The sequence below is a fragment of the Helianthus annuus genome, chromosome 17 (assembly GCF_002127325.2).
Source record: "Helianthus annuus cultivar XRQ/B chromosome 17, HanXRQr2.0-SUNRISE, whole genome shotgun sequence".
Classification (NCBI taxonomy): Eukaryota; Viridiplantae; Streptophyta; class Magnoliopsida; order Asterales; family Asteraceae; genus Helianthus; species Helianthus annuus.
The window spans coordinates 39,178,675-39,250,763 of NC_035449.2; the positions used below are offsets into that span (position 1 = coordinate 39,178,675).

Below are 72,089 nucleotides of genomic sequence, written 5' to 3' on the forward strand. Positions count from 1 at the left end.
TTTTTTTCAACAATAGATAAACCCGTGTAATACACACGATTTTTAAAGATATAACATTTTTTATTATTTGCTATATAAAATTAGATTTATTCAACTCGTACAATACACGGAGTTTTTTTTTTTAAATATAACTTTTTTTTTTATTATTTAGTATATAAAATTACATTTCTTCCACCCGTGAATACACATGGTTTTTTTTAAATATAACTTTTTTATTGTTTGGTATATAAAATCCCATTTATTCAACCCGCACAATAAACGAGTTTCTTAAAGATATATTTTTAAAGATTTTTTTAACAATAGATAAACCCGTGTAATACACAGGGTTTTTAAAAATATAACATTTTTTATTATTTGCTATATAAAATTAAATTAATAAAAATATTATCAACTCTAAATTATTGGCATAAACTTAACTTCAAATCGTAAAGTTTTATCTAAACTAAAAAACATTGTTTCACTTAACAGTAGATAAACATGCATATTATTTATTGTTAATGTTATTATTGTTAACTATGAGAAATTATATTAAACAACTTATTAATCAAACCAAAAATTTAAAATAACATTAACATAATTTAAAAAACAATAAAAAAATCAATTTTGATTTAGAGAGATTTTTTTAACAATAAATAAACGCGTTTAATACAAAAAGTTTTTAAAGATATAACATCTTTTTATTATTTGCTATATAAAATTAGATTTATTCAACCCGTACAATACACATATATTTTTTAAAATATAACTTTTTTATTATTTAGTATATAAAATTACATTTTTTCCACCCGTGAATACACAAGTTTTTTTTTAAATATGACTTCTTTATTGTTTGGTATATAAAATTACATTTATTCAACCAGCACAATAAACAAGGTTCTTAATGATATATTTTTAAATATTTTTTTTAACAATAGATAAACCCGTGTAATACACATGGTTTTTATAAATATAACATTTTTTATTATTTGCTATATAAAATTAGATTTATTCAACTCGTACAATACTTATAGTTTTTTTTTAAATATAACTTTTTCTTGATTATTAGTATATAAAATTATATTTTTTCCACCCGTGAATACACAAGGTTTTTTTAAAATATAACTTTTTTATTGTTTAGTATATAAAATTACATTTATTTAACCCGCACAATAAACGAGATTCTTATAGATATATTTTTTTATTATTTAATATATAAAAGAGTTAAATGCCATTTTAGTCCTTGTGGTTTGGGCCACTTTGCCAGTTTGGTCCAAATGTTTGAAACGTTGCCATTTTAATCCAAATAATTTCAAACGTTACTATTTTAGTCCACTGGGTTAACTTCATCCATTTTTTCTGTTAAATAGAAGGGCAATTTAATCATTTTTTATGTAATTCTTCTAACTAGAAAGGCAATTCAGCCATATAAAATGACCAAACTGTCCTTCTCGTTAACAGAAAAATGGGATGAGGTTAATCCAGTGGACTAAAATAGCAACATTTCAAACTATTTGGACTATAATGGCAACGTTTCAAACCTTTGGACTAAACTGACAAAATCGCCCAAACCACAGGGACTAAAATGACATTTAACTCTATATAAAATTATATTTACTCAACACGTGTAATAAATGTGGTTTTTAAAAATATATTATTTTTTATTTAGTATATAAAATTATATTTATTCAAGCCGTATAATACACGGAGTTCTAACCTAGTTTATTATATAATTTGATTTTTATATATTTTTGAGAGTTACCATCAATAGTAGTTCAATATTTCTGAGTAGTTGTTTTGATTTCTTATAATAATATTTTACTCATCATATAATTTGAATGTTTTCTAATAAGTTGTGTAATCTTTTTTTTAACTGACCTCAACCTCTTTATTTTTTCCACATTACGATATAAAATTTATTAGAAATAGATATTGTGTCGTTATCGTACCAAATCGAATCAAGACTGACCAAACAACATTAGTAATGGTACATGCATGCATTTCTATGGTTTTCCGATTTCAATGACTTTGTGTTTGTACAAATCTGTTTTGTGAAGATAAATGAACATCGGTACCGATACCGATACCATGACAATCTTAACTGGTCGATATAGTTCAAACAATATCAGTGCAGGTACAGTGATCGTTTTTATTGTTTTCGATCGATATAAATACATGTTGATTTCTACACCGAGTGAATTATCATACCGGTACCATAACGAACCGAACCAATACTCACTGAACGTCTATGATAATGTACCGCCGCAACGCGCGAGAAAATTACCTAGTTAATATTAATTGCATCCAATCACACGCGGCCACGTCGTCTCCCACTATGCCCTCCACGCCGGTGAAATTCTTGCCGCCCCTTCAACAACATCGGCCTCCACGCCGTATCCAGAATGGTGTGCCCGGCGTAGAATGGCTTTCACGCCACTTTTCCACGCCCACACCGTATAGTCTAACAATATAGAGAAACACCGTCTACTCTTTTACTATTATAAACTAAAGCATATATACAAATTATATACAATAACTTTAACCATCTATTTATTATAAGGGTGGAATGAGTGGTCACCATTTGGGGAGTGGTAAACTTATTTTCTAACCAATAATGTCATACCATGTCAAGTCCTCATTTCACTCCCCATTTTGAACTCAATCACTAGCAATGGTCAAACACATATAGAGTGGTAAACAATTTAAAAAAAAATGTGATTGGTTGAAAGGGGTTGGGGCGCACCATTAATCTCCTCTCTCTCCCACCTCTCTCCTCTTCCCCACTGGGTGACTACTAGGGGTGCAAACGAGCCGAGCTACTCGCGAGCTACTCGAGCTCGGCTCGAAAAAAAGCTCGAACGAACCGAGCTTAAACGAGCTCGAGCTCGAGCCCGAGCCTAAAAAACAAGCTCGTTTAGTAAACGATCCCGAGCCCGTGCTTCGCTTATCGAGCTCGAGCCGGCTCGCGAGCCTAAACGAGCTTTCTGTTTATATATTTTTTATTATATATTAAACATATGTTTATATATAATAAAAATTACCATTTATATAAATATAAAAAAACTTAATTATATGTATAATAATAATAATTATAATTAATATAAATTAATTAAAATACTAAACGAGTCGAGCCCGAGCCGAGCTCGAGCTTGAAAAATTGCCTTCGAGCCTAGCTCGAGCTTTAGAAATAAAGCTCGAATCGAGCCGAGCTCGAGCTCGAGCTCTCATATGTTAAACGAGCTCGAGCTCGAGCTCGAGCTCTCATATGTTAAACGAGCTCGAGCTCGAGCCTGGTTGAGCTCGGGTTCGGCTCGGCTCGTTTGCACCCCTACTGACTACTCACCGCCTACACCACCTCTCTCCTGTTCCCCGATCACCAAACAAGGACCGGCTACACATCACCAATCGGTAAACAGTAAACACCCCTCCCCGATCTAGGGATGGCAAAAATACCCGAGCCCGACGGGTATACCCGAAACCCGACACAAATGGGACGGGTATACCCGATACCCGACGGGTATTGGGCCGGGTATGGGATTAGTTTTAAAAAAATTTCCGGGTATGGGATTAGGTGATACCCGACCCGATTACCCGAAACCACATACCCGTTTACCCGATCATATACCGGATTTTTTTTTAATTTATACTTTTATTTTCCATTAACCCTTGTTTATTAGTGATTTATTTTAGTATGTTCATGATGTGAAAAAAAATTCTTTTAGTATACGCATTTGATAATAGTATTTATGTTTTGTATGTTGTGAAGTATATGCATGTGAGTGTATAAGTATTATAAAGTTATTACTACCTCCGTCCCATTAAATGTGTCTTATTTTTAATTTTCAAAGTCTTTATTTATAAACTTTGACTTTAATTATATATTTTTGTGTTACATAAAACTTGATGAAAATTAACCCGATAAAAACACTTGTAAAACACACTCAAATCATATAACTTTCATCAAGTATTATCTAACACAAACAAAATTATTTAAGGTTAAAGTTTATAAATAAAGACTTTGAAAATTCAAAATATAACACTTTTAATGGGACGGAGGGAATATTAATTTATGATAAAACTTATATGTATGTAATGTACATTTTTAATTTATAATATTTTTTGTATAAATAAAATAATATAATAATTACAATAGTAAAAGATGTATTTAGAAATCCCAACATATATTTTTTAACAAACTACTGGGTAAACCCGATACCCACGGGTATACCCGATACCCGACGGGTAATTACCTGACAAATACCCGACGGGTATTGGGTCGGGTATGGGATGCGATTTTATAACCGGGTACGGGTATGGGATTACCAATACCCGACCCGAACCCGATCCCTTCCCTGAGACCACTCCCTCCACCCTAACCTTATACTATTCCTAACTCAACTCAAACTTTATTTAATTTAAATAGTTAATCAAAGTTAGATTAAATGAATTAACCATACAAACATAACTCAACAAATAAAATACCAACACTTGATAATAAAATCAAAACTAACTTTATCTTCACCTCAATTGTATTCCGCATTATTACTTTTTCCTTTAGAATTATCGGCTAACATTCTCCCCAATAATTCTGAACTGGGCCTATTTTTTCACATCTACAATGTTATCTACAACTTCATTTCCATGGGGCTGTTTGGTAGCCTCTTAATAACCATTCAGATATTACCTCTTAATGGTTTAAAACCTCTGAATGAATAAGAGGTAACCTCAAGTCTGAATGGTTAAGAGGTAACCTCTGAATGGTAAATCATCACATGTCACATTCTTCTACATTCTCATTGGTAAAATTCTTAATGGTTCCATTAAGAGGTAGCCTCTTGATCAAGATGGTGCTACTCCGATTTATTCCTTGGTCGTAAGCCACCTGCTATCGATCACCAACTGAAAAACTAGCCCCTTTTTGTTTTGTTTTCCTTAGCTGAACGAAAAATCTGCCCCTTGCTGTTTTCGTTTCCTGCGCTACCTGTTGGATTACATTTGCCGAAAGAATGAGCCCCCTTACTTGGATTGAAAGTTGCTATCGTGATTCGTGACCCAACCACAAAACCACCGCCAACAACCATTATTAACCTCACTACTGCCACATGCTCAGTTAGATATTGAACAATCCACTCAGATGACAAGTCAATAAAGCACCATTTAAAACAGATCAAAGATCTGAAACTTGCACATGTATATGTAGCAAATGGAGGAGGCTCACACACCTAATAGCTAAATTACATTACAAACTTGTTTAAAACATAGCATCAGGAGGAAAAAATATAACCCTATTTATCATTTAGAGAAAAGGAACACACAACATGAGAATTTACAAATACAAAATAGTGCATAAAAGGATTCCGCGATGACAATCCTTAATCCTAACAAAGGAAATTAACTACATCAAAATAACAGCCTTTATAAAGTAGTTTACGGGCGATCAATGATTAGCTTAGCATAAGGTGATGCCCGGGGAAATGGGAGTAGTAGCATGTCTTTAACCATCTTCAGTTCTTCATTAACGGAAACAGTGCACCGAAGCTTAATTTGTACTTCCTCTAGCGCAGGTGACTTGGCCATGATAAGTTTTACAAATTCCATCTCAAGAGGTAAGTTACTAAAGTCATCTATCATCAATATCTCAAGATAATCCAAGTTCATATCTGGGTAGTCTTCCGGATCAAGGAAATCAGTGGGAGTTTGTTGAACAGGCGGGTCCTCATTATCATACATCTAAATAGAAGATAGAGTAAAATGCCATTTTCGTCCCTGAGGTTTGGCCAATTTTTGTGACTTTCGTCCAAAGGTTTGTTTTTTCGTATCTGGATCCAAAAGATTTAAAATCTTGCCATTTACGTCTGGCTCGTTAACTCCATCCATTTTTCTCCATTAAGTCAGGGGTATTTTCGTCTTTTTGTTAACTTCAAGGGCAATTCAGTCTTTTTCACTTAAGGACCTGATTGTACATTATGCTAATGCTTGTACATAAAGTGAAAAAGACCACATTGCCCTTAAAGATGAAAATACCCCTGACTTAATGGAAAAAACTGATGGAGTTAACAAGCCGGGTGAAAATGGCAAGATTTCAAACCTTTTGGATCCAGATGTAGAAAAACAAACATTTGGACGAAGGTCGCAAAACTGTTCAATTCTCAGGGACGAAAATGGCATTTTACTCTAGAAGATATGTTGAAAAATGTCAATAATTATATAAAGAACCAATCCCATATATGATAATATAACTATTTACCACAAAATGGATTTTCTTCAACAACGGAGAGCTCATTATCATACAAAGGGCAGAAGAAATCTCATCTTTTTCGGCCATGCACAGATCCAAATACAGATATTCGAGATGGGCTAGTGAAGTTGGAAGCTTACGTGGCATGCCACCTGCAGACAAATACTTTAACCGTATACGAAGGTCAAAAATAGCAAATACCATATTCTTACATCAGATGTAATCTTTAACCTAAATACTACCTTCATATAATACTTTGAGATTTGCAACAACACAATCAACGGCACACACTGTAAAAGATCAACAAATGTGAACTTGTTTTCTCCTGCTACAAAGTCGACGCCTTTTTGAGTCTTTTCACACGCAATCTGCATAAAAAAGACCTTTATAATAACATCGTTAATTGTAGGAACTTCATAAATGGTTATGTGAACCTTACCAAAACGATATCCTCAAGCAACGAGCACTTAGAGAGGAACTGTCGAAACATTTGAGCAGATACCTCAACATTATCGAAGCTCAGTTCTTTCACCTTATTTCCCTTTGCAAGATAACTTATTATCTGGGCAAACTCAGAATCTATACAAAATTTACCAAACAAAGATTCGAACTCTAGTATTGTCGGACCGTTGTGTAATAACAAAACATTGAAGATGGCATTAACAAGCTTATACTTGTGCAAGAGTGTGCAACAACGATTAGACGGTCGTTTGACCATTTTACGAGTAAACACAAGTTTAGGCATGCTCCGCCAAGTATACCGCCATTCCTTTGACAAAATGCTCGTTCTCACTGCATCTCGGAGTGTCATACGACTTAGAATATTATTTTCAATTATGTTTTGAGGAAGGGTGCTGATGATATCTGAATTTAGGCATTGAGTTTTTGTGGGGTTTTGATGCTCCATATTGCTGCTGTGCTGCAAGGTAGAATGCAAAAACAAAATCCAAAATTTGTTACTTTTTTTCAACTGCAGAAAGAAAAAAGCATTTCTAAAGTAGGATTCACAAACATTAGGGATGGCAATGGGATACTTGGTCCAAAACCGTCCGGTATTTACCCATCGGGTATACCCATTAGTGTTTTAAAAATTAAGCGTTGGGATTTTCAAGTATATATTTTTCTCTCTTTTATAATTCTGTGCACGCCCCGCTTGCGGTATGCGCATATAATGTATATATGTGTGGGCCCAGGGGCGATGCTTTGAAGGGGCGGGGAGGGGCGCCCGACCCCCCGAACTTTTCGGCCAGTAGTGTTATATATGTAGTTTTTGTATAGAAATTTTTGGGTATAAACGTTTTCGACCCCCCGGTTCTATAGAAATTTTTGGGTATATACGTTTTCGACCCCCCCGTAAAAAATTTCAAGCTTCGCCACTGTGTGGGCCATCAGGGGCAAAAGTGAAAGTGCACTAATTTTAACGTTATTTTACTAATTTCGTGAAAATAACGTTAAAAGCTGAGGACGGTTAATCATGCATCATGTGGTGGCATTGATAACTGAAAGAAAAATGGGTACATGCACTAATCGGTCTTTGTCCCGATTGCTGAGTGTTATGTGCCTTATGTCCAAGGCTTGATGCAAAACTACTATCGAGCCGGGGGTCTCACTGGAAGCATCCTCTCTATTCCTACGGGGTAGAGGTAAGGCTGTCTACATCTTACTCTCCTTAAACCCTATCTTTGCAAACCTTTGCTTTGATATTGGTGGGATTTACTGAGTATGATGGTGATCATCTTTTATAATTCTATGTTTACTAAACTCTTAACATAATTAAAAATAATAATAAATCAAAATTAATATAAAATTATTACCATATAATATTTGACACATCCTATACGTAACAATCATGATAATATAAATTCCAATTGATAATTTCGTATTTGTAACATACAAATCAAAATAACATCATCAAAATATATAACTACATAATCTTAAAGGGAAAGTTTAGTTTCGGATATATGGTTGAGGTAAAGCAGTATATAATTAGGTCGGGTATCATACCCGCGAAATATTTTTTTCCAATCCTATACCATACTCGGGTATTATTGTCATCCCTAACTAACAAACATACTTGATGGGTAAAAATCTTTCTTCTGATTCCCAATCAAATAAAAACGTACTCAAATTAAACTATTGCGTAGTAGATATACTGGTATACATTTATGAAATTCTTGAACTGAATGAACACTTTTGATCATGACAACAATCTGAAAGAAAAACTGAATCCGAATTACCTCTAGGTAGGGTTCAAGCAAAAGAATGATTTGACTACTTTTAGTAGATTTGGGGCTTCTTCATCGTCGTTTTCCCACTATCTTGCTTTGCTTGAGACACTTTGATTTACCCGGCTTCAGGCTAACAAAGGGCAAGGGATGAAAACGTCAGTGGTAAGCAAAAGACTGTAGGGAGTTTTTGGGCTAGTGGAGTCCAACTGTCGAAGAACGGTGAAGCAAAGAAAGTCAAGAAGCCACGCTTGCTTCTAAGACCGCACGGGGCTCCCTTCACGCCAAGGGGCGGCGGGATGATGTGGAGGTTCGTGATAGGTTGTGGAGTTTTGGGATGATTTTGGACGTCTAAGGCTGCACCGTATGGTCCCGCCCCCCACCCTGTCTCGGTCCGACGCCGGCCCATCCCCCTCACCCCCCCCCCCCCCCCCGTCTTCAACGTCAAGATATGGACGTCCAGGACGATCCAAATGGTGGACCCAGCTTTGTTTGTTTGTGAATGAGATTTGTACATTAGGCATTAATACTTGTACAACTTTGTTTGTTTGTTTGTTTGTGGGGTAGGATTATCTAGGACCATCCTCCCATACCCTCTAGTTTTGTGGGATGGACCATCTTGGGAGAACTATGACGTGACGCCTACGTGGCGGATCATCCTCCCTTGGAGGACCATCACCATACCCTCTAGCCTAAGACCAGAAGGTATGGTGAGCTCATCCCAAGAGGATGGGCCGCCACGTCACCGAAAGTGAGGATGAGCCTAAAGGGGATGGACCAAGAGGGTGGAGGATGGGGCTAAATATATATATATATATATATATATATATATGTATGTATGTATAGGTATGTGTGTGAAGGAGGTGGGCCGGCGAGTTCGCCTGCTCGGCGACGGAGACGACAGGATGGACCACAGGGGGGCGGTGTGGGGGTGCGGGGCCGGGCCAAGGCCGCCCCCCATACCCTCCAGTCTAATTCAAGCCGATTCCACTCCCTGCATTTTTGGGCTTTCTCTCTTTTCTGATGGGCTGTCACGTATCACTTCATTCATGCCTCCCCGCACCGTGTAGTTTAAAAGCAAACAACAACCACAAGATTAATTTTTTAATGGTAACCTTTACTAAATACAAAGAGACCTATTTTTTTTTAATAAAGCATAAAATTACACCAATAACGCCCCACTTGTGGTATGCACATATAATGTATATACGTGTGGGTCCTCAGGGGTAAACATGAAAGTACACTAATTTTGACGTTATTTACTAATTTCATGAAAATAACATTAAGCGGGGGTGGTTAATCATACATCATGTGGTGTCGTTGATAGCCGAAAGAGAAGGGGGTCATGCACTATATATTCGGCCTCTGTCCCAATTACTGAGTGTTATGTGCCTTATGTCCAAGCCTTGATACAAAACTACTATCGAGTCGGGAGTCTTAGTGGAAGCAGTCTCTCTATACCTACGGGGTAGAGGTAAGGTTGTCTACATCTTACCCTCCTCAGACCCTACCTTAGCTTTGCTATTGGTGAGAATTACTGAGTATGATGATGATGATGAAAATTACACCAATTTTTCTATATTAAACTCTTAAAAGGAGAGTTATTTTTAATTCATAGATAACCCTACGATTTAATATCTTCCACCGTATTAAATATACTAGTCTGTTTGCTTTAAAAAATAAGCTCATTTCTAGCTTTTCAGATGCTCTAACATGCAGTAAAAATGATCACTTAGATTGGATAACCTTATTCTTCCTACAACTCAACTTCATCGATTTATGGATATTAATCAAATTCTGCATCGACAAGGCGTAGATAACCGGGACGCCTTACCAAGCATGCTAGACCAAGGTAGCATAATTGCAAGCCGTCAATAAATGCTCACTAGTCTCCTCCTCCTTCCCAACAAAGTCTAGAAACAATAGGACCCACGTTGATGTTTCTGTTAGGATCGGAGGCTCTCATGATTGTGTTTGTTTGTATAAATTGAACAGTCAGAATATAAAGTGCAGCGGAAATGGATACAAACTTTGTAAACACAATCAAAGAGGAAAATAGTTTGATAAACAAATGCTTTTCATTAAGTTGAATGATTGAAATACAAAGCAAATGATTACAGCATGTTTACAGAACTAAGCTCCCCCTCAGCCTGATACCCCAAGGTTGGTTGCACAAGATGAAAGGATTGGACTGGAGAAGAAGAATCTACTCAGTCAATCAAATGTAACAGTACAGGGTACTGCTCCATTTATAGGCAAACCAAACCACTGAAGCATCTCAGCTGACGTCACCATGATAGTGACATCTAACAGACTAACAAACTCTATCTACTGTTCTACAACTACTGAGCATACAGACACTGATTATACTTAAAACACTGATGTATAAACACTGATTCTTCATTCCACTGTTGCAGTCGACCACTGATGTTGAGCATCAGTGCTTTCTTCAAAGGGTGATCAGGCCTTGAAAGAGCAGTACATTGGTTTTTCATCAGTGCTTGGAATTCATCAGTAGATTGAGCTTCAGCCTTTAAACTTCATCAGTGCTTTGGCTTTACATTACATAAAGATAATCAAAACTGCTGCTGCATCCTTCCACTGCTGTGAACCCAGCAGTACTTGTCATGATCAGCAGTGCTTGACTCAAGGCATTAGATTGGGCAGCAGGACTTTAGTTCTTCATCAGTTTTTAACTTGATCAGTAGCTACCAGGAACAACAATTGTTGATAAGGGCAGTACTTGGAGCATATAAGATGTTAGGATCACTTTCAAGGGGAAAGTTTAGTGCAAACTGCTTCTTATGATGAATCCACTGTTCTGAACCAGTTTTGGCTTTACATCATCTGTTCCTTTGGTAGGGTTCAATCCCAACAGTTTCTTTTCTCCCGTTCAGTGCTAGGATAGTCGGAAGACGATCTATATAGGGCTATAGGCTTTCCACATAAACTTAGGGTGAGCGGGGCACTCCCCTAAGAGGGGAGTCCCCTCTCTTACGCACACCCAATCAGGTTATGCCACGTCAACTCCCCTCTTAAACTCCCCTCACACCCCAATTTGATGGCGGCACTCCCCTATTAGGTGACTTGTTTTTTTATTAAAAAAAAGGAAATAATTGATTGGTTTGAAAAGATGGTGGCCCCACACTCTCCCCCTTCCTTCTTCGGTGAATTCACCCCAACCCACCTCCCCGATTTGGGTCACCGCAGGGATGGCAGCGGTGTTCCCGCTGGGGGAATAGGGTCACCGCGGCCACTCCCCGCTGGTGCCCCGCTCAGCCTTATCAACTTTCTTAGGTCTCCAACAATTCCCCTTCCACTCTCACGAACCCAAACGCCCCAAGGCATTAAACAAGATTTTTTCCTTGATGCTACCGAGAACAAACCCAACTTATCTATTAACCCACCAAACTTGTATTTTTAAATATCCTGTTCTTTTGGTATTGTGTTATAACTTCTATGTATATAAAGATGATCCTAAAATCATTTGTGGAGCATGGAGTGCTTAAACAACATATTATCCTTAGGCCAAGTCCATATATCTAGAAGTTGAGATAAGGAAACGCGCTGCAACAAAATTAAGCACTCCATGAATTCTTCATTTTCTACTTGGCTTGATTGAAGCTAAGTCTCTTCCATTTCCATTCCAATCAAATGTTTGACCGTCCTTCACCAAGGATTTTTTTTTCTTTTTCCACTTGAAATGAGGTAGGGAAGACATTCTGATGTAGCACGTGAAGCCATAGCAAGAACGATCAAACACGTTGATTCTACGAATACCCGTGTAGTTCTTCCCCAACCCCCCAAGATTCCACCTAAAAGGCACGGAATTTGAAGTGAAAAATCAATTATTTTATAAAACTCAAAAACTATCCCCCAATACAAATTACATGAGAACTTATATAGAGTTTTTATGATCAACTCAATGGACATAAATTAAAACAAAACTTAATGAACACTAAATGTGGATTTATTTCATTACATAATTGAGTCGACACTTGATATTCCCGCATCATTCTCCCCACCTTTGGAAAAACTCGACCTCGAGTTTTGTCCCAGGCTAAAGCCACCTGGATCGAAAGGAACATCCATCCAATTCTTTTCGATTATTATCAAGGCCCGCCCAAGTAGTTCTACTTCACGGGTTATCTCATTTGACTCTGAACCTGTACCATCTGGGTCGAACAGAGCATAGGACCATTTCTTGTTCACTATTGTCTTGACCCTCTCAATTAATATAGTTCAAACTAAATAACCATATAGTCGTAAACCATGGACCTCATTGTATTTTTTTTACAAAATACGCATCAAGTTTAACAACTTTTTCTTCATTTTGATCAATATGAGGGGCATCTTTTGACGACATAGTTTCTCCATCCTCCACAATCTGGCCATCAACCAAATTTTCAAATAGAACCTCATACCAGATTTTTACAGCATGAGAATTTTGTATACCATGGTTTTCATCATCCAAAATAATTTCCTCAAAACTATTTGTTGGAAAATTACCTTTTAAAATTGTACAAAAGTAAATTTGAGAAGCACCAAAATCTATTGTGTTTCTTAATGCCTTCGACTTCATTGCTTTGCTCATGAATTTTTTTTGCAAGCCCCCCATGCTAACAGGTTGAGTTCCAAATGTAGCCGCTGGACCACCCGTTACCATAGTAGGACCATCACCCTTAACGCTATGACTTTTGAAACTTGATTCATCATCACCGGCTCCCATGATCGTCGACTCTTTTTTGTGGTCATGTCCAATGGTGAGCACACTACTGGTACTACCCGAATCATCGTCGCATGCCCAAGAATACCATTGCTCATCCTCGTATTCATCAAAACAGGGTAGAGTGTGGTACAAGCGATAATCCCTCTCACAAGCCATTTTGAGCCAGGAATTTAGCTCTGATACCAACTGATGTAGCGCGTGAAGCGATAGCAAGAACGATCAAACACGTTGATTCTACGAATACCCGTGTAGTTCTTCCCCAACCCCCAAGGTTCCACCTAAAAGGCACGGAATTTGAAGTGAAAAATCAATTATTTTATAAAACTCAAAAACTATCCCCCAATACAAATTACATGAGAACTTATATAGAGTTTTTATGATCAACTCAATGGACATAAATTAAAACAAAACTTAATGAATACTAAATGTGGATTTATTTCATTACATAATTGAGTCGACACTTGATATTCCCGCATCATTACTGATGTAGTCTAGAAAATGGTATATGAAATCGGACCTGTTGATTCACGCAGAATACCAGGAACAATTCTTCCAAAATTCGTTGATTCTCGTAGAATACCGAAAATTGGGGGTTTCACACTCAAAACACTCACAGTGAATTGGGAGAGAAAAATGACTTTTTATAAAACTCAAAAACTATCCCCCAATACAAATTACATGAGAACTTATATAGAGTTTTTATGATCAACTCAATGGACATAAATTAAAACAAAACTTAATGAACACTAAATGTGGATTTATTTCATTACATAATTGAGTCGACACTTGATATTCCCGCATCATTCTCCCCACCTTTGGAAAACTCGACCTCGAGTTTTGTCCCAGGCTAAAGCCACCTGGATCGAAAGGAACATCAATCCGATTCTTTTCGATTATTATCAAGGCCCGCCCAAGTAGTTCTACTTCACGGGTTATCTCATTTGACTCTGAACCTGTACCACCTGGGTCGAACGGAGCATAGGACCATTTCTTGTTCACTATTGTCTTGACCCTCTCAATTAATATAGTTCCAACTAAATAACCATATAGTCGTAAACCATGGACCTCATTGTATTTTTTTTACAAAATACGCATCAAGTTTAACAACTTTTTCTTCATTTTGATCAATATGAGGGGCATCTTTTGACGACATAGTTTCTCCAACCTCCACAATCTGGCCATCAACCAAATTTTCAAATAGAACCTCGTACCAGATTTTTACAGCATGAGAATTTTGTATACCATGGTTTTCATCATCCAAAATAATTTCCTCAAAACTATTTGTTGGAAAATTACCTTTTAAAATTGTACAAAAGTAAATTTGAGAAGCACCAAAATCTATTGTGTTTCTTAATGCCTTCGACTTCATTGCTTTGCTCATGAAATTTTTTTTGCAAGCCCCCCATGCTAACAGGTTGAGTTCCAAATGTAGCCGCTGGACCACCCGTTACCATAGTAGGACCATCACCCTTAACGCTATGACTTTTGAAACTTGATTCGTCATCACCGGCTCCCATGATCGTCGACTCTTTTTTGTGGTCATGTCTAATGGTGAGCACACTACTGGTACCACCCGAATCATCGTCGCCCAAGAATACCATTGCTCATCCTCGTATTCATCAAAACAGGGTAGAGTGTGGTACAAGCGATAATCCCTCTCACAAGCCATTTTGAGCCAGGAATTTAGCTCTGATACCAACTGATGTAGCACGTGAAACGATAGCAAGAACGATCAAACACGTTGATTCTACGAATACCCGTGTAATTCTTCCCCAACCCCCAAGATTCCACCTAAAAGGCACGGAATTTGAAGTGAAAAATCAATTATTTTATAAAACTCAAAAACTATCCCCCAATACAAATTACATGAGAACTTATATAGAGTTTTTATGATCAACTCAATGGACATAAATTAAAACAAAACTTAATGAACACTAAATGTGGATTTATTTCATTACATAATTGAGTCGACACTTGATATTCCCGCATCACATTCTTTAAAGGCTCTTGAACCGCCCACGATTATTCTAGCCAAAAATGGATATTATCACCCGATCCGACTACCCCCTTGAATACACTCACAAGATTCACTTTCAATTTTTCTACTAGGATATCCAGTTACACAATTGTTTTACACGTTCCAGAAGAGTTACTTGTGTGCGGGATAAATAGCCAAGAGTTTTTAGAATTATTCAAAGTTTTAATCACATTTCTCCATAACGCATTTGGTTCGTTCTTATAATGCCACCACCATTTTGTAAGTAAAGCAATGTTCGCATCTCGATGCGGGGTATGCCATAACCCACCTGCGTCTTTAGGCTTTGTTATTTTCTCCCAACTGACCCAGCACATTCTCTTTTCCCTTCATTGCCAGCTAGAAAAAATGCTCCTTTTCGCCTCTAAGTTATCAATGATTTTGCTTAGAGCCTTATATAATGGATTTTTTTTTGCAGGATTAGGTGGTTTGACCACCAAAAGATCACATGTAGGTGGTCTTGGAAGAAAAGAGTGAAACTAGGTATATAGTGATATGAGATAGCGATATTCAGGGGTGTTTCTGACACAAATCTGGGACTTTATTCAATATCGCTGTTTGATATGCATATATACATCAATATCGCTGTTTGATATGCATATATACATCAATATCGCCAACTCAAACACCTATATATATGAATATCGCTATATGGAACACCTATATATATGAATATTGCTATATGGAACATACATATATATATGAATATCGCTATCCCATGTATACATATACTTTAATATCGCCACATCATATTCATATATATATTAACTCATTCAATATCGCCAACTAGAAAATATATATAAAAGAATATCGCCATTTGATGTATACATATACTTTATATATAGTCTCAGTATTATCACATGCATAGGCTCACAGGCATAGTGTCAGCATTATCACATGCATAGGGTCTCAGTATTATCACATGCATATGCATAGGCTCAGTATATATATTTATGTTGTAGGTGGGAATATTACTGAGACTATATATAAAGATGATGATGATATAAACCATCGATCAGCTCCCATATCTCATACTCATCTTCTGTATACCACCTCTCATACTAAATTTTTAAATGGTTTAAACATGAGTTATCAGATTGACCCCGGTCCCCATTGCATGATGGAGAATTACCGGGGAGTTGTTTGAACATGATGTTTTTCTCAGTTTTAAAGTTTGTATAGGATCATAAGACATTTGAGCTTTCAGTCCACCGCATGTAATCTGGAAGCTACAGTGTTTTAAGTAGATCCTATAGTAATGTTGGGTGATGTTGCAGGCAGGTACCTGGTTTTTGTTACGCGTAACCTCTCACGCGTATCCAACCCTTCCCCAATCACAAAACAGATCCCGTATCTGTTTAATCGTGAGGCCCTGGAGGGGAACGTTCGGTTGCCTGTTTTCTCACACGTATCCAGCATTTCTCAAATCACCTAACATCACGGTATCTGCAGAGTCGTCAAAGAATGGGGGGAACAAATGTTTCATATCACAGTACCCCTTGAAGAGTCCTTTTCAGGGACGGGCTTTTGCACGGGAAATAGTTTTTTTAGCAGATCCTATAGTAATGTTGTGTAATAATGTTGAATGAGTTAATATATATGTTTGTTATATTATATGTTGGGAATATGTTGAATTTTTTGTTTACCTATTAATATTGTTTATTATAATGAAACCGCGAACTAATTGAATAGTATATAAAAAATTACACTACTAACTATAAATCACGGCCATAGCATAGAGGCCTGTTTTACATATATGATGGGAAACAAATAAACTTTGGATGGCATGGGTTGCAACCGTATTTTGGTCTACAAACGTATTTGTAACGTTTCTAATATCGGCTGCATTCAACCCATTAAAGTTTGGCTTGTTGTTTTGTTCGTGATTAACACCGGATGCACCCCCTTCTTCATAATTCCTTCCCCATTGACCAGCGCCGGTGTCTTGAACGTTTGCCGCACCACGGCCGCGACGGCGTCGCCTACGCATCCTCTGACTACCAGGATAGGATGACAGGTCCACCGGGTCATTTGTCAAATTGGTTGGATATTGGGTATATTCCGCTAAATTTGACATGTTCAAAGCCTGGTATGCTGTCTGTTGCATCATCTCCATATCTTGGCTTTGGTGTATTACACCCAAAGAGTTAGCCTGAATAAAAATTAGTTACATTAAGTCGAATAAAACCACAAAGAAAAATAAATAAATTTAACATACCATCATTTGGACCGTGGCACCGTCATCCTGAAATCCTGCCATGGGTTCTAGCGGTTGCCGTGGGTTGGTCAAATACACGACCGTATGTTCTAAGTACCACGTCATATAATCGTTGGCCACGGAATAAGTCTCGATTTGTTGTCCGTTTACACATTATGCTCATGATGGTTCCAAGCGTTAACATACGGTTCATGACGACTTTTCCAGTCCCACCTAGTTTTACCATTCCGGACTAAAGAATGGAGCCGCTCATGCTCACCGACCTCAATATTTATTGGTGGAGGTATACATTGAACCATGCCAAACTGTCGCATAACCCGTTGCGGATAGTGATGCTCCACAACATCCCAGCAAATCAACGGGCAGGCACACCTCCAGCTATTCCTCCCACTAGTGCAGATCTCCGGGAGGCTGTCCACCACGGCATCATACGGTCGCCATATAAACTAAAAAAAATCAATAACAATAAGCAACGTTACGCTCACTAAATACATATATTACCCTCACTAAATAACATACCATTGCCTCTTTCAACGACTGAAGCTGAGATCGATAGGTTCTGAGGCAATGTGTCGGAACATCAACGGCGTTTAGACTCCCCTTCCACCTTCAAAAAATTATATAGTTTTCATAATATTATTTCAAGATTATAAAATATATATTCTGAAATGTTTTACATACCGAGCAGCTATCGGGGCGCGGTAGTTGAAGATCGTGTTAGGCTCCGGTGCAAGACACCGAATCCTCTCCCATGCCCATACTTGTAAAATAGACACAGGACCGGTAAGACCTACAGCATTTGGAGCTGTGGCGTTACAAAGATTTTTGTACAAACAGTTGATCTGAGAACATTGCCCCAAATCTTCTAGGAAAGGCAGATAATGAAGAGCTATCCAATTATTCGAATTAACAGGAAATAATGTATATCCTAGTAAAAAAAAATTACTAAATGAGCACGTATAATGCACGCTTCGTCCGTTGCCGTTTCTTCATTTAACGAGGCTATTATCTCTTGTAAAATACGGACTGAACTTATTCTTTTCCCCCAAAAATGATTTTTTTCAGGGGTAAACCCCAACAAATTTTGACACATTATAACGCCGTTGGTAAATGTAATTGGCGTCTCCATACCGGAAAATACCTCCCCATTTATTGGTAGACCCCACAAAACATTAATGTCTTGTAGAGTCACTGTGGTTTCACCGAAGGGGAGGTGAAAAGTGTGGGTTTCGGGCCTCCAATGCTCAACCAACGCGGTTATTAACGCGTAGTCAATGTACCGATACCCACTATCGAGGATACCGCCGAAGCCCGCTTGACGAATTATACTTTGGACGCGTGGTCCTATCGGATTATCCTTTATAAGCGACCAAAATTGACTATCGGCACGTTTTATACTCATTGGCAAATGATAGTCCTTGGGGCGCTTGAAAACCTCCCTCGCACGATGTTCATTTGGCAAAAACAACACTCTAGTGTAAAGGGGACAGGGGTGAATCTAATAACTCATGTTTAAACCGTTTAAAAATTTAGTATACTGAAAATGAGCATGAGATATGGGAGCTGATGGCAAGTTTAAATAATCATCATCTTTTAAATTGATTAGACTTGCCATTCTGCAAGTTTTGTAAGTTTTACGAATTCAATTACACTACAATACAATACACTCTATACACTATGAAAAGTTGTGCACTACAATCCAAGGCATGCACTATTCAAACTAGCCCTGTTAATATTCCCACTATACTGAGCCTATGACAAAAAGATATACATCCAAGATAATATATATGTTTCTTTTATATATATGTTCGATATAGCAATATTTATATATATATCTATGTAGCGATATTCATATATATATATATCTATATATGTTCCATATAGCGATATTGATGTATATATATTTTCCATATAGCGATATTCATATATATAGGTGTTCGATATTCATATATATATATATATAGGTTCCATATAGCGATATTCATATATATAGGTGTTTGAGTTGGCGATATTGATGTATATATGTATTTGGAATAGCGATATTGATATATATGTATTTATGAAATGGCGATATTCATCAATGTGTGTGTATGGAATGGCGATATTGATATATAACCACTGAATATCGCTATCTCATATCACTATATACCTAGTTTCACTCTTTTCTTCCAAGACCACCTACATGTGATCTTTTGGTGGTCAAACCACCTAATCCTGCAAAAAATTCTATATAATGAGAAAAAAAATGTACGCAAAGTCTCCATAACAACTTTCAAAAGGATGGGCCTACCCCCTTCTGAGAGCACCAACAACTTACATAAGGAAAGTTTTATGTATTAAGCGTGTAACATTGGACCCCAATGTGATATGCGATTCATATTGAACCCCATAACTAGATCGAGATAAGAACATGGCCGATCCCTGGGTTTACATCCAAGGATTCTTGCCATAGACCACACTTCAACCTTATTAACCTTTATACCAAATAGAGTGAATTTGGCATAACTAATTTTCAACATCGACACAAGATAGAAACACTGCAATAATGAGGGATGATATTTAACCATGTTTTATATGTTTAATTATGTGTTTTTAAGTGTTTGTTGGTGTAAAACATGGTTACTTTGAAAATTATATGAATTGTAGGTATACAGGGCTTAAAGGATGCTTTTCGGGAGCTAAACGGGAGTGAGGAAGCAAGTAGATGGAAAATGGATCAAAAAAAGGGTCAAAAACTTACTTCAAATAGGCCTATATGGGGCTAGAAAATGAATTACGTGAGCCATAATATATTAAACTTGACTGTTTCGGCGAGCTGAGTATGAAATATAGGAAAACAAGCCTCCAGTGCTAGCTGCACTAGGGGAGCGCACCCTACTCTAGTTTGGAGCACAAGATGCATTGATTGAAGCACAAATGAGTGGAAAACCAACCCTGTGCTGAGGATGGCGTACGCTGTGTCAGGAATACACACAAGGTAAATAAGCTTCGGTTTCTAACTCAAAACTACAAGAGTTTGGTTACACACATAGGTTTACAAAACAGACTGAAAATTAGCTTAGGTTTTAGAGTTCTGATCAAAACAACGAATGAGCTGTACTTACAAGCAGTTGCCATTCACTAGATACACCTAACGAATGTTGGCTCATTCGCCGAGTTCAGTTTGTAACATATGTAACACATAAACCAAGCTCTATACATGCAATCTAAACACATTCTAAACACCATACAACAACCTATGACAACACTAGGCTACCGACATTATCTTGTATCAATAGAACATAAGCTTCTTCAAGAGATTACCAAAGGTTACAGGCAGTACTGCTTCCTTGAACATGAGAGAAAGAAGCTTATGAAATTGTGGAGGTGAGAATCATCCGAGCATGAGCATCATTGTGAACCATGTGGTATTGTTGGGATTAACCGTGAGCTAGCAGTTGCATCTGATCCAGTTGCAATGGATTGGCCTGGTCATAGAATGGATCCCCTAATATACCTATACCAGTGTTGGTAGTAAGAAAAGGTTCAAGCATGGTTTCCAAAAACCATAGTTGGTTGGTGACAAAGTGAACACAAATTTGTGAGAATTATTCGTGGCTTTCTCTTGTGGAAACAAGGGGCAATTGTGGCCATTTGTGTGTCGCCGACAAGCAAAGGACTGTCTCCTAGAGAAGTGTTGTTGATGATTTGGGAGTGTCGCTGGGAAGTCTCTAGCGAGCCGGGCAATGTCGCTCGACGAGTGTCGCTAAGAGCAAAGTGAACTTGCGTTTGGGAAAGTTGCTAAGTAATGTCACTTAGCTAGTGTCGCTGGTAAACATGCATTGTCAGCTGGAGTGTCGCCGGATCACGGGCGACTGTCGCCGGTTAAAGGGTTACGCAGATCTGTTCCAATTAAAAAAATCAGATTTGGACTAAAAAACTATATTCAAACACAAAAAACAAACCGAAAGAAAGGGTTGTGATACTTTTGTGAGGAATCGGTAGTGATCAAATCAAAGAAAAGAAGAAGAAAAGTGTGGTGGTATGGAAACGATGTGGCGGACATACGATGGTAGTGCATCGAGGAAGGTGACTTGGCTCTGATACCAAGCTAAACACCTTTATCGGTGTGTAATTGTATTGTATTGTATTGTTGTGTAATTAGCATTTACAATGGCGAGGTTATTTATAATAACCATATTTACGATATATATATCCTCTAAGTATAACTAATGACAATGTGTTATAATATTGCTTTGAAAAAAATGTGTTTTTTTGAGGTTTTTAGAACCATGCATGTCGGAAAATAATCCATAAGCACACAAACAATATGGACGAACATCGCTCCACTCTTTTATTATTATAATCCAAGGACACAAATTACAATAATCCCAACCATATATTTATTATAACTGTTGGCGGAAGCCGATGATTATCTTCTCCAGTATAGTGAGTTTCAGAATGTTTGACAGTGGAATTGCTAGACATGATTGAAGTAGTTTGATTGAATGAATGTTTGAATGAATGATGGAACGAATGGACAGACAAGAACGAACAGTTTTGAATGTCTTGGTACCGGAGAATGTTGCCGGACCAATCATACTTATACAAATGAATATGGCGGTTAATTTTGGCGGGAGAAACTACCGATGGACAGTTTTTCGAATTACCCGCTTATCACACACCATAGCTTATCATCATGTTACGAATCCTAAGTTATATAAGTATAAATACAATTACATATCATAAATATAATTAAGTTTAATAAATCCTTCTATTACTTCCCCCTAAACTTAATGACGTTGAGCAGCGAATTTGAGTACACTTTCATTAGCTTCATCGACAGCCTTCCGGGCTTCCTTGAAATCGAACTTCCTTCGTCTCTTGTGCATGTTCCAAGCCCCTTCCCAGTCGTTGCCCGCATACATTGCATAATGATCCATTGCTGTCACGTCCTTCATTGCCTCTGCACTTGCACTTCGTCCATGGCTGCTTTCCGGCGCTGCTTCCTTCTCTGTCATTCTTTCTACACCACAAGCTTTCTCTTGAATATCTTTAAACCTGTAGTAATAAACTAAAACATCCAGGTACATGGCATATACTATCCTCATGTACTCTCCATCCTTATACCCGTTTACCATATCTTTGGCGATTATCGGCCAAAGATTATCATCGGTTACACTCCGGTAACCCCCATCTCTCTCTACAATCATATATAGACTCAGTAAGTCTATCTTCCTGTTGTCGATCATCATCGGTGGAATTGGCCTTGTGGTTATACCTAATTTAACAGTGATGAACCAGTGTAACATCTTTTCGAACTTTTCTTCTAATTCGTGTTTATAATGAAACACAAACTTCCCGTCTTCCAGCATATCTAACAAAGCTTTACAATCACTGAAATTCTTGAATTCCAAGGCCCTTATGATCATGACACTCCAATCCGTTTCACAAGAGAAACATGTAGATCCTCAAAATATGAATTCAGATATTCTTCCTTATATTTTCCGCTAACATCATTCAGACTTATCACCTTTTGTTTTTCCTTTAATCCCAATTCGTCTTCCTTAGGCAATCCAGTAATTTCATTTACTGAATTTACTACCGGAGGGGAGAACATGGGAAAAATCTTGCAAGTATCACCGGCCTTATTGACCGTGAATCCTTGCATAATCAATTGATTTATGCTTAGAACGTTTCTGTCCAACTCTGGCGTATGAAAAACGCTTTGAATCCTTAATCTTTCATTATTTGATTTAATTTCGACAGCCCCTATGCCCCGCATAAATAGAAAATCATTCTCCCCAGAATTCGTTTCAACACCCACTAAATGTTTTATACGTTTGAAAACATTTATGTTACCGGCATAATGATGTGAAAACGAATTACTAACGTACCATATGTCTCCCCACAAACCGCCTTCGGTGCCAGTCACTATCATCTCGTTCCGATCCTCTGCAGGTATTCTTTGAGTTTGGATTCCGGCATTCACTGCTTGATTTATGAGTTGTGTTGCTTCATCATTTTCTTTCGATTTACAATCATAAATATGATGTCCTGGCTGGTGACAGTAATAACATAATCTTGTCCTTCGATTTCTTTTCTCCATCTCGCTTTGTTCTTCATAACAGTGTTGACATGGAAATGTTCATGAAGTGGCTCTGATACCACTTGTTGGCGGAAGCCGATGATTATCTTCTCCAGTATAGTGAGTTTCGGAATGTTTGACAGTCGAATTGCTAGACATGATTGAAGCAGTTTGATTGAATGAATGTTTGAATGAATGATGGAACGAATGGACAGACAAGAACGAACAATTTTGAATGTCTTGGTACCAGAGAATGTTGCCGGACCAGTCATATTTATACAAATGAATATGGCGGTTAATTTTGGCGGGAGAAACTACCAATGGACAGTTTTTCGAATTACCCGCTTATCACACACCATAGCTTATCATCATGTCCCGATCCTAAGTTATATAAGTATAAATACAATTACATATCATAAATATAATTAAGTTTAATAAATCCTTCTATTAATAACCTTATACTATTCCTTTGCAACTCAAACTTTATTTAAATCCAACCATATATTTATTATAACCGGATAGTATTCCTATTCAACTCAAACTTTATTTAAATAATTAAGTAAATCAACCCGACAAATAGGGCTGGCAATAGATATCTGTATAAGAAACGATTAAACCTGTTTACTAAAAAAGTACACAATGGCGAGGTTACTCACTTAGGCCCACCATAAGAGAAACTTAAATACCCGTGGCCATCACTAAAACACTAGTGATGATTAAATATCTAGACCTATACACGTGATAATTAAACCAGAACTATCTAATTATCTTCAACAAGGTCATCCGAATTTCATACTCACTTTTTCCTTCAGAATTATTGGCTCACTTCTCCCATGTAATTCTGAACTAACACCTTTTCTCACATCAACCAATAATTATATGGAAATTTAAAAAACAAAATATTTAACTTCAAATTTTAACACTTTCATCTAAAAATATTAATTTTTTAAACTTTAAAACCAGTTAACAGGTCAATCCACTTTTTAATGAGTCATGTTCGGGTTTAACTGTTTAAGAAAACTGGTCGTACCAGTCGTGAGCCGACCCAAAACCTGTTTTTTGGTGTCGGATTCGGCCTGTATTTTGGGGTCGTGTTAGGAATTGCAACCCCTAGATGTAGTCATCCAACATGAAGTTTGTGTGATTCCTTCAAAGCCTCAATTATATATTTTCCAATTCACATATGCAAAATATAATATCTTAACTTTGCGTATGAAGCCTCACTGCCATGTGGGATTGTTAAGTAATAAGTATTATTAATATGCATTGCAATCCAAAGATGACAGAAAGAAGGTGAGAGATATGAAATGAAATATCTCAATTCCAACCATAGTAAGAGCAGGAACAAATTAAGGACAATGTTTGTTGTAATGAACACCCCTCCCCCAACCCGAACCTCTTTTAGAACTTCATGTTTCTATAGAGTCAGGTTGATCCTTGGCGTTAGTGTCATTCTGCTGTATCCATTCAATGAAATTGTTAAGATTTTTGTGAGAGCACCCTCCTTTACTAACGCTACTTGTAACCTTTTCTTTAATATATAACGCCTTCACTCTGAATGTTTTTTCACTGAGCAACTTCTCCACCTTACTCTTTATTTCTCCTCGAGTAACGATACCTGCTTCATCTTTTTCTAACCCCATTCCAGTCTTCCAGATGTCACAAATGTAAGTCTCATTGTGAAACTGATCACCAAAGTATGGCAAACACAAAAAAGGGACTCCGTTTGCGACCCCTTCTAATATAGAGTTCCAACCACAATGACTTATGATACATGCGACCGAAGGGTGGGACAAGACCTTCTGTTGTGGTGCCCAACTCACGATTCTTCCACGAGAACCGATTCTTTCCGTATATCCATCCGGATAATCAGTTGTAGTCTCCTTGGTCATTCCTGGTCGCACTACCCACAAGAATGGTCTGTTGCTAAGTTCAAGACCAAGAGCCAATTCTTCAAACTGAGTTTGGTTGAATATAGTGAAGCTCCCAAATGCAACATAAATGACTGAACGTGGTGGTTGTTGATCAAGCCATGCTAAGCAGGTGCTGTCTTCTTGCCAGAAGTGGCCTGCCTGGTCAGCTAGTCGGTTTCTTGCTAGGAGAGGGCCTATTGGCAACAGCTGCGGGTACAGGCTGAATGCTGCAGCCTCCAGCTCAGGACATGAGTTGCATATAAACCATTCGGTCAATCTAGAAGCTTCTTCAGCCTGTATTGCAACTTGAAAAAAAACTTCTATGGTAGCCGTGTCCTCTAAGCATGCCCATGCGAGGTTCTGAGGTTTTATTGGTGGCATCGTTTCAGACAGGCGAATCATCTCACTACTTAGAGGTATGCCTGCAATAAAAGGTTCAAGAAAGATTAAACGGGTACCTTCATATTCATTAATGCAATATGTTTGAAGCAATGACGGATTTAGGACTTTTTGTTAGTGGGTAGAAATTGGGTTGGTCCAAATTAGAATGGGTCCGAATTTGGGTCAGGTAAGGGATAAAACCTCTCTTAACAAACTTTCTAGCTCTAATGGAATATAATTAACATAAACAGGCAAAAATAAACAAGAAATAATCAACTAAACAAAAGCAAACTAAATATTGAAATAAAAGGAAAAATACATTCGATCAAACAAAATATATACTGTGAAGATTGTAGGGTTGCAAAAAATGACAATCAATTTCTGAATGGCTTTATACGGCCCCTGACCTATAAGACTGGATACGCCCATGATTAGAACTTAGAAGTGTCAAGATCAGGCAGGGTGGTGACGGGTCAAACGGATGAGGTTTGAAATAGACTAGGTTAGTTTGGGTTTACTGCTAATACTCTTTCTGTCTATTTCTTTAAATCTCTTATTTATTATAAACTTGTTAACTAATACTCTTTCTGTCTATTTTTTTAAATCTGTTATTAGTAATGAACTTGTTAACTATAACTACATGAACAATTTTATTGAATAATAATCATAATCTTTTATGTGCACAAGTTTAAACAAATCTGATATGTTCCTATAAATATTTTAATTTGATCTGTTTGTCAAAACTGACACCTCCAAAATACAAAATATATAAGTCCCACCTTTCTTGTTTATGATCCCATCATCAATCATTTTCTGAAAGGACAATATGGAGGCCAATGTAGCAACTGAGGCAGGCCAGAAGGCTGCACTACTAATTCCCATCTTCTTCGCCACTTGTATGGCCCATGCCATGCTATCATCAGCAATAACACAACTAACTTTACTTGAATCTTCTTTGTTAATCTTCTCTATTAGTTCTTCAAGCTTGCGGGGCATGGTTTGTAACATTGACAAGTTCAGCTTACGAATATCGCTCCTGTCCTCCGATGACTCTATCCCATCAGGGAGTGAGACCATCTGCATCAGATCCCCAAAACCATCTTTATCTAAACAATTGCCGGTCACGAGGCTGTGATTGACTTCTGTGTTGATAAAGGTAACTTTGACTCCTTTTGTGACTAAACATTGTGCAAGCTCCAATATAGGAATTACATGGCCTTGTGCAGGATAAGGTATCACGAGAACATGAGGTTTTGCCATGATTTTCCTTGGGTTATCTGTGCTTTCTGATCTTTATATCGAGCTCTCTTTTACATACAAAAATGGCCGATCGAGCAGTCAAGGCTCTATGGGTTCTCCACCTCTGATAATTTATATGGTCAAATATGCAAAATTTAGTCGCGCACTAAAACAGTAAATTTATGCATCCGAAACATGCATATTTAACTGTTAAGCAACCCAACTAAAACAATGTAAGATCGAGAAAGAATTGAATTCGCTAACCTTTTAAGCCCGCGTGACAACTGCTAGAGGCCTCGGGTGGTCGGGTGGGCAACTGCTTCAAGGTTCAAAATCTGCAATGTAACACTTCACAAAACCACATTTGACCCAATCAATTTATCAAGAAAGTTTAAAACAATGAAGCCAAAAATAGCATTTTTGCAGCTTTATACTAAAACCCAAAAAAAAGCTATATAAAAATCAATCAAGACAATAGCAATTTAGGCAGTCTCAATGGTAACTAAAAAAAACTAAGTTAGTTATAAAGTTAACAAATATCATATTAGCACAGAGTTGCTGTTATAGAATCAATCAAATGAATGCAATTAAAAATAAAACTGTATAGTAATGAATGGAACCTGAATTACTGAAACATGCAATTTAGTTGTTGGTCTTTTAGATGGATCTTACGTTGAAACATGTCTCATTTGTATTGACTTGCTGGTTTGGCAGCATGTGGAAGGAAGGGGTCGGTGAAAGCTGACTTCGGTTTACGGAACTTTATTGTAGAAGACGGATTCAGAATAATGCTGCCTGCCATCACTCCTATCAATATTGTATATTGTATTTTTGGGCCATTATTGCTTCAGAATAATGCTGCCTGCCATGTACTCTTTATTTTATTAATTTTTCCTTCCAAAGTTCGATCAATGCAGGTGTTAAATTATTATTTTTTTTAAATATTAAGTTTATATGTTTTGTATATTATGCTATTGTATCGTATTATGTTGTATTGTCGTATCATATTGCGTCTTATTGTATCGTATTGTATATTTTTATTTTTGAATATTAATTTTAAACATTTTATACATCCTGTATTGAATCTTATTATTACGTGTCATATCGTAATGTATCGTATCGTGTCGTACCATCATTGCTTCAATTATTCACTCTGAAGGACTAATCTTTTAGCATTACACTAATAAGGGGTCAAGTTATTCTACAAAGGCTTCTAATTGTAAAAAGTGTAAGAAGGATTTATAGAGTGACAAGTGTCTAATAACCTAAAACTATACCTCACAAAAAAAACCCCCAAAAAACCTAAACCCCCCCCCCCCCCGCCCAAAAAAAAAAAAAACCTAAAAAAACCTAACCCCCCACCCCCCAAAAACCTAAAAAAAATTGAAAAAAAACTAAACACCCACCCCCACCCAAAAACCTAAACCCCCACCCCCCAACCCCTCGGCAAAAAAAAAAAAAAAAAAAATATTATTTTTTTTTATTTTATTTTATTTTTTTTAGGGTGGGTGATGTGTGGGTGGGTGGGGGGGGGTGGGGGTTTAGGTTTTTGGTGGTGGTGAATGTTTAAGGTTTTTTTTTTTTTTTTTTTTGTAGTGGGTTTTTTTGTGTAGTGAGTTTTTTTAGGTTATTGGACACTTGTCACTCTATAAATCCTTCTTACACTTCTTACAATTAGGATCCTTTGTATTTGATCCTAATCCCACTAATAAGTCTAGATTATTCTTCCTTACTCATGTTTAAATGTTTACACCTTCGTTCAAGGTATGTATCTCTATCAAATAGGATAGTACCCATTACCATTCATATATATTTACCTTTAGCTATGAAAAAGTAGTGTAATTTTAAAGAATTAAATTTTCTTATGTAATCTTGTCTGTTGTTTGTACTAGGGCTTTTAGCTTCTTGCTAAGGTGCATATTGGTTTTTTTGGTTGTATAAATCGCTCCTGTTAAAAAGAAGACATGACCTGTGACACAATCCTAACTATTTTATTTCTTTTTTAATTTTTACATTAAGATTAAATTATATATTTGAAACTAAATTTTAGATTCAAGTTCATTAATTCAAAAAACAACAAAACCATTACATAAAAAATAAAGGGGTATTGGATTTTAATAATCTCAAGTTTCACTAATTGGCCGGTAATAATCCCAACTTCAAAAATTGCCTACAACAGTCCCAACTTGTAAGATTTTGGCCACCAATGATCCTTGTCTAACTGGGTTATAACCTTGTTGGACTGGTGACCTGCAACTTATTCCGGCGACCCGTTTTACCCCTGAAACCACCAAACGAGACTACCACCAATCATCTCCGACCTCCTGTAATCTTCTCCGCTTCTCAAAAGTTTAAAATTTCCACCATCTACGCAACTCCGGTGACCTGCAACTTATTCCGACGACCTTCTTTACCCCTGAAACCACCAAAGGAGACCATCACTTGTCATCTCCAACCTCTAGTGACCTTCTCCGCCGCTCAAAACTTCAAAAAACTAACTGGGTTATAACCCAGTTAGACAAGGATCATTTGTGGCCAAAATCTTACAAGTTGGGACTGTTGTAGGCAATTTTTGAAGTTGGAATTATTACCGGCCAATTAGTGAAACTTGGGATTATTAAAATCCAATACCCCAAAAATAAATAAAGAATATATAAAAGTAAATAATAATTAAAGACATCTAAAATCTAAAAATCACCATACCGCTCTGTTATTTTACGCTTTTGTTCAAGAACTATCTCCAACATCCGTCTGGTAATATGATCGTGCGGATCCGTAAACATCATTAAATCCCGGTCTATATGATCCAACCAAATAGCATCCTGTTGCTCCTCCACAAGGTTAATATTTTTTTTCATTTGTTTTCTTTCTTGATTCCACACTCTTTCTTCCTTCATTGTTGCGCAACTTGCAACAACATCAACCAAACTACCTTAACTTCACGACTCACCTGATTTCCTTCCTTTTCGTGTCGTTCTTGTCGGTGTTGTGTCTTTGTTAAGGTCAGGTTCTTAACAAGTGAAATGTTCGTCGTTTGAAGTTGTGTAGTTGCCGAAATCCAATGATTTTTTTATCATTATTGACCCGAAAACTCCTTGCCATCAACAAGATGTGTTTCCATTTATCATTAATCCTTACAATATGTAAAATTCGACCTCTCGTACCACCTCCTGAATTTGTTTTGGTTGCCCCGGTGGAGACTTTCCAAGAGGTCCCCCATCTTGATACTACACCCACCTGAACATGCTTAACTGTGCAGTTGTCCTCTCATCCACTAACATTAGGCCCAAAACATGTTGATGATTTTAGAGACAGGGCGTTTCTTAGGATCCAAGAATTTCTCATGTCCACAACCGATTTGTGAGTTGCCTATGGTGTTACAATCAACCCCCTTTTGGACTCATCATCCTTGATGAGGTTTGACCAACCATCCTATCATGGAAGTGGGATTTGCCTAAGGTATCCTCCAGAACACCCCAGGGACTCACAATCCTTGATGAGTTTTACCTCACCATCCCGAATGATACATGAGTGGCTCATGGATGTGTTTTTGATTGCCCTGGTGGAAACGTCAAAGGAGTTCACCCATCCTAATATCCCACCTAAGCAAGGTTAACTGTGAAGTTCCCCTCCCTTCTAGTAGTAGCATTTGGCCCAAAAAAAGCGTTGGTGGTTTAAGAGGCGAGCCATTCCTTATGAACCAGGAATCTTTTATGTCCAGGACCGATGTGGCATTTGCCTAAGGTGTTACGATCTCCAATGAATCTATGTGGGTAAAACCGCATAGTTGCTTCTTTTAGTGTCCACTAGTCCTGGTGGTTCTTCTTGAACTAAGAAGACTTCCTCCTCAAAGCCTATTTCTTCTTCTTGAATGTAAAGTACTTCTTCTTGAGGATTTGTAACATCATTATTTTGAGGATATTTCATACTTGGTGTTACATTGATTATTGTTTGGTCATCCTCAAGTTGTAATGAAATTTCTTTATTATTGTTTTGCAGTAGAACTCGAACAATATTTATCAAAGGTCATCCAAGAATTAGGGGTGTATCTTCAAGAATGGAAAAGTCAGTAGGGAAAGATACATTATTGACTTGTACCAAAAGATCTTCTACAATCCCCTTTGAGTAACAGATGGTGCGATCAGAAAGATAGATTGGAAGTTGAAGAGGGGTATAGTCATATGCACCTATTCTTTTAAAGATTTCATAAGGAATTAGACTTATACATAAACTATCATTTATATGAACGTCTTTGATAAAAATTGTCTTGACATAACATGAAGTAATCTTAGTTGTATTATTATTTAGACAATTGTTTATTGTAGATGATTGTTCTTTATCTAAAACCAAGTATGGAATTCTTTAATTTTTTACCGGTAAAAATTTCTTTCAAAAATCTAGCATGAAATGGAACGTTTGCTAGAGTTTTGGGAGAAGTGGAAGTGATACGTACCTCTTTGATTAACGAAAAATGCTTACCTTTATCTTCCTTTTTACCTTGGTAAGGGATGACTTGCCTCCCTTCTTGAAACACTCCATTCTTGCATTCACTGGTCGTCGAGACATAACCCGTGTTAGGCCAAACACGACCCATGGTCATTTCCATGCAAGAGGCTTCTTGACCCATGATATGTAGGTAGCTGATGGTCGAGGCACGGCCTGTGGTTAGTTCTAAGCAGTAGGTTTTTTCCTCAAGATATGCAAGAAAGTCGTCAGTTTCCTTACCTCTTTGCACGAGTAGACATCTTTTATTGGGCCTTCTATTATTTGTTCTTCGGATGCGCTTTCTGTTATATACTATTCCTCCTCTCTGTAATTTTCTTCGGATATTGCTGATATGTGGTCGAAAGTCCGGTTTTATACATACTTAAGTTTGTATTTTTACACCAATTTGAGTTATGAATGATCTACTTTGATTTGGTTTGAGTTTTACAGGACTAACGGAGTTAGAGGAGCAATTCTGGAGCTTTACGGGACATCGGGATGAGGCTAGGACCAATCTGTCGCAACCCCCGTTCCCTAATACCCAGGGAACGAGCGGCCGTGGCCAGTTTCAGTGGTATCGGTGTTTATCAATTTGGCAGCGGAAATTTACATCAGGACCGTAGTTAGGAAATATTTTATCAGAGTAAAATACCAAAATTTTATAATATTAAACACATGGGAGAATCCAAGTTTCCAGTACACACATTTTTATAGGGATAAACCCTATTTTATTTAAATAAAAACATCTCTTTATTTAGTTAACTTTTATAGCAAGTTTTCCAAGCCTTCAGTGCTGTCAAGCTGGCTTCTATTTGGCTTTCACATTTTGTTACCTGAAACGCGTTTAAAAGCATTTTGTCAGTGGGAAATACTGGTGAGTGAATCCCAATTTAATCAAGACAGGTAAAACCATTTACAGCATTGAGGGCGGTCGCGCAATTACATTTGTTTATTTTCTACTTTAATTACCACCCACGGTACTGTCAACCCGACTTGTGGTCATGTTACTACTCACAGTGTAGTAACAAATTTTGTATACAAAACCCCAACATACCGACAATAATTGTAGAATACAAATACTCAATCACTGTTTAATATAATGTAAATCATTTGAGGTTTTGTAAAAACAGTTTGCAAAAAGGTTTACAAAAAGGAGATTACTCACTTTGCTATCAGAGGGTTTTCCTTTGTGATTTTCTGGTGATTATCTATTAATTACACAATGCACACGCGTTAGTATAATAACCTAATATTTATATTAGTAATACCCTCCCCGAGACAGAATTCCAACGACTACGTCGGGCAGAGCCTCAACAGCCGTTACGGAATCCTAGATCAATCGGGCAGCGTATCTAATACGTAACCGGGGGTTAAAATACTTACAACGAGGCAAAGCTTCGCTATTTTAGGGGTATTATGCCTGAATATTATGCCTATACTTCAGAATTTAGAGAGAGATTTCGAGTGTGAGCGATCGGAAATGAACTGCCGATGCTCCCAATTTATAGGAGCTGATTTGGGGTTTCTCGCGGCCCGCCTAGGAAACAGCAAAGGGCTTCGCGGCCCGCGACGTAGGCTGGGTAGGCCCTAGCCTGGCCCAGTCACTGATCTAGCTTCGACACGCGGTTGACACGTGGCAGCACCGGGATGCACCCTGGTGAGTAGCTGTCGCGGCCCGTGTAAGTCGAAGAGTAATTCTTCGCGGCCCGCGAGCAATGACATATTTTTGTTTTTATTTTATATTTTAATTATATAAGGTATTTTGGGCTCGGTTTTCGTATACGAGGTGTATTTTAAGACGTATAGGGGCACTCTAAACATATTAAAGGTGTCGGAATTAATTTTGGAGGGTTGTTATATCCTCCCACCTTGTTTTAGAACTCGTCCTCGAGGTCTACTGAAATAGGTGTGGATATTTCCTTTGCATTTCTGATTCAAGCTCCCAAGTGTATTCTGGTCCCCTCTTGGAATCCCATTTTACTTTGACCAGAACTAATCTCTTGTGTTTAAGATTCTTGACTTTTCTGTCTTCAATTTGTAGAGGCTTTTCTACAAACTTAAGCTTTTCATTTACCTCTATGTCCTTAAGAGGCACTACAAGTGATTCGTCGGCTAAGCACTTTTTGAGATTACATACATGAAATACATCATGTATTCCTGCTATTTCCTCTGGCAGTTGTAGCTGATAGGCTACAGGTCCTATTCTTCTAATAATCTCAAAAGGTCCAACATACCTGGGGCTTAGCTTTCCGCTTTTGATGAATCTTACCACTCCTTTCCAAGGAGAAACTTTTAATAACACCTTGTCTCCTACTTGAAACTCCAACGGTTTCCGCCTATTATCGGCATAACTCTTTTGTCGATCACGTGCTGCTTTCAGTCGTTCCTTGACTTGAATAATCTTGTCGGTTGTTTCTTGCACTATCTCAGGTCCGGATAGTTGCTTTTCTCCAATTTCTGCCCAACAGACTGGAGTTCGGCACTTTCGCCCATAAAGTGCTTCGAATGGTGCAGCATTGATACTTGTGTGATAGCTGTTATTGTAAGAAAATTCTATTAACGGTAAATGATCATCCCAATTTCCTCCGAAATCAATTACACAAGCTCTAAGCATATCCTTCATCGTCTGAATTGTCCTTTCGCTTTGCCCGTCCGTTTGAGGATGATAAGCAGTGCTTAGATTCAACTTGGTTCCCATTGCTTTTTGGAAACTTGTCCAAAAATGAGAGGTAAAATGGCTATCTCTATCAGAAACAATTGATAAAGGAATTCCATGCAATGAAACTATTTCATTTACATATAACTTAGCTAACTGTTCCATATTGAAAGTTTCCTTCATTGGTAAGAAATGAGCTGACTTAGTTAGCCTGTCTACAATCACCCAGATTGTATCATTACCTTTTCTTGTTTTGGGTAATTTAGTAACAAAATCCATTGTTATTAATTCCCACTTCCACACCAGCATTTCTAACTGCTGCAATAAACCTGAGGGTTTCTGATGTTCAGCTTTAACTTGTGAATAGGTTAAACACTTAAAAACATAAGCTGCTATATCTTTCTTCATTCCTATCCACCAAAAATTCTTTCTTAGATCCTGATACATCTTATCACACTACAACAAAAATGGCTTTTTAAGACCTTTTATGTGGGACGCTTGTAAAAGAGGGTCCAAAAAAACTATTTAATAGGACTAATGAACTTTTGGGGTCCTTTTATAATATAATCTACTAAACCGGTGTCCTAAAAAACTATTTAATAGGATGGATGATTTTTTGGGGTACTATTATTATATAATTTAATAGGACACTTAAAATGTAGATCCTAATAAAGTACTTTAGAAGACATTTAATTATTAGTGTCCCAATATGTGATACTGTATTAGGACACTTGATCATCTGGGGTCCTATTATAACATAACTTAAAAGGACACGTTGTAGTTAAGTCATAAATGTTCAATGTTATAGGACCCTTTCTAGTCGAAGTCATATTAGAACTTAACTTAATAGGACACTTGACGCTTGGGTCTTATAACTTTAAACTTTATAGGATGCTTAATCATTGTGGTGTTATTATAATACACCGTAATAGGACACTTGATATTTGAGTCATAAAGCATTAGTTTTATAGGACGCTTATTCGCTAGAGTTTTATTATAATATAACTTAAAAAGACACTTAACACTTGGGTCTTATAAATTTAACCTTTATAGGACGCTTAATCATTGCGGTGTTATTATAATATAATAAAATAGGACACCTGATATTTGAGTCATAAAACATTAGCTTTATAGGACGCTTATTCGCTAGAGTTCTATTATAACATAACTTAATAAGACACTTGACACTAGGGTCTTATAACTTTAACCTTTATAGGACGCTTAATCATTATGGTGTTATTATAATACATCATAATAGGACACTTGATAATTGAGTCGTAAAACATAAGTTTTATAAGACATTTATTCGCTAGAGTTTTATGATAACGGTATGTTGTTGACCCGTTATTACACGGGATGGTAGTAAACAATAATCCGGTTGTAGTTTGGTTCCACTTGCTTTTATTTAGGGTATGTTTGGCTAAGTTTTTTTAAAACAACTTATTGACTTATTGGTTTTTTGAAAAGTCATAAGCTCCAAAATGATGTTTGGCAATGAGGGTATATGTGAGGGGAAAAAGACAATAAGTCAATTAGTCACTCCATACTGACTTTTCCAAAAAGCCAATAAGTCAATAAATTGTTTGAAAAATCTTAGCAAAACATACCCTTATTGGCTAACAGGCTAGGGTTTTTTTTCTATGCGTCCCTTTCAATCACTACAAATAAAAAGCCATTTAGTGGCATACACTTTTAGTGTCATTTAACTTTTATGCCATTAATTTGGTTTTTAATGGCACTTTACGTATGCCATATTTGTTTAAGAGACACTTTCAGTGACATTTTGATTTTATGCCACTAATTTATACTTTTAATGGCACTTTTATACATGCCATAAATGCGTGACATAAACTTTTAGTGGCATTTAATTGTTTTATGCCATTGATTCACTTGTATTGTAAATCTTAAATACTACTATCTATATATATTCTAAAGTTTAGTTATATGTTCTATTTTAAAACCAAAATTTATGGTTATTTCAAATGCACCAGCCTATAAAAATCCTATTAATTGCATTTAATTTACTTAATAATCACAAGTTACATTACTTTAATCATTTGTGTCAAAAATAATTCCAGTTTAATAATCACAAGTTACATTACTTTAATCATTTGTGTCAAAAATAATTCCACAAAAATAATTCCACAAAACCTAGATCATCTCATAATAACAATAAGAAGAAAGCTCCGGCCGCACACAAATCTCCGGTATTCGACTGCGATTGCTTCGATTGTTACACGAACTACTGGTTCCGGTGGGACACGTCTGTTAACCGAGAGCTACATCAAGTAATTAAAGCATTTGAAGAAAACCTTACCAGTAGTGAACGGGTTAACTGCCGCGGCCGTAAACCTAACCAGAAGAAAGAGAAGGCGAGTCATCTGAGGTTCGCCGGAAAAGCTTTAAATCCTCCGCCAGAGGTTTCGGTTTCGCCTCCGTACGACGTCTCATTAGTTGAAGAATGTGCAAAGGAAGAACATGAGGTAGTGGAGGAGTCGCCGGAGACGGATGCAACGGCGAGAAGAGGACTTCCGGAAGTGAAAGGGTTGTTTAACTGGCGTTTGTGGGGACTTTGGAGTCCGTGATATTCATCCTTCGCCTCTCAATATATGCTCTCCAATCCATAATTAACTTCTCCCCAATTGAAGATCTTCATCGATTAGGCACACAACTCTCAGACATATATCTTCGATTGATCTCCTGCACAGGCTCGCCATCAGGCTCTCCATCAGTCGGCAACTCAATTGGAATCGTAATTAACTTCTCCCAAATTGAAGATCTTCATCGATTTGGCACACAATTCTCAGACATATATCTTCGATTGGTCTCCTGCACAGGCTCTCCATCAGGCTCTCCATCAGTCGGCAACTTCAATTGGAATCAAAATGGGTCATTTACTTGCTCCTTTAATTACACATCATCCTCCGACTCTCCAGCAACCTTTAAGTGCAATATCTATATATCTAAGATGAAGATAATGTATGGTAATGAAGATTTGGAGCAGCAAGAGGTAAAAACAGCCCGAATTTTTCCTTTTATAAGTTCGCTTCGTGAGTGTTAGTGTGTGTGTTTATATTGATTAGGGTTTCATCAAATGCAATGTGAGGGTTTCCAATCGGTGTTTATACAAATAATATTGAACCCAATTTTTATGTATGTGTATGTAGTGTGTAGTATGGGGTCTTGCTTACCTCATTCAAGGAATAACAATGAAAGACATGGGTCATTGATTTCGAAAAACTCCGCCCCTTTGCTCGCCCTCGCCTTCTTCCTGATTTTAAGTTACGGTGAGTCAGTTTCCTTTTTTCTGATTCTATTCGATTAAGAACTATACGTGATTAACCAACGAATTGTGGTAGATTTTATGTTTCTATTGCAGTATTTGGATTGAATTGACTGTTGCAATTTAATAATCGTCAGTTATAGTTCGTTTTTTGAATATAGAGAAACACTAACTTATTTAAGGTGCTTGATTTGGGTGAATAGTAGCAATATAAACTGCTATTGTTATTTGGTGTGATATTCAATTCAGTATCAACAACCTAATCAAATTGTGCCCTAAACATAGAGTAAATGTGTTCACCAGCAAGGTAATAATATGTACTAATTTTCAATTATCAGTGACTTCTAATAAGGAAATATAGCTATTAGGTTATGTCAAGGTAAGCATAGTTTATAAAGAATATGTTGCAGAATAAAGTTAATACAACATTTTAGTAATAAATAGTTAGCTGATAGTCAATAATAATTTTAGTATGCTAATGTTGTTAAAGTTAATAATAAGGACTATCAATTGTTATTTAACAGTTTTAGTAGAACTGATGCAACATTTTTGGTTAATAGAGCTGTTAGTGACTCGGTTATTTATTACTAACTGCTTAATAGCCCATTAGTATACTAACTCTTGATTCAAAGTAATCTCCGAACAATTGATAGTCACTAACCGAGTCACTACCGTTGTTAAGGTACCTGCATTTATGTTGTTCGTTAACTATTTGATTGTTTTGCTACCACATACTAATCACCCTACCAGGTGTGAAGGTGAATACTTTATTAACGTGACCGTTTTTATTGCCGGGTCGATTTTGAATCAATTTTGTTTACTTTTATCAGTTTTTGGTTTCGGTTTCGTTTTAGGTTGTTTTATTTTTTTTGCATCGTTTTGGTTTTGATTTTTCCCAGCAATTGTTTTGTTTCGATCTAAGTTTTTTGAGTTCGTTTCGGTAAGATCTTTTACGTTTTTTGTTCCGTTTCAGTTTTTTAGTTTTGTGCAAATTTAGTTTCCTTTCCGGTTAGATTCGCTTTATTTGTTTTTGGTTCAGGTTCGGTTTTCATTTCAGCAACATTATTTGTCTAAGCTTATTTGTTTCGGTAAAATTATTCAGTTTGTATAGGTTCATTTCGGTCTGGTTTTGTTTTTTGGTTCGTTTAGGTTTGGTTTCAGTTTCCTTGGTTTTCGCTTTTAGTTGGGTTCCATTTTTTATTTAGTCCCCGGTTCACTTTCTGTTGGCTCAAAAGTATTTATGCGGCTCAAGTTCAAAACATATATTCACATACACATACACACGCGTGCTTAAGGTACGTTGCATAATCTATACATCTTTCTTTAAACAGAAGTAGGTGCAACCCGTAAACGAATTGGAGGTTCAATGTTTTGTTCGTTTATTTTCGTTCATTTATGTTCGATGAGTGACTTTCCTTTATGTCTGTCCTCTCTCTTATTTGCATTCGTTTGTAACCATTCTTTATTTTCATTTGAATGTTCGTTTAAATTTATACATTACTAATATTAATTTGAAATAGTTTTCATATTATCAAACCATTTGTTTACTTTTAAAAAGTTGGATGTAATGATGCTGGTAGAATATTGACTTCCACCATGCTGGTAAAATTAACACAGTTTTACAACCCACCAACCCGATTACTACCCGCATGCCTATTTAAATAAATGGGTTAAATAAGTAATGAACCGCATTCAGGTTACGTGAATTAAAGCGTGACTGAGTTAGACTTGCATGGAGTTTTCCTACATATTTTGATAGGTCTGTTTGAATTTGCATATAAAAAGTAATTATCTGATTATGATTTATTTCAACTTCAACTTTCAGTAAACAATTTCTAAGTTTAGCAATATCTTATATTTAAAATCAAAATTTATGGTTGCTTTAAATGCATTACAATTAACTTTAATGAAATAGTACCAGCCTTTATGACCATGTTTAATCAATGAGACTCTTCCTTTTGTCCATATATTAATGTTTAAGTTAGGGTTTATAGACTTTTCATAACAATTCACCTTAAAGGATTGATTGGTGATTAGATAACTAATATTTAATATTACAATTAACTTTAATGAAATCGTACGAGCCTTTATGACCATGTTTAATCAATGAGGCTCTTCCTTTTCTCCATATATTAATGTTTAACTTAGAGTTTATAGACTTTTCATAATAATTCACCTTAAAGGATTGATTGGTGATTAGATAACTAATATTTAACATTGTTTACTTTTTTATTTATTTTTTATTTATGTTTATGCAATGAACCTCTTCGTTTTCTTCATCAAGTGATGTTAAGCTTATTTAACGGGGTTGTTTACATACCACCACCATTTACGGTCGCTTTCAATTGCATTGATTATTCCACATTTTTTTTTGGGGAGGTGAATGGTCTGAATGTCTATTATATAACGTCCTCCTTCTCTATTGTTGTAGGTACATATTCAGCCTTGCTACTCTACTAACATATCCAGCTCTGTTAATATGAATACATCGGGAAGTGGTGTTGGCTGCCAAATGGCCCTTGCTGACCTCCGTGAAGGGAGTAGCGGCCCCATCACGGTTATGGTTTGCCGAAAGTGGGATGTCACAAGTGTCAATGGACGCTACATGACCACCGACTATGTCGTCAGTGATAAAAAGGTAAGTCTCACCCTTTTAACCCCCCTTCTGTTTTCCTTTTACCGGTTTCGTTGTTATTGAAATTATGCTGTTTGGTTTGCACAGGGAGGTGTGATGCATTGTACCGCAAGAAATAACATTGCGCACTACTTCTTTGACAAACTCAAAGAGGGCGGGATATATTTACTTAAGGGTTTTACGGTAAAGAGCACCGATCAATACCGGATTCTGAAAGACAACCCCTTTGTTATCGGGTTAAATGGTTCCACGATTGTGAAGAAGGTTGACGATGCCAGTGGTTCCTTTACTCGCTACCCATTCTTACTTACGGCGTTTGAGGACCTCAATCAACTGAGAGCAAGTTTTTTGTAGGTATGGTGAATAATAATATTTCTTAAAAAAAACTTTATAAATTCTTATTACAAGATGTTTTATTTTGATTAAGCAAGTAGATTTAAAGTATGTCAATTTGTCAATATGCAAATGATAAAAGCTTGAATACTAAATTTGCATACGCAGTGTATAAATTTGCACATGGGCTTTAAAATCATTCATGACTATGAAGATACTAAATTTGGAGACCGGAATAATACCGCATCCACTAAGAACATGTTTTGTCATTTGGTTTTAAAGATTTGCATATGGGTTTAAATTTGCATATATGTCATATGGGTAGAGTCTATGATGTTTAAATTTGCATTTAGGTCATACGCAAATTTAAAAACAATATGCAATTGATAAAATCTTAGATACTAAATTTGCATACGCAATGTATAAATTTTCATATGGGTTTTAAAATCATTCATGACTATGAAGATACTAAATTTGAGATTGGAATAATACCGCATCTGCTAAGAACATATTTTGTCATTTGGTTTAAAAGATTTGCATATAGGTCATATGGATAGAGGCTATGATGTTCCATAAGTTTGAATGTATAAATACACTAAGAACATACTTTTCAATGTATAAATTACGGGTTCAGATGGGCAACACGTGTCATTTGGTTTCTAATTTTTATGATTGTTTTTAAATATGGCTTCACAAATCTGGCCCATCATATAAATGTGTCAGTTGAATTGGGCTTCTCTATTAAATGAGTGGGATGGGAAACTTGGTTGACAACTGATATAAAAATACATTTCCCATTATTAGGGATTTGTAAAAGTTTGAAGTTTGAACGACCGGGTACATGTACCAGGTTTGATTCTGAATGGGAATAGTTGGATTGGGATTATCACCAAATTAGTCTGGGTTTATGAAACCCCTGGGTTCAGGTTTTTTATCACTGCCCTTTAACACAAAACAAAATTTATAGGAGTTTATAGTTCACTTAGAGATTAATGTTCTTTTGGATGTTAATGAAGTTGTGTATTAAAGTAATTGCTATCAGATTAATAAGATGTAGTTTTGTGTTGAATCTTACTGTTAAATTACGTGGTGTGGCTGATGAGATGCTAGAATATCATTGAGAATATAATTAAATTAGGGTTTTACTATCGTGAACTCGATAGCTTCGCCATAAAGTCCCGCAACTTAGCCTGATTCCCCCCCTTTGTGGTCCCCTTTTTGAATGGCCCCTGATTGTTGTGTCCTTTTTAAACATTGTGTTGCAGATCTTATAGGATATGTTACTGAGGTGGGGCCGCAGTCTGTGAAAGCATCGGGTGCTCGCACGGTCGAGTTCAGCCTAACAAATGAACGGTAAGTACCCCATCCCTATTGTCCGTTTGGTCTTTTACTTTTGCTTAGTTAAGTCTCACTTTTTAGCCTTTTTATAAATTTCACAGCAAGCGCAGAGTTAGAGTGACGTTGTGGGGTCAGCTGGGTGATGCTATGCTCAAGAAGAAGGAACAAAACCCCGCTGTCTATTCTCTAATCTTGACTTCCATGAGCGCAAAGTTTTACTTAGGTACGGTTGCTTTCCTACTGCGTCTATGATTATGCGTGTTACTTCAAAACCCTTTACCTTACTTAGCGCAATGCAGGCACCCTTGGTTTGTCCAGCTTATCGTCAACTATGATCATTGATTCGCCCGAGGTACCCACCCTACAAATTTTCGAGACATCCATTAGGTATTGGTACAACCTTGGTCACGCACACTTTAATTATCTGTTTTTATACGTTTATCGCTCTGGCTGAATATCCAACTATGATTCCCAGCTGTGTTGCCGTTGGAGATACTAGCGATCCAATCACCGAGGATGTGGTCTGTGTTGGTACGCTACAAGAGCTTGTGGACAGGGTCCGTGCCGACAAATCCAAAAAGAAGGTATATATGCCAACTGGCTGTTACCATTCGTCTCCACCATTAGACCTACATGTGAGAGTTTGAACATGGTGTGGGTGTGGACATGCTGTACCTGGGTCGAACCCATCTCATCCGGGCATGTACAGCTGGCAACCATTCCAACACCCCCTATAGCTTTATTTTTTTTATTAACTTACTTTTATGCATGACCCATACCAATCTATCCTCATCTTCTTCAAACACTTATTTATGACAACCTTTTAGGTAAATTCAACCTAATTCCACAAACTCGATAACAAAAGCTAAAATATTCAAATATTTAGTAATCAAAACCCTTAACATAACTGAAATCAATCCTAATTTCCAGTTTCTCAACTCAGAATTCAGAAATGTACATACTGTTTATATATATATTTCAACTCAAAAACCTGACCAGTGAAAATTGATACTAAATTGAAACAAAAATGCGGCCTTTTAATACCTGGAATCGACGTCACCTCCAGCAAAGCTGGAATCATTTTAGATTGAGAGGGTTTAGTTTGATACCTGGAAACGCTACGCTGGATTTACGGGGTTTGACTTTTATGTAAGGGTTTTGGATTTTAGGCCAACCTAGGATAGAGATCTGGTCGACAGAACTGTCTGGCCTACCAAGTGTGCGACAATATTCTAAAGTTTAGTTATATGTTCTATTTTAAAACCAAAATTTATGGTTATTTTAAATGCACCAGTCTATAAAAATCCTATTAGTTGCATTTAATTTACTTAATAATCACAAGTTACATTACTTTAATCATTTGTGTCAAAAATAATTCCAGTTTAATAATCACAAGTTACATTACTTTAATCATTTGTGTCAAAAATAATTCCACAAAAATAATTCCAAAAACCCTAGATCATCTCATAATAACAATAAGAAGAAAGCTCCGGCCGCACACAAATCTCCGGTATTCGACTGCGATTGCTTCGATTGTTACACGAACTACTGGTTCCGGTGGGACACGTCTGTTAACCGAGAGCTAATTCATCAAGTAATTGAAGCATTTGAAGAAAACCTTACCAGTAGTGAACGGGTTAACTGCCGCGGCCGTAAACCTAACCAGAAGAAAGAGAAGCAAGTCATCGGAGGTTCGCCGGAAAAGCTTTAAATCCTCCGCCAAAGGTTTCGGTTTCCCCTCCGTACGACGTCTCATTAGTTGAAGAATGTGCAAAGGAAGAACATGAGGTAGTGGAGTAGTCGCCGGAGACGGATGCAACGGCGAGAAGAGGACTTCCGGAAGTGAAAGGGTTGTTTAACTGGCGTTTGTGGGGACTTTGGAGTCCGTGATATTCATCCTTCGCCTCTCAATATATGCTCTCCAATCCATAATTAACTTCTCCCCAGTTGAAGATCTTCATCGATTAGGCACACAACTCTCAGACATATATCTTCGATTGATCTCCTGCACAGGCTCGCCATCAGGCTCTCCATCAGTCGGCAACTCAATTGGAATCGTAATTAACTTCTCCCCAATTGAAGATCTTCATCGATTTGGCACACAATTCTCAGACATATATCTTCGATTGATCTCCTGCACAGGCTCTCCATCAGTCGACAACTTCAATTGGAATTAAAATAGGTCATTTACTTGCTCCTTTAATTACACATCATCCCCCGACTCTCTAGCAACCTTTAAGTGCAATATCTATATCTCTAAGATGAAGATAATGTATGGTAATGAAGATTTGGAGCAGCAAGAGGTAAAAACAACCCGAATTTTTCCTTTTATAAATTCGATTCGTGAGTTTTAGTGTGTGTGTTTATATTGATTAGGGTTTCATCAAATGCAATATGAGAGTTTCCAATCGGTGTTTATACAAATAATATTGAACCCAATTTTTATGGATGTGTATGAAGTGTGTAGTATGGGGTCTTGCTTACCTCATTCAAGGAATAACTATGAAAGACAGGGGTCATTGATTTCGAAAAACTCCGCCCCTTTGTTCCCCTTCTTCCTGATTTTAAGTTACAGTGAGTCAATTTCTTTTTTTCTGATTCTAATCGATTAAGAACTATACGTGATTAACCAACGAATTGTGGTAGATTTTATGTTTCTATTGCAGTATTTGGATTGAATTGACTGTTGCAATTTAATAATCGTCAGTTATAGTTCGTTTTTTGAATATAGAGAAACACTGACTTATTTAAGGTGCTTGATTTGGGTGAATAGTAGCAATATAAACTGCTATTGTAATTTGGTGTGATATTCAATTCAGTATCAGCAACCTAATCAAATTGTGCCCTAAACATAGAGTAAATGTGTTCACCAGCAACATAATAATATGTACTAATTTTCAATTATCAGTGACTTCTAATAAGGAAAATCGTCAAAACAATTAATACAACCCAATCTTCAAAACAAAGGAACAATTAATACAACCCAATCTTCAAAACAATCTCAAACTTTAAACATAATATATGATGCTGAATTTCAATTAATAACTAGATGCAAAATCGTCTTTTTAAACTTGCAAAGTCGCATATTTTATCATATATACATCAATTTTTCATGTTTATTCATAATTTCTTTTGGTTTCAACAATATTCAACATCATAACAATGTTCAATCATGCAAATAACTAGTGTAATCACTTCACTAAAGCTATAGCATGTTCAAAACTCATTCAAATCAACAATCATCCCCAAATTTAAGCTAAAACATCATACATTATGATAAACAACCTACTCTTAAACAAAAAGTTTAGAAACATCATACATTTTTTTTTATATTTTTAGTTTTGATTTTTTTATTAAAAGTGTTTCTACATTTATTTATAAGAAAAAGCGCCGAAAAAAATTTAGAAAAATATAAATTTTAAGAGGGTTCCCCGGTTCGCCACTTTTTTAGTGTTCTCCAATGAACCATCCCCATATATATATATATATATATATATATAGGGTTAGGTTAACATACAATTGACCTTATCGTACAATATGTACGCGCTAATATCAGCCGTCAGATCTTCATCCCATGTTAAAATCGCATGTTTTTTTAACAATTTCGCATGTTGTTTTTTTAACATGCGATTTCATCAAAATTAACACATGCGAAATTGTTACAAAAAACCAACATGCGATTTCATCAAAATTATCACATGCGAAATTGTTACAAAAAACCAACATGCGATTTCATCAATGCTATTTTATAACATGCAATTTCCCTATATCGCACGTACTGTACGTTAAGGGATATTGTATTTTACACTTTCCCTATATATATATATATCCGTGTGTGTGTAAGTGGCTCAATATTTCACATGGAAATGGTATGATATGTGATGTGCACAACATACTAACTTCTCAAGCGGATTATTCCCACGTAACCACCCGCAATTTTTCTTATAAAAACTGTCGTTGAACGCCCATCATGCTAATTTTTGGAACTTAGCCATGACAAAAGACCAAATGGTTTGTGCAATCCCTTATTGATCTTTTCTAATCGTACTTTTTAAAATGCTTTAAAAGAAGACAATTTGGACTGAGTGTGACATTAGACCTTGACTTGAAATTACTGAGAATGGAACAAGCATCTTTTTTTTACCCATGCGAAAGTCAATAATGAATATATGGCTATTAGTAGTCTATGGTCACACTTAATTACCTACATGCGGCCAAATTTACCAACTGCCATGGTATACTTTTTATTCATGTGACGAAAAACATATCTTTTCAAAACCTTTAGTAACGCTTTAAGAATAAAGTGAGACATTTTCTAGTCACACGAAAAAGTGTTGCCAAATGTGACCAACTACCATGGTATTTGTTTGATTTTATAAGTGGCTAAAAAGTGAAATGGTCATGGTAGAACGTGTTTGTGGGCTCCTTTAATGCTTAACGTTGTGAGATCAACATCTTTTTGCTTTTGAGTCATTGATTCTTGCTTTGCTTTTTCATCCCCTTCTTTCTTTTTATGTGCTTAACTATCTATGAAGTTTTTCCTTTTCTCCATGGCATTCCTCTCCTTTCTAGCACTAGCATCCAGTTGTGCATAATTAGGAAACCAAGGAGGTGGGGGAGTAACACCTGTGTCGTGAGCAATTAGATTGCTTACTTCGTTAACAACCCTTCTAGTCTCTGTTGCTTGGGATTCACAGTAAACCCTTAAAGTGTTGTATTGGCTTTTGTCACACCCCGACCACGTAGAACATACAAAACGTGGCGGAAACGTCGGGGAGTGTTGTAACAGAATCAATTGTTTCAAATCCATGGCAATTGAAGTTTCGTTTTATTAATCACACATGAATGTTTACATTGTTTAAACCAGAATCAAAGTGTACATAACATAAATTAACTAGTTCTTGTCTCGTTTTAAGTTACTAAGGCACAGGTCCGCCTAAGTATGTCTTGATAAGTCCTATGCATCATCTCCTGAAAACACATGTGAAAATAGGTACGTCAGCATAAAAATGCCTGTGAGATACATTGGTTTTGTGAAAACGGAATTCATGACTTGAGTTTGAGAAAATGTTTAGTCATGAACCTCGTATTTTGCTTTGTCTTGTAAATCATTTGAAAAACGGTAAGATTAAATGATATGTATAAATAAGAGAACAATGCATGGTTAACTGAATAACCATGTAAAAAAAAAGAGTTTGTATAAGATTTGTTGTTTGTAAATCAATGTCTTGTGAAAAGCGTGTTATTTGTATAAAATGTTCTATGTTTCAAATTGAAATGATTCAAATAACGCTACGATATGTAATACCATACAAACACTTATATATAGGAAGTACCAGCGGCGTATCCACCATGCTTGTATCATATTACACACGCCTCGTTACTTAATCACTTACTCAAACCAAACCATCAGAATGAAATGTTTGACAACGGTAGAAATGTTCATGTATAGTTAAATGTCTATTGTCAAATGTAATTCATGTCAACGGATACAACTGGTTTACACGGTTCAATGGTTATAGACGGTTCATGAAATCAAAAGGGGTAAGACGGTTCGCATAGTCAAATGGTTACAACGGTTCAAAATGTAGGGTAATGTGTTCATATGCTGGATGAGCATATGCAACAGAAATGCAATGTGAAACAATGTACTACGTATGCACACAATGGGCGTACGTAGCATGAAATGTATTGTAGAGTACAACGGTTCAAAATATAGTATACTGTGTTCATATGCTGGATGAGCATATGCAACAGATATGCAGTGTGAAACAATGTACTACGTATGCACACAATGGGCGCACGTAGCATGAAATGTATTGTAGAGTACAACGGTTCAAAATGTAGAATAATGTGTTCATATGCTGGATGAGCATATGCAACAGATATGCAATGTGAAATAATGTACTAAGTACGCACACAATGGGCATACATAGCATAAACACAATGAAATCATGTACTATATATGTACTATCGAACATAGCAGTATATGATGTGAAAACCGAAAAGCATGAAAGTAGCAAGTAGGCACATGTGTTTCACCCCAAAACAGTTTGGAAAACAGTAAAAGAGGGGTTCAATGTACTCACATTGACTCCTCGAAAACATGTAAAAGATGGGGTTCAATGTACTCACCTGAGATTGCTTTGAGTTCTTGTATAATAACCAAACAAATGCTAGATCACGGAATATCAAACGGCACCTAATAGGTAGCTATGTTAATATACCGGACCAAATCGGAAGGATCGGATAGTACGCGGGTTCGTAAACCAAACGAGTATGGAGACTCGTGTAATATGGTTTAACAAAGCCTACATACTAAAATGAAACCTAACCTAAGTGGTTGCGACCCATTACGACCCGTTTAGGTAGCTTATGCTACCTTACGCGTCGTTCGCGTAGAACGCGTCTGGAACGCCTAACATCGCGACCACAAGGTATAACCTCAGAAGGTTATAGCTATGGTCACCTAATGTGTTAGGTCGGATCCTAATGATCGACTAAATGGGTCGGGTTCGAAAGTATAAGCGATGGTTTAGATCGCTTACCTTACGACCCTATATAAGCACTAAACTAAAAGTGACGAGCTAAGCATGTTAGAACATGCTTAACTAAGTTTAGAAAACAGGTTTGGCATCAAAACAAACGGCTTTGATGCTCACGAGTAGTTTGGTTACAAAATACGCAAGAATGCGCATTTTGGCCAAAACTACGACTCGTCACTGAGCCTAGATAACGTGGTAATCAGTAGGTATGGTCACTACGGACCATAACCATCGTGATCACGCTCACGTTATGAAGTTCCATGAACTTCGCATCGACCATAAGCTGGTCAATGCAGAAAGTCAACAAAACGTTGACTTTCGGACTCGAAAAGCGAATAAAAGAGCGAAAGAAGACTTACGGAGGGTCCCCGAGTGCTAATCTAGATCAAATAGCTCAGGTATGAAACAATGGTTCCAACTTAGAGCCTTAAGATCAGATTGTGTGGGTTTTTGGAACAAGGGGGGGGGGGTATTTATAGGAAAAGTGGAACCGTTAGGATCGTTTATCGAATATCGTGCCGCGATCTCGAGCGTACACTTGTCAAAATATTGTGGTAAGTCAGATATTGGCTCTTGGCTCCTGATTGGGTGAAAGGGCATTGCCCATTGATCGAACGAAAGGCCAAACTGCATTAAATGCAATATATTTTCTGTCTGACAGTCTCACGCGCCCCGCGTAAGGATTTGGGCAATCTTTACGCGGGCCGCCTGAAGTCCTCTGATCTGCACCACTTGCAGAATTTACACTTTTGGTCCCTGTTGCGTATTTAAGCCATTTTCAGCCCTTCCAAGGCCTGTAAAGCCAACTTTAAGGCCCTAAAATGATGTCTAAACATTGTGGACATGAAACATGCCCAAAAATATGTCGGATGTTGGTTCGTTTGGTCGTACGAATGCGATGTTCGCTTAATTACGACGGAATGCGCATAAGCGCGAAAAACGATCCAAATGACGTGACGAACGGATTTTTCTCATGCCAAACACTAAGGCATAATATAAGGATGCTTACATAAATTTTTGGATGTCCGGATGTATTCAGAACGTAAGTTATGCGCGAAAGTGCAAACTTGTGCACTTTTTGACACTTTTAGTCCCTGAATGATCCAAAAGTTTGTTTTAGCATGCCAAACGCCTCAAAGCCTATTTCTAAGCTATGTAAAGGATATTTAAGGTATGTTTAACTTATGGACATGTTCCGGAATGTTCGTTACAGTTCAAATTGGCATACTTTTGCAGTTTGTCAAGTTTAGTCCCTGTAAGCGAATTAACTTGTTTTTGCTATACCAAAGCCTTCAAAACTTATTTCTAAGTTATATAAAGGTTATCTAAGGTATGTGGAGTATATGTTGATGTTCCGGAGTATTTGTCACCTTAAACCGAGTACATTTACGCACCAGTTTGCGTATAATTCTCCAGAAAGCGATATAAAGTTCGAAATTGAACAAGAATTGATATGTGCAAAAGATACACATATTTGTACAAGATCCCAAGTATGAAATACAATATTTCATTGGCTTGGTATTTGTTCGATGGTCGCGGTGACACAGGTGTCACAGTCTCCCCTACTTTAGGAAATTTCGTCCCGAAATTTATTCGTAGGAGTCTATTTGTGACTTTGCCAAATACCCACCTGCGATATGCAAGGCAATATCCTGTCATTTCCTTAACGGTCATTCTTCAGAAACGAAAATGAACAGACGGAGTCATTTTCCTCAACGAGTATTCTTCAGAAATGGAAATGAAGGATTACACGACGGATATTCATTTCCCCAACGGATAAATCATCAGAAACGAAAATGAACTAACAGAGTCATTTTCAACGGTTGCTTCATCAGAGTTGGAAATGAAGGATTTCACAACGGATATTCATTTCCCCAACGGATAAATCGTCAGAAACAAAAATGAACTAACGGAGTCATTTTCAACAGTTGCTTCATCAGAGTTGGAAATGAAGGATTTCATAACGGATATTCATTTCCCCAACGGATAAATCGTCAGAAACGAAAATGAACTAACGGAGTCATTTTCAACGGTTGCTTCATCAGAGTTGGAAATGAAGGATTTCACAACGGATATTCATTTCCCCAACGGATAAATCGTCAGAAACGAAAATGAACTAACGGAGTCATTTTCAACGGTTGCTTCATCAGAGTTGGAAATGAAGGATTACACAACAGATATTCATCTCCTCAACGGATAAATCTTCAGAAACGAAAATGAAATAAACGGAATCATTTTCAACGGTTGTTTCATCAGAGTTGGAAATGAAGGATTACACAACGGATATTCATTCCCTCAACGGATAAATCTTCAGAAACGAAAATGAACTAAACGGAATCATTTTCAACGGTTGCTTCATCAGAGTTGGAAATGAAGGATTGCACAACGGATATTCATTCCCTCAATGGATAAATCTCCAGAAACGAAAATGAACTAAACGGAATCATTTTCAACGGTTGTTTCATCGGAGTTGGAAATGAATAGGGTTAACTCTAGACACATGACAGAACTTGCTGTGATTTCTGTGCACTAAATTCCATAATTATGTATGCATCCATAATTACGTAATCCCTTGCACAGTCCGCACAGTTTGTTTTGTAATGTTTCGGGGAAGGATATCAAACTTGTGATGAGGGTGACTAGACTTCCATCGGTTCCTTTTTAATTAGATCGACAGGGGATCTTCTTAGTTAGGCCACCAAGGAGTCCTTTCAGCTATATCATCACATGATATCCCTAGCCAGATTTTTTTTTTTTGGATCAATCTGTTTATCTAGACCACTCAAGGGGTCTAATTATGAAGTAGTACTTTATAATCCAAAGGACTTAACTATAACATAGAAGTCCATTGAGGATTTTAAGTAATACCTTTGGGTATCCTACTATGAATCTATTGTACAAGGATATGTAAGATTCTACGAGGATTTGGATAACATAATTTGGATCTCACAACAACACATAAGGGAACACATAAGCACAAAATCACATAATTGTTTAACTTGATTATAATTTGTTATTAACTTGTTATTGATTGAATACGGATATGGAAACCAATCGACGGGTCTCAATGTTCACTGGGATCTATCTGAGAAGATAGAAAGATCTCCCAAAATTTGATTTTTGATTACAAGGAATCACCACATTCGAATTAAGGTATACAACAATTAAAGACTTACAGGAAGTCCTTAGGTACCCTATTAAGGATTTATAGTGGTACTTTGGGTATTCGTCTTGTGTTGTAACCTGCGCTTTGTACATCGTTTCCTTAGAATAAATGGGTACTTAGGAATTTTGTAGAAGACGCAAGCGATTATAGAATGGGAGAATTTTGGGGGTAGTTTGTTCTTTAAGGAATACGGTCCCTTGATTGTCGGTATTGTAAGGGATATGTCGTTTATACATGCAACCACAGAAATACATTGCAATGCAAATAAAAGATTTATTTATAAACAACGATAACAACGGTTTCTTGGACCTTGACAACAAAAGAAAATAATACATAAGACGTGATTATTTCTAAACGATGTTGTCTTCTAGTCAGTCAGATGCTTATCCCTGTGCTGGATTTGCATTAGCAAGCTTTGGGCAATTTCTTCGGAAATGACCCATCTCGCCACAGTTGAAACAAGAGCCTGGTAGAGAACGACCTTGAGCAGGATTGTTGCCAGCTTGGTTTGGCGCAGCTACAGCTGGGCAGACTCTTACTGTGTGGCCTATAAGTCCACAAGTTTGGCATTTGCGGCATTGTACATTGGCGTGATGATGGAGGCTACATTGGTTGCACAAGGGTGCAGTTCCATTGTATGGTTTTCTAGCAGGGGGTTGAGCTGGTTGGTTGGGGCCGGCTTGACCATTGTGAGCGACCATGGCGAAGTTCTGAGAAGCCTTTCGCTTCTTTGACTCCATAGGAGATTCAGTCTGTTCATCCATGGTCTTTGATTCCTCGATTGGTTTCTTGTCACCCTTTCGTAAAAGTTTATGCTTTCTGATCTGCGATTCAGTCAAGGTTGCAGATAGCTCAATGGCCTGACGGAGTGTGGTAGGGTTGCTACCAGTGACAATGTCTTGTACCGAGTCAGGCAGGCCGTCGATGTACCTTTCGATAGCCTTGTCGAGTGGGGCGACCATAGTCGGGCAAAGTAGACTCAACTCCTCAAACCTATCAGTATATGCCCTGTGTACGCCACTATCTTGTTTCAAATCATCAAACTCCTTCTCCAACGCTCGTTGTTCATGACGAGGACAAAACTCTCTCATCATAAGAGCTCTCAGTTCAGCCCATGTTTGTGCTAGAGCAACATCTGCACCACGGTCTCTCATTACCCCGTTCCACCATGTAAGAGCCCTCTTCTGAAACACACTCGAAGAAAACTCGACCTTGCGATTTTCCGGACACTGCACGTGGCGAAAGGTATTCTCGATGCTCTCGAACCATTGGAGTAGCCCAGTTGCTCCCTCAGAACCACTAAACTTGAGTGGTTTAGCCGAGTTAAAGTTCTTGAAATTGCATGTACCATTGTTGTTGTTGTTGGCTTGGTTCCATTGAGCAAAGAGATTTGGGAATTGAGCAGCCATCTGCTGCGCAATAATTTCTGCCAGCTCGGCAGTTGCTATCTGGTGTTCGCGTCGAGGAGGCATTCTAAAAGAGGAAAACATGAAAGGAAACAAATAAAATGGTATTGGGTAAGAATAGGATGTTACAATCACTGACCATAATCACGGTTGATGGTCACTTGTTTGAATAATGAAGCAAACAAACAACACCAAGGCTGAATCAAAGCAAATAGATCCTCATAGTGTATCGCGAAGACATGCTCGCCTATAAGTGGACACTCACCCCAAGAGTTCCCAGGTAAGAGTGACTGGTCCGATTATGTGGATTTGTACGAACACTCTAACCTTAGACAGAAAACCCAGGGTTCAGGCATTCACTCTTCCAGTTCGCACGTGTTCACACTAGGTAGGACCCAAATCTTTGACGGGAGTTTTGAAATTTCAAAGGGGTTCAAAACCTTATAACAGAGGGTTCAAAACCTAGTAATCAATCATCCTAGAACAGATGATTAGTTTTCAAGGCGGTTTTGTTTATGTTCTTGTTGTGGTCGTCGCCTAAGGATAGGTGACGGTATTGTTTTGTGACTAAACGCAAGTAAACTTGCGTTAGGTTCCTAGGAAGGTTATAGACTAGGTCAAAGCATTACTAATAACCTAATTCCCTATAACCATTGGCTCTGATACCATCTTTTCTGTCACACCCCGACCACGTAGAACATACAAAACGTGGCGGAAACGTCGGGGAGTGTTGTAACAGAATCAATTGTTTCAAATCCATGGCAATTGAAGTTTCGTTTTATTAATCACACATGAATGTTTACATTGTTTAAACCAGAATCAAAGTGTACATAACATAAATTAACTAGTTCTTGTCTCGTTTTAAGTTACTAAGGCACAGGTCCGCCTAAGTATGTCTTGATAAGTCCTATGCATCATCTCCTGAAAACACATGTGAAAATAGGTACGTCAGCATAAAAATGCCTGTGAGATACATTGGTTTTGTGAAAACGGAATTCATGACTTGAGTTTGAGAAAATGTTTAGTCATGAACCTCGTATTTTGCTTTGTCTTGTAAATCATTTGAAAAACGGTAAGATTAAATGATATGTATAAATAAGAGAACAATGCATGGTTAACTGAATAACCATGTAAAAAAAAAGAGTTTGTATAAGATTTGTTGTTTGTAAATCAATGTCTTGTGAAAAGCGTGTTATTTGTATAAAATGTTCTATGTTTCAAATTGAAATGATTCAAATAACGCTACGATATGTAATACCATACAAACACTTATATATAGGAAGTACCAGCGGCGTATCCACCATGCTTGTATCATATTACACACGCCTCGTTACTTAATCACTTACTCAAACCAAACCATCAGAATGAAATGTTTGACAACGGTAGAAATGTTCATGTATAGTTAAATGTCTATTGTCAAATGTAATTCATGTCAACGGATACAACTGGTTTACACGGTTCAATGGTTATAGACGGTTCATGAAATCAAAAGGGGTAAGACGGTTCGCATAGTCAAATGGTTACAACGGTTCAAAATGTAGGGTAATGTGTTCATATGCTGGATGAGCATATGCAACAGAAATGCAATGTGAAACAATGTACTACGTATGCACACAATGGGCGTACGTAGCATGAAATGTATTGTAGAGTACAACGGTTCAAAATATAGTATACTGTGTTCATATGCTGGATGAGCATATGCAACAGATATGCAGTGTGAAACAATGTACTACGTATGCACACAATGGGCGCACGTAGCATGAAATGTATTGTAGAGTACAACGGTTCAAAATGTAGAATAATGTGTTCATATGCTGGATGAGCATATGCAACAGATATGCAATGTGAAATAATGTACTAAGTACGCACACAATGGGCATACATAGCATAAACACAATGAAATCATGTACTATATATGTACTATCGAACATAGCAGTATATGATGTGAAAACCGAAAAGCATGAAAGTAGCAAGTAGGCACATGTGTTTCACCCCAAAACAGTTTGGAAAACAGTAAAAGAGGGGTTCAATGTACTCACATTGACTCCTCGAAAACATGTAAAAGATGGGGTTCAATGTACTCACCTGAGATTGCTTTGAGTTCTTGTATAATAACCAAACAAATGCTAGATCACGGAATATCAAACGGCACCTAATAGGTAGCTATGTTAATATACCAGACCAAATCGGAAGGATCGGATAGTACGCGGGTTCGTAAACCAAACGAGTATGGAGACTCGTGTAATATGGTTTAACAAAGCCTACATACTAAAATGAAACCTAACCTAAGTGGTTGCGACCCATTACGACCCGTTTAGGTAGCTTATGCTACCTTACGCGTCGTTCGCGTAGAACGCGTCTGGAACGCCTAACATCGCGACCACAAGGTATAACCTCAGAAGGTTATAGCTATGGTCACCTAATGTGTTAGGTCGGATCCTAATGATCGACTAAATGGGTCGGGTTCGAAAGTATAAGCGATGGTTTAGATCGCTTACCTTACGACCCTATATAAGCACTAAACTAAAAGTGACGAGCTAAGCATGTTAGAACATGCTTAACTAAGTTTAGAAAACAGGTTTGGCATCAAAACAAACGGCTTTGATGCTCACGAGTAGTTTGGTTACAAAATACGCAAGAATGCGCATTTTGGCCAAAACTACGACTCGTCACTGAGCCTAGATAACGTGGTAATCAGTAGGTATGGTCACTACGGACCATAACCATCGTGATCACGCTCACGTTATGAAGTTCCATGAACTTCGCATCGACCATAAGCTGGTCAATGCAGAAAGTCAACAAAACGTTGACTTTCGGACTCGAAAAGCGAATAAAAGAGCGAAAGAAGACTTACGGAGGGTCCCCGAGTGCTAATCTAGATCAAATAGCTCAGGTATGAAACAATGGTTCCAACTTAGAGCCTTAAGATCAGATTGTGTGGGTTTTTGGAACAAGGGGGGGGGTATTTATAGGAAAAGTGGAACCGTTAGGATCGTTTATCGAATATCGTGCCGCGATCTCGAGCGTACACTTGTCAAAATATTGTGGTAAGTCAGATATTGGCTCTTGGCTCCTGATTGGGTGAAAGGGCATTGCCCATTGATCGAACGAAAGGCCAAACTGCATTAAATGCAATATATTTTCTGTCTGACAGTCTCACGCGCCCCGCGTAAGGATTTGGGCAATCTTTACGCGGGCCGCCTGAAGTCCTCTGATCTGCACCACTTGCAGAATTTACACTTTTGGTCCCTGTTGCGTATTTAAGCCATTTTCAGCCCTTCCAAGGCCTGTAAAGCCAACTTTAAGGCCCTAAAATGATGTCTAAACATTGTGGACATGAAACATGCCCAAAAATATGTCGGATGTTGGTTCGTTTGGTCGTACGAATGCGATGTTCGCTTAATTACGACGGAATGCGCATAAGCGCGAAAAACGATCCAAATGACGTGACGAACGGATTTTTCTCATGCCAAACACTAAGGCATAATATAAGGATGCTTACATAAATTTTTGGATGTCCGGATGTATTCAGAACGTAAGTTATGCGCGAAAGTGCAAACTTGTGCACTTTTTGACACTTTTAGTCCCTGAATGATCCAAAAGTTTGTTTTAGCATGCCAAACGCCTCAAAGCCTATTTCTAAGCTATGTAAAGGATATTTAAGGTATGTTTAACTTATGGACATGTTCCGGAATGTTCGTTACAGTTCAAATTGGCATACTTTTGCAGTTTGTCAAGTTTAGTCCCTGTAAGCGAATTAACTTGTTTTTGCTATACCAAAGCCTTCAAAACTTATTTCTAAGTTATATAAAGGTTATCTAAGGTATGTGGAGTATATGTTGATGTTCCGGAGTATTTGTCACCTTAAACCGAGTACATTTACGCACCAGTTTGCGTATAATTCTCCAGAAAGCGATATAAAGTTCGAAATTGAACAAGAATTGATATGTGCAAAAGATACACATATTTGTACAAGATCCCAAGTATGAAATACAATATTTCATTGGCTTGGTATTTGTTCGATGGTCGCGGTGACACAGGTGTCACAGCTTTTGTATTTTGATTCAATGGTTTCAAAATAACTATTAAAGGTACATTGACAGATTGATAGAGAAGTAAGGTTAGCTCTTTTGTTGTTATTGCTAGGATGGCTTTGCCCTATATAGTAGTTGAGCTTTCAGTGGCTAGTGGCCGTTTTTGAGTGGCTAAGTGTTTAAAGTTTTTAAACTCCTCGTTTAAGGGGGCCATCTGTTTGGTTATGTCAGGGTTCAACTAGGCATGAGACTTAGGCATATTGGTGACAACCTCCTTGAGGTCTGAGACCTCAGCTTTAAGTTCTGCCATCAATTCCTTATAGTTTTGAGCATCATCCAACTTAATAGAATCATCTATATCTCCACCAATAATGGTTATACCAAAGTGTGTTTATGGGATGCTACCTACATGTACATTCTTGGATGCCCCTTGTTCTTAGTACTGTGGACCTTCGATTGAATCATGACTCCTAATCGTTTCGGAGGCCTTAATGAGTTTATCAGTTGTTTCATGCATGATAGTATTAAGTATGTTATATATGTCCTCAAGGTTGCCAATGGGCTTCTGTAGAGTAGAGATAGTTATACCTACAATCAAATCATTATGATTTACCTAAGATGGATTTATCTCTTCACCTTTTAGGCTAGAACAGGGTTCTCAAGTTCATAGACTTCTGGTTGTACCTCAATCTCTATGATTTGTATATTTCATGGAAAAGAGGAACCCGTGCCTTTACAAGGTGGTGTTCAAAAGAAGAGTGGGGAGAAGTAGGTTTTTCTTGTACAACAGGATCCTTTTGTGAGGATTCCTAAGGAGTTTGGCTGATTTGAGGTTCTAAGATCTGATATGAAGATGTAGAATCAGTTTCTTGTGGTTGAGTTTATATTTCAACCAGGTTCTCATGGACCTCATCTTCCTGAGTAACCTTTTTCTTTAGCTTTTTAGATTTTGCTTTAGATTTAAACCTTGTTATTGGTTTTGTTATTTCTATTGTGGGATCCTCAGGGTCCCCTTGATTAGCAAGATCAGTAGGCTCAACCTCGGATTGGGCATCTTCATCATCTTTTAAAATTTGCTTTTCTGTATTCAACCTAATAAAAGTTTGTGCTTGCAAGAGTTTAGGATAACCAGTTGCCCCCTTTAAAAATGTTGGCATGTAATACTTGTTTAAGGTGCCAGAGAATAAGCCATGTATTGAGTGTACATTGGAACTTCATTTCAAGTCCCACGCTTCTCTGAAATGCATTGCATAAGAGTGTGAACAAGGAATTTTAATTTGCAGAGCATTCACTCGTTTCTAAAGTTCTTCTAGAACATTCACTCGTTTCCAAAGTTCTTCTGGTTCTTTGACCTAAATAAACTCTCATCATGAATTCATTATCCATGATAGCTTTTTCAAATAGGTCAACCATTTGTTCATCACAAAGCTTTATGGTTGTGGTGAGTTGGTCAAGTGTAACTCTGACAGGTTTTGAACCAATATCTATAAAATAGAGACAACTTTACCCTTGTCGTCTTTGATAACCCTGGAATTTGTCCAAAAATCACTTAAAGTGGCCATGTAAATGTTAGGATTTGCAGTAATGGCATGAATGTGTGTTGATTTAGTTTAGATCAATCATAACATGGTATTGCACATGCTTTGCTGATTTGGCGAGATATTGTAGCAGGTTGTAAGTAGTTTGAAGTTTTAGGCCCGCCATGATCGATTTAGTGAATGAGTAGGATGAAAGTAGAATTAGATTTTAGACGAGGTTTGTGAAAGACGATATACTAAAAAAGTAATTTTGAGTTTTTAAGAGCAGTTTTTATGTTAAAAACGTTGTTGAAATGTTGTACTGAAATGAAAACCAGCAGTGGTGAGAGCAGTTTATTGCTAGTAGTTTTAACCCCCCTCCCTTTCTTTTTTTTATAAAACTAGTTAATCAATGGAGACTTCCTGTTCCAAACCGTCGAATCGAATTAAATGGACAATTACCCTGATCTTTCGGGTCTCTAGGAATTCCAAATGACAAGTTTCAATATAGTAATGATACAAACCTACAAAATATCTCTCAATTAGCCATTATTACTTAGCTAACTCCAATCTTATATATATAAACACACATCTTGGAAGAGATAGTAAAATAAAAAACTGGAAAGCAAGATCAATGATTTCTTTTCCTCATTACAACCGTAGGTTCTTATCGAAATAGACACCAATATCAACAAGATGTAGCATATCATACAAGAAGATGGGCAGTTGTTGCCCAATCTCCTAGCCCAAACTCCCTTAACTGAATAGAGATACTAGTATGCCACTATGCTCCTTGAGAAGCATCACGCCAACAAAACCACTTTGTAGTCGCTCTTCAAGTTGAAGAGTGACATTCTAGAGACGCAGATTGAGCTCACCAGGCCCTGGCTTATAGGTTTCATCAAGTGTGAGAGATGCAGTGGGGGGGGGGGGTGTTGTGGTTGTTTTTGGTTATGTTTCTTGTGTTTGGTTTTTGGTAGTTGTTTTGTAGATGGTAGGTTTTTTTTCTTTTTTCTTTTTTTTTTACAAATTAAACAACTATTACAAGCCCAAAAAGAGTAAAATAAACATTGCTACAAATTAAACAACATTGATTACAATGCCTAATGGATAAAATTATAAACAATGGTACAAATTAAAAACAACTAGGTTAAAACCCCGTGTATTACACGGGTTGAATACACATAATTTTATATAGTAAGTATAAAAAAAGTTACATCTTTAGAAAACCCGTGTATTGCAAGGTTGAATAAATATAATGTAATAGCATAACACATACATTCGTTAAGATATGTTTTAAAAAATGAATTTCAATGTACTATTTACTTATTATAACATGCTACTTTGTTTTTTATTTATTATTAGGTTAGACACTTGTGTATCACATGTGGTATAACATTTTACTTTGTCCGTTTTTAATTATTAGGTTACAATCTTATGTAGGTTAGATCAAAGCTGGAAACATAAGAGATAAGTGGAAAAATAAAATAAAAGGCTATTAATTAATGGAAAAATAAAAGAAATGATTAAGAAAAAATATTTAAATAAATAAATAAAAGATAAACTGAAAATTATGATTTAATAATATATTATTATAAGTGAAAGAAGCGGGATAACTACGATTAATTTTATTATTTATTGAAAATAACATAAATATTATAGTTAGATATAATCTAATATACATTAGTTATAGAAAAATAGATTATCTGATATTATATATAGAAAAAAGAAAAAGTTAAAGTACTTAGATATACAATTTTATCTATGCATATTTTTGTTTATAACCATACATGCGTCTATAGTCATAGCTATATTGTGATACATATTTCAATAACATACTTACAGATTATTAGATATAATCTAAATATTTTTTCGTAAAGTAAAATTGATACTATTATATTGTTTGAATTTGAAAAAAAAAATAAGTTAGGATAAATGAAGTGAAATAATATTAATTTGTTAATTAGTATAAGATAAGTATGAAAAAATGCGGGAAAACAGAAAAATAGAGGGCTCTAGTGAATGACACGTGTCACACATTGGTTTCTTTTATTATATGTAATAGATATTTTACCGGACCTAAAAGCGTTATAAATATTATTAAAAATTAACAACCATTACAAACCCTAAAAACAATAACCAGCTCATAAAGAGTTTAAAGTTCAATTTCTTATTTTTTTAGTTCAACCTCTGAATCAATCCTAATCTATGAAGCTTCACTCCTTGCAAGTTGATTCTCTAATGCATTGTTTTCCATGAACAAGCTAGACATAATGTTCTTATATCTTTTGCACGCATTGTTTTCCATGAACAAGCTAGGAATGATGTTCTTATATCTTTTGCACGCCAAAGAATCTAACCACTTATAATAGTCACATTTAGATGATCCTTCTTTCAAGTATAGAGAGTATATATTAGCTCACGAAGAGGGTAGGAATTCAAACTTCAATTTCTATTACACTTGCATCGAATGCACAAGTGTTTAACCTTCAGCCTGGACTTTTGGTGGTCCATGATGTTCTTAAAATCGCTTCTTGACCACAATAACAATAAACATTGTCATGATCTTTATGTATATACCATATTACAAGTTTCAACCCTTTATCTTTACTAATAAACTACACTAAACACTTTTATGTAATTAGTTTGTTGCAAATTAAGACCTTTATACTAACAATTGTCTATTTAGTTAGCTCCTTAAATACAAGAATGTAAAAATATACGTGGGGTAAGTATGTATTTCAGTTGCTTCTTATTTCCCGTCCCTTATCACATGCTAATATTCACTAGAATCCTTTTCCCTATCGCATGAGAATCGTTAAAATCTCTTCCGTTACTGCTTTTTGTTTCCTTTCTCTTGTCGCGCGTGATAATTCATCTTTCTACAGCAAAATACCTTGATCTTCATGAGCCCTAAAAGATGGATTGAAACCTGTAATTGTATTGCAACACACCAGCAAAAGTAATTTTTTTAGGGGGGGGGGGTATACGAATACCATCACATGACTTTCACATGCCTGTATACAACTAGCTAACTAGAAGGTCGTTAGTATAAATGTCCTAATTTGTATCAAACTGTAGGAAATGGGTCACAATTTTATTAATAAAACTAATAAAAAAATAAAGATACTCTTTTTAAACATTTGGGAAATTGTAGTATATGAACCGTGTACAAATTCAAACGAAAATAAATATGAACTACAACATATTTAATAAAACAATTGATTAAAACCAATATCTTCAAAAGATAAAGTCTTCAACTTGATCTTGAATCGCGTCTACTTGTATGGTTCGTTGTTTTTTCAGTCCGATGTGTAGGCTTCAACGAGGTCTTGAACCACGTCTTCTTGTACAATAATTTCCTACAGAAAGAACAAACAAATGTTGACGGTTGTGGCTGAGGCACGTGTTCAACACGCTTCCCTTAAAACAGATTTCGCGCCTCTACTAAAGACGACGCGTCTGTCTCCCAGGGTACAACAGCCGAAGCAGTTTGTATTGCCGGAGAAGGCCACGCGCCCGAGGTTACACCGGATAAAAACATAGTGTTAGACCTCTTGGAAATTAAGAACATAATTGTAGTTGAATCATGTTGAGAAACTTATCTCTATATGTTCCCAACATATGGGTCATCACGTACTTCTTCTTCAAGGACCTTTCATGCATAACTTTATGTCCCCTTCTTGTATTCTTACTCTTGTAGTTTTATATATGAAAACACATCAAGTTAGGCACATAGCCTACTTTTAATACAAAAGACATGGGGTAGAGAAAAGTCTCACTTAATTAGAGATTTATTAGAGACATAAACTCTAATAAAAAACTAATAAATTGACATAAAAACTCTACTTATGTTCCATATGAAGAGTCTAGTACTTAATTAGAGATTTACTAGAGACATAAACTCTAAGAAAAACTAATAAATTGACATAAAAACTCTACTTAAGAGTGTATGTTTCATATGAATAGTCTAGTAAATAATTATAATTTCAATAAATTATAATCTCACTAAATTAATAACCATTCATAATTTCCAACAATCCCCCACATGAATGGAGATTGATCAAAACACACAAAGTTTCCAATGGAACCTCGACAGTTGAGTATTGTCGGATAAGTAGGTGTCCCTTTGAACTTTCCATTGTGAAGCATACTTAACCTCCTAGTGGTTTGTAGACACGATGTCCTTGAACAAACCCCCATTTGTGTAGACGACAATACACTTCACACAATACTCTCCTTAGCCGGGTCATCCCCTCATAGTCGTGTCCAATAATGGTCGTGGAACACTTTCCTGGTTCTGCGAGAGCTCTAGGAATTATGTCCCCAATTCCATTCGAAGCGACCCCACTTCTCTCTAACATAGGTGATTCTCCTTAAATCATTAAAAGCATCGTGGTTATCATGATTACACAAAATCATTTACCACATAATATGCTTAGCCTCACAATTTGTCACTAAATTTCATAGGAATGAACTAGGACGTATTTAAACACCCTTTTATCGTTTAGGGAGTATATATAACCATATATACTAGCTTATGCATATCAGCTATGCCCCCATAGTGAACACCCTTAGGCATATAAATTCGTTGTCCTGTTGAACTTAGATCTTGGGATCTCCAGTCAACTAAGGTAGGTTTCCTTCACACACCCTTTTTCCATGGGCTTTAGTGTCATTCCACAACTTGATCTCTAATAAACCTTTAGGTTGTTGGATTCATAACATTATCTTTGTCTTTGACAAGTCAATAAAGATAACTTTGCTGTTGAGATCAATTGTCATGACGTGTTCGTAACTCGAAAGTTAACATTGTCTATTGTCAACTTCTAAGACTATAACCTCAGTGGCCACCTGAATCTAGCTATAATATTTGTCTTAGAATGATACATTCATCATTTAAGGCAAACACATCTCCATTATGCACTACGACATTTGTGTCCTCCACTTAGTCGTCTATTTGCAATGTTAGATTGGATTACAAAATCATTATTGCCAAAAACAAATGCAAGACACCCCCACATTGAAGTGTTATTGGATAACATCGAGATGGGTTAATGAGAACCATTTCTACATACCCTTATAGGGTTGTTTCTTAAATGGATCCTCCCCCACATTTCTTGCCATTTGATCAACATTTCCGTAACACCACTTATGGCGAAATTTATACACATATGATTGAATAAGATCAACCTCATTATATCAGTAAATTCAACTCATATTGCATTAGCTTACATAAGCTTCCGAGCTGACCAAAGCAACACATGCCATTGTCATAAGTTTGTCACCAACTTAGAATAATTCTAATTTAACATCTAGAATAAGCTTAGACAATGAGTTCTCCTCATTAGCTTTTCGAACAAACTCTTAAAAAGTTACATGTCTTTTTCCTTATAATGAATGAAAATTCTCCCTCAACTTTGTCTATACACAATTTTTTTTTTGTGTTCATACACATTTGAATGTTTAGAATTAATTAGTCTTCGTCAAGACCCATAATTAACCAAGTACTAGTCTAGCATGCTTTAGACTACAATACTTTAGCATGTGAACAGAAGATGCATCATTCTGATTCTTCACAGCCCTAAGGATATCATAATATCACTTTGCAACATTCATCCCTTGTTAAGACAAAATAATGAGACTTATTCATAATCCTAAAACAACAATATTTAGGAAGGTCTCACAAATTATTGTATATAACACATAGCTAAATTTTTTCATTCATTTAAGGAACATAACTTGTTTACCTTTGATCTCCAACACTTTACCATTGACTCATAAGCACTTAAACATAAGTCTTAATACAAGTCACTTGGTGAACACATTCATCACCAACAAGATGAATGTTCCCCGTCTACAATCACTATTATATGTGACATAGAGTCAACTAGATTGACACTCAACAACATGGCATTCATAATTTTGCCATAAGTGATTCGCACACAATTATTGTTATTCATTAGGAGATATGTATATTTAGGATGCTCTCCCAAACGAAGGTAAAATCTCCATATAGTTCTAACAATAATCAAGTGGTAGACGCATCTACGTGTAGATCACTTGGAATAAATCTCGCAAGATTTATTATTCACTTGTAAATTTTTCAAAGACTTCTAACAAAGTATGTCGACATGAATCTCGTTTGTGTATTTCATCTCAAAATACTCAGTACATTCTTTCATTATTCTCTCATGATATCGTTACACATTTAATGTCTCTTCTTTGACATTTAGTCAATGCAACAACTCTTAAGTTGTTTATGTCCAAGAATTTTCATGTACTATCCGTTTAAAACCATATTCTGTTAAACAATGTATAGTTGACGTTATAATTATTTTCCACAAAAATAATTTATACGTCACAAACATTAGTGATTTATTTCTTTGTAAAAAATTGCATGTGATATCCGAAGATATTGAACATAAAACAATAAAATACATTGGAAATTAAAATCATAAGTGTCGAACACTTTTGAAATTTAAACGGAAGTATAGACGATATGTAGACATCAAATATCAAAGTGCTTTGATCCTCAACACTTTATCATCTGACCAAAAACTTCTCAACAATATCGTCCTATGGCATATCTTGAGGTACTCCTTCAATAAGACTCCATGTACTTGTAAGTACAAGTTCCCCATTTCATCTTGAAACTTTAAACTTGGACAATTAATGTCACACCCCGGCCGCGTTAAAACAACAAACCGCGGCGGAAATGCCGGGGAGTGAGGCGACAGAATTATTGTTCCACAACCATGGTAATCAAATGTTTCGTTTTATTGATATATTAAGTAATGTTTATTGTCATAAAACCAAACAAACAAACTACATATTGTTTATAACTGTTTTTACGTCACTAAGGCCTTGTCCAGATCCTAAGTGAACTCGCTTCCTAGCAAGCAACATCAAGTAATACCACCTGAAACATATGTAAAAATAAAGTCAGCAAAGAAATGCTGGCGAGTACATAGGTTTTATGGGAGTATCAGATTCATGGCTCGTTTATATGTTGCAGTATCTCGTTAGACTACAAGAGTCAAAATACAAACCTTGTTTTGAAAAGTGTATTGCAACATAAATAACCAACACAAATCTAATTGGTTACAGTTTATAAAATCTCGTAGCCATGACTCTTAACTCAAAAATATTTGTTTTAGTATAACAACTTGTAAACATCTCGTAAAAACTCGTTAATAAAACTCGTATGGTTTATATTGTTTCGAAAACCTCGTTGTGTGACATCATTTCAAAATCGTTTCCCCAGTGAACTAAATAATAACACGCAATGTAACATGATAGAAGCACTTATATATAAGAAGTACCAGCGGCGTATCTACCATGATTCTATCATACTACACCCGTCCCATTATCTAATCACTACCCAAAACCAATCGTTTAATTCGTTTAACTCGTTTCAAATCATGTATCTCATTTTAAATCGTTTAACTCGTCCCAAAATCGTATTCGTTTTAATAGTGAAACTACTTTTGGTCGTCTCGTTAACAACATTCAAACCTTCGTGACTCGTCAGCTCGTTTCTCGTTTCGTATTAACAAACCACCAAAGGGTAAGTTAACAATCATCAGGATCGGTCGTTACCTACATAACCCCCACACATAACCATGTGTGTAGTCTGATAACGGGATTTGTCAGATCCTATGGTACCATAACCTAATACTGGTCGGTTCGGCCAAAGCAAATGAATGTCATTCGTTATGTAATCACAACCAACAAGTCTTTTTCACCTTATTGAAATCGTTATTAGTTTAGTATAAACCATCGTTTTCGAAATTATCGTTTAAACCTTGAAATTTGTTTTGTACATATGAATCACCCCAAAACAATTGAAAACAGTAAAATAGGGGAACTATGTACTCACTTAAGATTGTAGGATATCCCTGATTTTGTGAACTATCAATGCTCGGGAAATCAAGGAATCAAGTGGCACCTATTATCGGATCGCTAGTCAAACAACAGACGCCTAAATCGGAAGATCGGAAAGAATGAGGTCTTGTAAACCAAATGAGTGTAGGAACTCATGTGATATGGTTTAACAAAGCCTACATTCTAAATCGGAACCTAACCTAAGTGCTTTCGACCCATCGCGGCCCATTAAGGTAGCTTACGCCACTTTAACGCGTCGTGCGCGCAAACGCGCGTTCGAGACGTCTAACTAGTCCTATGACAAGTATTATACGCCTAAACATGTTTAAATAAGTTGCATAATCAGTTTAGGTGACAAAAGTTAGGTTACATATGCTTAAAGTCCAATTATGCATGAAAAGGGCATTTTGGTAATTTACCTAAGGCATATAATCTACCTATCATATAACTACTTAAACTCGGTGACCATAAGGTATAACCTTGGAAGGTTATTCCCTATGCAACTATGGTCACTAACCATGCTTGGTCGGATCCTAAAGATCGACCAAACGGGTCGAGTTCGAAAGTCTAAGCGGTGGTTTAGACCGCTCGACTTACGACTCTAAACAAGCACTAACTATTAGTGACGAGTTAAACATGTCGAAGCATGTTTAACCTACTGATTTGGTATCAAAACAAAGTGTTTTGATACCTAATAGTAGTCCCGTTGCAAAATGCGTGCTAAAACGCATTTTGACCGAAACTTTGACTCGTCACTACACCTAGTCAACGTGGTAATCAATTGGTATAGTCACTAAGGACTATAACCAACGTGATTACGCTCACGTTGCGAAGTTCAAACGAACTTCTCGTTGACCATCTCGTGGTCAAATCTGAAAGTCAAACTAAATTTGACTTCCAAACTAGAAAAGAAACAAAAAGAATGAAGGAATACTTACAATGGGTCCTTGCTATCTTTTCTACAAGAAAACCAAGTTCCCAAGAAGATTAGAAAACTCCAAACACTATGGGGAGCTCTCCAAATCAGATGAAGAAGAAAAGAAGAAGGAACGAGCAAATGAAATGGAAGTTGGCTTGGCTATTTATAGTTGTAGGAAGAACACAAGATCATTCCAAGTGTTTTGATTAGCCATTAAGCAATGAAATCTAGCCATACAAGTGTTAGGAGCTGATTGGGAGCCTTGGTGATCACACAAACTTGCCCATCACACAAAGAAGTTACCATAACAGCCCCTAAAGAATCAAACAGCAGCCAATTTCAACTTTCTGGTCGCTGGGCCTGCTTTACGGTCCGCAAAGGGTCCCTTACGGTCCGTAAGGACCCTGCATCTGATCAGCAAGTTTCAACAATTGACAGTTTTGGCCCCTGAGCTTGTTTTGACGTGTTTTGGCACTTCTAACACCCGTCAAACCCATTTTTAAGCTCCATAATGAAGTTAAAGTATGGGGAACATGAAACATGCTCAAAAATATGCCGGATGTTGGTTCGTTTGATCGTACGATCGCGTTGTTCGGTTAATTACGACGGAAGTCGTAACGAACGCGTGTATGATCCAAAATGCGCTATGAATGGCGTTTTTGCGTGCCGATCACTAAAATAAAAATATTTTAGTGTGTACAAAAATTTTGGATGTCCAGATGTGAACAAAATGTAAGATATGCGCGAAAATGCAAACTTACGTCGTTTTTGACACTTTTAGTCCCTGTAAGATCAAATAAGCATGTTTTCGCACACCGAACCCCTCAAAGCTTATTTCTAAGCTATGTTTAGGTTATTTATGGTATGTTTAGCTTATGATCAAGTTCCGGACTATTCGACATCATACGAATCGGTATAGTTTCGTAGTTTGACACAAATAGTCCCTGCGATCGAACAAACTTGTTTTCGACACACCAAACCATCCAAAACTTATTTCTAAGTTATGTGAAGGTTATTTAAGGTATGTTAAGCCTATTTCACTATCCCGGAGTGTTTGTCGCGTTTAACTGATTGCGTTTACGCACCAGTTTGCGTATAACCTTCCAGAAAGCGATTTAAAGCTTGAAATCGAATCGGATCGAATTGTTAAACCACTAAACACATAAAATAACACCAAAGCACATTGTATTAATGATAAATAACATTGTTTTGCATTGTTCAACGATTAAAGAGCACAGTTGTCTACTTTAGGAAATTTCGTCCCGAAATTTTAACTAGAGGAAACTTGTGAGAACAAATGCGGATATTTCGTCTTCATTTGGTCCTCACGTTCCCAAGTAAACTCTGGGCCACGTTTGTACTCCCAATGAACTTTGACTAATTTAATCCGTTTGTTCATGAACTGTTTAAAATGTATAGTCCATTATCTCCACAGGTTTTTCGACAAAGTGTATCGTTTCATCGATTTGGATCTCGTCGAGAGGAATGTGAAGATCAGTGTCAGCTAAATACTTTCGCAAATTGGACACGTGAAAGGTCGGATGAATATTTCCAAGCTCTGGAAGTCGCTCTAGTCGCTAGGCAACCTTTCTAACTCTTTCAACAATCATAAATGGTCCAATTGTATCGCGGTGCAAGTTTTCCTTTCCTTCCAAATCTCACCACTCCCTTCCAAGGTGACACCCTAAGTAGGACATGGTTTGCGACTTGAAATTCTAAGGGCTTGCATCGTAAATCCGCATAACTCTTTTGACGGCTTCTAGCTGTCACAAGATTATCACGAATTCTCCTGCTTTGTCTGTCGATTCCAGAATGAGTTCAGGTCCAGTAAGCTGAACCTCACCGATCTCATTCCAACAAACAGGTGAACGACATTTTCGATCGTAAAGAGCTTTGAATGGTGCCATAATAATGCTAGCATGATAACTATTGTTGTAAGAGAACTCGATCAATTGCAGATGTGAATCTCTATTACCACCAAAGTCGATCACGCATGCTCTAAGCGTATCCTCCAAAGTTTGAATCGTCCTCTCGGATTATCCATCTGTTTGGGGATGATAATCAGTGCTTAGATTTAGTTGGGTTCTCATAGCAGATTGCATGGTTCTCCAAAAATGAGATGAAAATCGAGCAGATCGGAAATGATATCCAAAGGAATACCATGTCATGATACAATCTCATCAACATAAATCTTTGCAAGTTTATCAGCAGATAGATCCTCGCGAATCGCAAACTTAGAGAAGTTCGAAATGAAACGACGATAATAACCAACGAGACAAAGAAAAGAACGAACTTCTGTGGGTGTCGTAGGTGTATTCCAATCCTTAATTGTTGCAAATTTTGGATGAATACCCTGCTTGTTGACTATATGTCCCAAGAACTGAACTTCTTTAAGCCAGAATTCACACTTGGAGAATTTAGCAAAAAGTTGTTCCTTCTTTAGGAGTTCGAAAGTCAAACGAAGGTGTTGCTCGTGGTCGGTTCGAGACTTCGAATAAATAAGAATATCATCGATGAACACAATGATGAACTTGTCTAAATAAGGTTTACAGACCCTATTCATTAAGTCCATAAAGATAGCTGGAGCATTTGTCAAACCAAAGGCATGACAGTAAACTCATAGTGTCCATATCTCGTGTGGAATGCAGTTTTGGGAATATCTTCTTCGTATACACGAAGTTGATGATACCCAGAACGCAGATCGATCTTGGAAAACAGGTAGCACCTTGCAGCTGATCAAAGAGATCATCGATTCGGGGTAGGGGATATCGATTCTTGATGGTAAGCTTATCAAGTTCACGATAATCGATACATATTCGAAAAGATCATTTAAGGTTTTTAGGGAAGATCACAAGTGATCATGGAAATGACAAAACCACACGAGCAGTTTGTCTTTGTGTTGACATTACAAAGTTGCATCAAACATTCATACAATTGCAGTAGTTTAAAATAAATTCACAAATTTTATTTATATAACAACCGCATTGTCTTTAAATGTTAAAAGATAACAACCAAAAGAAATACAAAATACTAATTGTTTATAGCTGCATCATCGATCGCCTCGTTGATGTTAAACACTCGTCCACGAGCGGGGTTCACATTCACGTTCGCGTTCGGATTTGGGTTAACATTCGCATTCGCATTTACCAATCTCGGGCAATTGTTGCGAAAATGACCCATTTCTCCGCAATTGAAACACGAACCAGGTGGGAATCTCGCAGCATTCCCTTGGGCTTGTGCTGGAACCTGGGCACCCTGATTTTGACCAAAACGACAAGTATTGGCAAATGCCCAAGCCTACCACACATAGCACATTGTTTACAGGCCTGTTGGGCAACATGGTGACCATTACATCGTGTGCAGTGAGGTGCGGTACCAGCATATGCTTTCTTCACAGGAGGTTGAGTCGGTGGGTTCTGAGGGTTTTGAGCAGTTTGATTGGTGACAACAAAGTTTTGGGAAGCCTTGCGCTTCCTTGACTTCTTCGAAGACTCACCCTGCTGCTTACCCTTACCCTTTTCCTTATCAGAATCAGTTGAATCCTTTTTATCACCCTTGCGGGTGAGTTTACCCTTCCTGACTTGAGACTCAGTCAGGGTAGCAGACAACTCGATCGCTTGACGAACGGTAGTAGGATTAACGCCAGTCAAGATGTCCTGAATGGAGTCGGGTAAACCATCGATATACCTCTCGATTGCCTTATCCAACGGGGTAACCATCGTGGGACACAACAAACTAAGCTCCTCAAATCGATCCGTATAAGCACGGTGTTCTCCCCCGACTTGTTTCAAATCGTCAAATTCTCGTTCCAACACTCGAATCTCGTGACGGGGACAGAACTCTCTCATCATGAGAGCTCGGAGCTCTTCCCAAGTTTGTGCTAGTGCCACTTCGGTACCCCTATCACGCATCACTCTGTTCCACCATGTAAGAGCTCGCTTTTCGAACACACTTGAAGCAAACTCAACTTTGCGCGCATTCGGACATTGCACATGTCTGAATGTGCTCTCGATACTCTCAAACCATTGCAGGAGCGCGGTTGCTCCTTGTGACCCAGAAAACTTAAGCGGCTTTGCAGAATTGAAATTCTTGAAATTACACGGTGCATTGTTGTTGTTATTATTGTTATTGTTGTATAACTCGTGGATTTGGGTCACGATGCCTGGAAGCACAGCAACCATTTGTTGAGAGACAAGGGCTGCGACTTCCTTAGCAGTATAAGTTCGAGCATCGGTTTGAGTATTGCGTCGTGGAGGTATTGTCTAAAAAGGAAACATGGGAAACGAGTGAGGTTGACAGTTGGGAAAACAAAAGAGGCATTGAAAATATCGACACAACACAAGGAAGGCGATCATTTGTTCATTACCTTGAACAAACAAATGATACGCAGTGACAAATCAAAGTAAATAAGTCATAATAATGTATCACCGAAGACATGCTCGCCAATAAGTGAACACTCACCCCAAGAGTTCCCAGGTAAGAGTGACTGGTCCGATAATGCGGATTTGTACGAACACTCTAGCCTTAGACAGAAAACTCAGGGTACAGGCATTCACTCTTCCAGTTTGCACGTGTTCACATTATTTAGACCCAAACTTTGACGAGATTTTGAAAACTCAAAAGGCACTAAGCCAAAAATGGATCAAACCAAAAGGGTTCAAAACCATATAACAAAGGGTTCAAAACCTTATAACAGAAGGTTCAAAACCTAGTAATCAATCATCCAAGGATAGATGATTAGTTTTCGAAGTGGATTCGTTATTGTGTTCTCGTTGTGGTTATCACCTAAGGATAGGTGACGGTATTGTTTTAAAATCTAAACACAAGTAAACTTGCGTTGGGGTCCTAAAGTTATAGTCTAGGT

General features: G+C 37.1%; 2 protein-coding genes across 5 annotated transcripts; both read right to left on the bottom strand.

Moving 5' to 3' along the window:
• Positions 1-5,240: 5,240 nt before the first annotated feature.
• On the bottom strand, positions 5,241-8,772 carry LOC110922019 (F-box/FBD/LRR-repeat protein At1g13570). 3 transcript variants are annotated; one of them, XM_022166348.2, is made up of 5 exons: positions 8,452-8,768; positions 6,654-7,125; positions 6,457-6,582; positions 6,224-6,379; positions 5,241-5,706 (listed from the first exon to the last, which is right to left on the bottom strand). In XM_022166348.2, exons 2-5 carry the CDS (start codon positions 7,119-7,121, stop codon positions 5,404-5,406), a joined length of 1,053 nt encoding a protein of 350 aa, XP_022022040.1. In that variant the 5' UTR covers positions 7,122-7,125; positions 8,452-8,768; the 3' UTR covers positions 5,241-5,403. The 3 variants fall into 3 exon arrangements, with proteins under 3 accessions (XP_022022040.1, XP_022022039.1, XP_035842869.1); XM_022166347.2 differs by having other exon boundaries at positions 6,654-7,133; XM_035986976.1 differs by lacking the exon at positions 5,241-5,706 and adding an exon at positions 5,804-6,150 and having other exon boundaries at positions 6,654-7,133; positions 8,452-8,772.
• A 15,960-nt stretch (positions 8,773-24,732) lies between these two features.
• LOC110922871 (UDP-glycosyltransferase 83A1) lies at positions 24,733-27,820 on the bottom strand. 2 transcript variants are annotated; one of them, XM_022167068.2, is made up of 4 exons: positions 27,694-27,820; positions 27,286-27,369; positions 26,562-27,145; positions 24,733-25,823 (listed from the first exon to the last, which is right to left on the bottom strand). In XM_022167068.2, the coding sequence occupies exons 3-4, from the start codon at positions 27,040-27,042 to the stop codon at positions 24,898-24,900; spliced, it is 1,407 nt and encodes a 468-aa protein (XP_022022760.1). In that variant the 5' UTR covers positions 27,043-27,145; positions 27,286-27,369; positions 27,694-27,820; the 3' UTR covers positions 24,733-24,897. The 2 variants fall into 2 exon arrangements, with proteins under 2 accessions (XP_022022760.1, XP_022022759.1); XM_022167067.2 differs by having other exon boundaries at positions 27,642-27,808.
• Between the last annotated feature and the right edge of the window lie 44,269 nt (positions 27,821-72,089).

What these genes read in the sequence shown, in the direction of transcription:
- LOC110922019 (XM_022166348.2), bottom strand. Translation starts at nt 7,121, where the DNA reads ATGGAGCATCAAAACCCCACAAAAACTCAATGCCTAAATTCAGATATC. An exon ending in TGCTTGAGGATATCGTTTTG is followed by an intron (nt 6,583 to 6,653) that starts GTAAGGTTCACA and finishes TTTTTTATGCAG; the next exon opens with ATTGCGTGTGAAAAGACTCA. An exon ending in TCTCAAAGTATTATATGAAG is followed by an intron (nt 6,380 to 6,456) that starts GTAGTATTTAGG and finishes ATACGGTTAAAG; the next exon opens with TATTTGTCTGCAGGTGGCAT.
- LOC110922871 (XM_022167068.2), bottom strand. Translation starts at nt 27,042, where the DNA reads ATGGCAAAACCTCATGTTCTCGTGATACCTTATCCTGCACAAGGCCAT. An exon ending in TGGGATCATAAACAAGAAAG is followed by an intron (nt 25,824 to 26,561) that starts GTGGGACTTATA and finishes CTTTTATTGCAG; the next exon opens with GCATACCTCTAAGTAGTGAG.